At 41.8% G+C, this 72089-nt stretch overlaps 1 protein-coding gene and 1 long non-coding RNA gene across 2 annotated transcripts; one reads left to right on the top strand and one right to left on the bottom strand.

Moving 5' to 3' along the window:
- Positions 1-518: 518 nt before the first annotated feature.
- Positions 519-20858, bottom strand: LRRC52 (leucine rich repeat containing 52). Its single transcript, XM_032291543.1, has 2 exons — positions 19855-20858; positions 519-974 (listed from the first exon to the last, which is right to left on the bottom strand). Exons 1-2 carry the CDS (start codon positions 20474-20476, stop codon positions 655-657), a joined length of 942 nt encoding a protein of 313 aa, XP_032147434.1. The 5' UTR covers positions 20477-20858; the 3' UTR covers positions 519-654.
- Positions 20859-66834: 45976 nt separating this feature from the next.
- Positions 66835-69881, top strand: LOC116560235. The gene is made up of 2 exons (XR_004272867.1): positions 66835-69130; positions 69164-69881. It is a non-coding gene; the product is annotated as an uncharacterized LOC116560235 (long non-coding RNA).
- Positions 69882-72089: the final 2208 nt, after the last annotated feature.

A 72089-nucleotide genomic window follows, 5' to 3' on the forward strand; every position in this document is an offset into this window, starting at 1 on the left:
GATGAACCCTTGGTTGTGCTGCTAAATATTTATATTTCCTGTAAAGGAAAGAACATGGACTTTGGGAGGCTGCACTACTTACCAGTTGGGTGACCTCAGTCAGTTGTTTAACCTGTTCAGGCCTCAAATTTTCGTGGTAAAATAATATCAATATTATAGGATTGCTGTGATAACTATGAGATGGAGTGTGAAGATGGCCCATGGACACATTCCATTAATGTTAGCTCTTATCATTTCCTTATATTTTTCTCCATTTGATTAATATTAATCTTAACTTCCACTTAAATTGTTTGATCATTAAGGAAGATCTTAAATCTTGTATTTCTTGTATCCATCCCTCCAGCACTTAGTTTGGGGACATAATAGGTACTTATTAAACACGAGTTGGCTTACTTTTGGGGCAGGCTTTCTTGGTATTTAGATGCATCCAACAATATTTATAGATTTTGTTCCACCCCATCCTGCTGAGCTCAAGGAGTCATCCTTGGGCTGGTGAAGTGGGAAGGGACCAACCTGTGAACTGGCCACCAGAGATTTTATTCATTTTACTAGTAGGTTTCAATGTCTATGACAGCTCCAAGGTGGTGGGATGGGGAAGGCAAGAGAGAAAGCAGGGAGCCTGGGGGAGGCACATAAGATGGTAGTCTCAGGCAACTAAATAAGCTTAGGGAACTCCTGGGATGAGGTCGTCTGGGTTTGAAAAATCCGCCTGCTGACTTCCATCCTAGTCCCGGCCTCATCCTCGTCCTCTTCGCTAGACTTGCGGCGGGTGTTCTGGCAGAGCACAGCACACACACCTGTGAGCCAGGCGGCCACAGTTCCCGCGGCGAAGATACAGAAGCCGATGAGCAGCAGGAAGATGTAGTCTTTGAGGTCCAGGTGCGTGACGCACATGTACCGGAGTGGGTTCCCCACTCGTGTGATGGGCCACCCTGTCAGCTCTGTGGGCTCCACACATGTGGCATTTAGATCATCTAAGAAGAAAAACACAGCAGGTAGGGTGCTGAAACAGCATGACTCCCAAAGTCCTAAGGCCAAAGGGGATCTGGAGGAGCCATCTGGACCCTCACTGCTCAAAGTGTGGTCGTGGGCCAGCAGCATCGACATCACCTGGACCTTGTTAGAAATGCAGACTCTCAGAACCCACCTGTGACCTTCTGAATCTGAATCTGCATCTCAACAAGACTTTCAGGGTGTCTGTTGCACATTAGAGTTTGAGAAGTACTGGGCCTGGACTGTTCCTTGTGTCCTCAAGCTTTGCTGCATTCAGGCCATGAAAATGCTTCTTAAGAATCCTCAAGGAAGGTGAGGCCACAACAGGGGTGGGGAGGTTGGAAGCTTAGGCAGGATTGCCATAGAGTGTTGACATGCCCCTGTTCTTCACCAGTCACCTTCCTCTCGCTCCTCCCTAGCCTCCATCCCATCTTTCCCTTCACCTTCTCCCTTTTTCTTTAGCAGTAGCTGAGTCCAGCTTGGCACCACTAGCATAACCCAAGAGCCTTGCAAGCCACTCAACTCTAGGGAGAGATAAGATTCCCTTGAAATGTTTACTGTGTGTTTTACCCACTCCCCACTTTCCCCCCATGACAAGTCAGGGGAGCTCAGGGTAAAGAGGTTGCCAATAGGGAAAGCAGTTCCGCTTCTCAGTGGTGATGTCATCCATCACTGGCTGATTATGTCATCGACATGAGTCTTCAGTCATTCTTAGCAGCTGACTCAGCTTCCTGGCTACTTCTCTCAGCACCTGCCCATATCTAGTGCCATGGCTTTCAGTATATAACAGAAAGAAAAGTAGGCTCTGGAGCTAGACAGGCCAGGATTCTAATCCAGCCTCTGTTACTTGCTGATTTTGTAAACTTCAGCGAAATACTGGATTCTCTCTCTGAACTCCATTTCCTCATCTTAGCAGTGCAAAGAATGATACTTCTTCTCAGAGTAGTCGAGAGGACTTATCAACATAGGTAAGAAGGCAGGTGATTGTGCCTCCAGCACAGAATCCTTGGAGCCCTGTCATTGGCCCTGCATTTTTCTAACTCCGTATACTCTGCCATGCTGAGGCTGAGTGCTTGTGGTGAGGCGCTCAGGTGTAGGTATCCGGCACACACTAGATCCTTGAGCTCCAGCTCAGGGCTGAGGCCAGGGCTTGAGACAACCACAGTGAAAATTATAATAGCAGCCAGTATTTGCTAAGCTCTTACTATGCACTAAGTGATTTACAAATATCTCATTTAATTCTAATAATAACCTTGAGGCACATAATATTATTTTCTTACAAATAAGGAAACTGAGACTCAGGAGATCCCATAACTCGAAGGTTCTAGATAACTGCAGGATCTAGATAGGAGAGAGAAGACAGAAGACAGAAAACCAGTGTGAGCTTGTTTTGCATAAGTGGGATTTGCAAACAGGAGCTATTGTGGAGAGGAGTTTCCTCTAAACTTCGGAGCAGGAACTGCCTGACTAGTGAAAACATCACTATCCTTGGTGACCCAGGATGTTAGGAAAATCAGGTTCGGTTACAGAAATCCTAATGGGGGCTGGAAGCAGCATTTAGATTAAAAGTACAGAAGTAAGTTGACTGGGGAAAAGGCACTCGGGCTTATGGGTGGCTGAAAAGAGCTGTCCTCTTCACTTGGACACCATTACCTTCCTCTTGCTTCTGTATCAGTACACCTACAGCAAAGTCATTTTGTTTTGTTCAGGAAGTTGGCCTGAAGTGTGTAATGCTGTTTAGGACTCACTCTCAGAACAAGTTGTAGATGCAAGAGGGGAAGCCAGTGCAGGAACTATGTCATACCCACTGTTTGTAATGATTACAGAGGAAGGGAGAGGAAGCCACCTCTCTCTAGACTGAGTATGGGATAGTGGCCCTCAAGGCAAACCTGCCCCACCAGAGGGCTCTCAGATAGAGGGAGAGGAGTTGAGGGCTGAAGTCACAGGAACACAATTATGCCTCCAGACTTCTTTCCAGTCAGCCTGGTTTGAGGACCTCCGTGGCTTTGCCCAGGAGGCCTGAGCATGGGGCTCCAATGAGCAGGAGAGGCGCCTGGGAGCTCTCCTGGAATTCTATCGAGAGAGAGCTCAGGTCACCTGCCCAAACCATGGGAGACACATAAATCTATAAAGAAAGATGTATTTGAGAAAGGAAAACATGGGATTTGGAGGGTCTGGGATGTGTCTAGGGGGGTTTATCTCATTCTATTTTTAAAAAGATTGGGCTTTCAAATTGCAGCTTGGGCGGCAGAGATGAGACTAAACATCACACACATTTCCCCATTTTGGAGCATTAACTTTGAAAGGAGCAATTAGGCAGTGATTTTAATGCATTGTTAGGCTGCTAAGTGAGGGATGTGGGTGGCTTTGTTGGGAGGGAGGCCTGGGTTTCTCTCCCGCTGAATTCTCTCCCCCCCTTCCCAGTCGCAGTCACTGCCAAGATCTGGGCTCTCCCCTCCCAGGCTCCCTATCTCCATTGTTTCCCTTTCCCAGCCCTGGGCCATTTCACACACTTCTGCCAAATTGCCTTCCCCAAGTACAGCTCTTCCCAGGCACACTCTGGCTCAAAACCCTCCTCTGACCCCCTGTGAACTTCAGAATAGCACCCAGACCATCTGGCCTGGCATTCAGAGCCCCTCAGCATCTACCCCTTTTCTCCTCTTCCCCCCTTACTTCTCAGCACTGCTGGTAACCTTTGCTCCAAACAAATTAACTGCATATTATGCCTTGATTACATCTCACCTTTGTCCACATCTGTAGTTACCTTTGTTACACTGCTCTTTTTGTATCAAACGCCTCATACCCCTGGTTTTGCAGGATCATGTTCTTTCCATCTTTTAAAATCTAGCCTAAATGCATCTATTCCGAGGATACCTTCCTCAACCACCTTGTCCTCAGAGCTCAGAGGATATGTGATTGTTCCCACTCGTGAACTCGTCCCTAGCATTTCCTTGTGTCATTCTTAATGTACCTATCACATTCCATCTTTCATGATGGTTATTTACAACGTGCGTCCTTTCTCCGTTACTAGATGGACTATTAGCTCCTAAAGGCATAAGCCATGTCTGATCATTATTGTTCTTGTCCGTAAGAGCTAGCATTCATTGACCAAATTGGGTAATTCGTAAAAATGGGGGATTTTCTAGTATTTTTTTTTTTTAATTATGAGATTCTAGGTTAATCCTACTGTTCTGGTTTAATTCTATAGAAACACTCTCTGTAATTTTGATCCTTTGAAATTTCTTGATAATTTGCTATATGGCTGAATGTAAGGTAAATTTTAGTACATTTTCCATGTGCTACAAAAAAATTATACAGTAGATCCCCTAATAACGCTGTTTCATTCTATGTCATTTTGTTGCAATGTTAATGAGAAAAAAAAAATATTCCCTGCCAGGGCCACTGTCTGTATGAAGTTTATGCAAGCTCCTTGTGTCTACATGGGTTTTCTCCTGGTGCTCTGGTTTCTTCCCACATCTCAAAGATGTGCATATTAGGTGGATTGGCGTGTATAGATTGTACCAGTCTGAGTAAGTGTAAGTGTGCATGCGTGGCCCCCAATAGAATGGCATCATGGCCAGGACTGCCTCCCACCTTGCACCCTGAGTTCCCAAGATAGGCTCCAGCCACTCACAACCCTGAACTGAAATAATTAGGTAAATATTATCTTACTTGTTTGTATGAATCTTTCTTAAATGTTTGTATGTTTCATATTTCATTGCTAAATATTAAAAGAATTTTTTTGGATCTTTATTTAGAAGTTTGGTGATGTTTCTGTGACTAGAAATAAGCTATAGAAGCTTAAGTCTTCCTTATATCAATCAGCCTATGGTGGAATTCGTTTTGTTATATGTCATTTGCTTAAATTAAAGTGGCAGTTTCCAAGAACCTATTGATATTAAGTGAGGACTTACTGTATTCTTCGTTGAGTACATTGTTCTGTGTATGTCAGTTAGGTTGTGATGGTGTACTAATTTTCTATATCCTTAATGACTTTTTATTTATAAACATCTATTGTTTCTTAGTTATTATTAGACTATTGTCTACTAGTCCCAGTAATTATGTAAATACCAGTTTTTGCTGTGTATTGGTCCACTCCATCTCTACTAAAAATACAAACATTAGCCAGGCTCACTGCAACCTCCACTTCCCAGGTTCAAGTGGTTCTCCTGCCTCAGCTTCCCGAGTAGCTAAGATTACAGGATGCACCCCATGCCTAGCTAATGTTTGTATTTTTAGTAGAGATGGGGTTTCACCATGTTGGCCAGACTGGTCTCGAACTCTTGACCTCACATGATCCACCTGCCTTGGGCTCCCAAAGTTCTGGGATTATAGGCATAAGCCACTGCACCCAACCTTGGCTTTACAGATTTTAAAGCTGTGTTATCAGGTGCATACAAAGTTATAATTTTTATATCTTCCTGGTAGAATTACCTTTATGTCATTGACCAGTATCTTTCATTATCTCTAGTAATGCTTCTTGCCTTGAAGTTTACTTTGTTTAACATTAGTATGGCTGCATTGAATTTCTTTTTGGTTAGTGTTTTTATTGTGTATCTTGTTCTGTCCTTTTACTTTTAATCTTTCTATGTTCCTATATTTAAGGCATACTTTTGTAAGCTGTATGTTTTGTTTTCAAAGCTGGGTTTTGTTTTTCATCCAAGCAAGCAAACTTTGTATTTTAATCAGCTCATTGACATTTAATGTAATTACTGATATATTTGTAATTATATCTAGCATCTATTTTTTTCCACTTGTCCCACTTATTTCATGTCCTTTTTCTAACCCTTCTTGCCTTTTTTTATATACAGAAAAAAGTCATTTCTCTTCCTCTTCTTTAGCTCGTTAACCATACCCTCTTTTCCTGTTCTAGTATACTGTCTTTACAGGTTTTATACCCATCTACTGATCCTGCCTGATATGTGTTATGTACTATATGAGATGCTTTACAAAATTAAGCTCTAAGCTCTACTCTTGATCACCCCATAGGGTGGCTTTAATTATTCCCATGCTGTGGAATGAATAAACTGTACATCAATTCTTCCTTCTCTGGCTTTCTTGGTTTCCTTGCCTCTCACACAGGGGGTTAGCAAGTACTGTTGTATATGCTGTGCACTGCAGAACTCCAGGAGGCTCCATTTATATTATAGACAGGTGACCCAGCTTTATGCCATCCCTTCCCTCAGCCTCACTCCAGTGGCCCACAGCATTAACTCCAGTGGTTATTAATGTTGAACTTCTTATTGCAAATAGTTCCTAAGGAAACATAAACCACCATCTGGTTTATTACTGTACACAGTATTGTTGCTTAAAGGCAGAAAACCTCTTTGTCAGAATCAGATGCATGGAGAAACTATGTGTCTGGGGCCTGGAACCACACCTATTAGTGTAGAAGCCCAGGAGGCCTCCCTTTCAGAAAATAGCCTTGAACCCTCTGGTTATAAGGGGAACTGCTTCTTTCCTTGGTCTGCAGGAGGGACTGCAGTTCTGCCTAGGGTTCTGCTGCAGGTTCCTAGGGGCTTAGTGTCCCCAAAGGAGCTAGGCCATGGGCAGCCTGCGCTGAGCCCCTGTGGCAGCTTGCTCAGGAACCTTCTGGACTGACTGGAGGGGGTGAGCATCTAGGCGGTGGCAATGGAAAGCAAGAGGGTTGAATCTGAAGGTACTGCAATTACCTCTCAGTGAGTAAATATGTTTCTGTCAGCTTAAGCAGTTTGTCAAGCACTTCATCAACTTCTACCCTGGACCTAGAGAAAAGCCTTATTTCCCCATTTTTTCTTATTAGGCCCCAGTCCACCCAAATATCACTAGATGTAAAGTGCTTTGCCTTCTGTTCTTTGCAAGCTAAATTAGATTTTTTTTGTCAAGGAAGTTGATTTGCCACCTATTCATTTGTCTGACTCCACTCATTAGATTACAGATGCTATGAGGATAAGGATTTTTGTCTGTTTTATTCACTGACATCTATCAGGATGCTGGAGTGCAGGGTGTGTTTGTTGAATGAACTGGTTGTTATTTAAACCCTTGGGCTCACTGTCCTTTACATAATGCTTGGCTGGAAGAAAGGGAACCTGGGTGGTAGAAAAACCACAGGTGGGTCAGCTGACCTTGGACTGCCTCAGACACTCTACACTGGGTGAGTAGCAATCCCTATGAGTCTGAGGAGGGTTCAGTGAGCTAAGTGAAGCTCCAAGGAGGCAGGAATGGATGCTCTCTTGGACCAAATGGAAGTATAAACTTTGAACTGGGAAGGGCACTTCCTCTGTCCTCTAAGACTGAAGAGAAGGAAACAAGAGTGTGAGGATAAACTGTTGCAAACATGATATGAAAAGGTAATTAATTATTATTATTTCCAAATTGCTTTTTGACAACTGTTTGAGAGCAGAGATCCTTTTTCTACCCTTGTATCCTTAGTGCCTGGCACATAATAGGTGTTCAATAAATGTATGTTGCATGTCAGGGTGAATTATTGGTCTGATCTCCCATAGCACTTTTAAAATGCTCATGTCTTTGGCCTGTTATTTAGGACAGGTTCCCCAAATGAATTTGAAGGGATCACAATTATATATTCTGTTGTACTGTGGGTGCCCAGAGATGATTCCCTAGAAGGAAACCTAGGTTGGGCAATATGGCTGCTCAAGAACACCAAAGCCAACTGGCCAGCAAGGCCCCCTTCTCAGATCCTCATGCATGAACCTATGAGAATTTCAAGTCCTGGCACTGGCGTCTACCTTTGCCTTTACTCCATTTACTCATTGCCCAGCTGTCATCCAATGATGGCATAAGCCAGTGGTCAGCAAACTACAACCTGTGGGCCAAATCCAGCCTGCTGTTTTGTAAACAAAGTTTTATTGGAACACAGCTTTCCCATTCTTTTATATTCTAATGCTGCCTTCACGCTAATGCCAAAGTTGAGTAGGTGCAATGAAGACCCACAAAGCCTAGAATATTTACTATTGGCCTTTTATGGTAAGCGTATGCTGACTCCTGGTCTAATCCATCCCAGGAACCTTAAAACCTTAAGGATTTGTGTTATTTGGTCTTGTACAAAGTACTATTCTTATCTGATATTCATAATTTCCCCCCTTTGTATGTAGAGTCTATAGATTTTTAAAGGTTAAAAGTGATTCATAGACTCATGGAACATGTAGATGAGACCTTGATGTTCAGCAAGTTCAACCTGATTATTCTTGTGCTTTACAGGTGTTTTAGGTTACAGAACTGGTCTTGTGTGTAACTGGTTGCATATGGTCATGATTCAGAGGCAGAAAGCTTTCTTTTTCTGATAATTCCTTCCCATGTGCTTGTCAGTACCCAGAACTCAGTGGGAGATGAAACCTTTCATTTCACCAATAAAATAACACTCAAAGTGTAAAGTTTTCTGAAAAAGAAGCAAATGACTTAATCTCTACTCAGGGGTGGCCCCCCTGCTACCACCTTTCGGTGGGGTAAGGGGAACAAGCTGTATGACGGGGCTGGGGGCTGGGACCAGGAGCTTCTTAGAAGTTAAAAATTAAATTTGTTTCTAGTTTCTTCTAAGTTTGGCCTAGAGCTGGGCCTGCTTAATAACTACCCAACTGCTCAGAAAAATTCAGAGGGTAGATAGTTGTCCTCATGGAAAACAAACCATTCGTGGAACCCCAGGAGCTGAAGGGCACCACCATTCACCAGTCCACCGGTCCACCAGGAAGAAACTTGGGAGTCCTGTTTGCCTCCTTTTTCACACTCCACGTTCAAATCATAAGCAAACCCTGTTAGTTCTACCTTCAAAATGTGTCCTGATTCTTACCTCTTCTCATTACCTGGATCATTGCCCTGGTCCCTGCCACTGTCCTCTTTTGCCTGAACTGTGTTGGCCTCTGAATGTGTGTCTTTGCTTTTTCCTACAATCTCTATGTGGAGACAGCAGTGGGAGTACTTTGTAATCACAGATCTTGTCACTTTCCTGCTCAAAATCCTTCCATGACTTCCCATCACACTTAGAATAAAATCAAAAGCCTCTCCATTGCTTATCTACCCTATGTGATCTGGCCTCAGTAATTTTCTATCTCATTCCTTTCCTTTCTCCTCTTCCTTCACTCTGCTCCAGCCATACTCACTTTCTAATATGTCAAACTCATTCCAGCCTAGGGCCTTTGTGTTTGTTCTCCCCTTGGTCTAGAAAGACCTTCTTCCTCCCTATATAATATTAACATGGCTTCTCTCTCACTTTATTTCCGTTCTCTGCTCAAAATCACCTCTGTAGCGCCACTGAGCATGGAGTTCCTGCCTTGTTCTCAATCTCAGGCACACTCTTCTCTTCTCCTCTCTTATTTTCCTCCATGACACTTGTCATTACTTAACATTATGTCATGTATCAATTTATTTATTGTCTTCTCCCACTAGAATGTAAATTTCATGAGAGCATGTCTGTTTCTGTTCACAGCAGTATGCCCCGTGCCTGGCCAAGGCGCTGGCATCTGATTGGTACTCAGTAACTGTCAGTGAATGCATGTACTCAGATAAAAGTCTGGGTTCTTTACCCCTTTGTAAATGTCATGTAGGGATAACAATGCCTGTGCCTCACCTCAGCCAAATGCTGTGACCAAAGCATCTTGGCTGTTAGAAGAAAATGCGTTGAAAATTACAAGGGTTTGTCTAACATGACTTTAATTCCAGTCTTAACTACGTTTTCACTGGATGCATCGGATTTTTAGTAATTCTCCTATTTGGGTTGAGGAGAAGGCCAGATTCACGTGTGTGATCAAAAAAGCTATCATTGGCCAGGTGCAGTGGCTTAGGCCTCTCAGCACTTTGGGAGGCCAAGATGAGCGGATCACTTGAGGCCAGGAGTTCCAGACCAGCCTGGACAATATGGCAAAATCCATCTCTACTAAAAATAAAAGTGTTAGCTAAGCATGGTGGCACAAGATTATAGTCCTAGCTCCTTGGGATGCTGAGGATCACCCCAGCCTGGTAAGTCGAGGCTGCAGTGAGCTAGGATTGCACCACTACACTCCAGCCTGGGTGACAGAGCAGTAGGTGTCTGTCTCCAAAAAAAAGAAAAAAAACCCCACAAAAACTGTCACTGCATATGGGCCATGCAGCAGGTTAGGTGTTTTTTGTGTTACCGTCTTGGAAGCTTTAACACCCTGCTGAGGACCTCAAGAGCTCTGGGACCCCCAAGTTGAACTCCTTGCCTCTGCTCACCCTGTTTGTTTCTGCAAACTCGCACTGCTGTATCCCTTCTCTGCATCTCACGTGAGACTCAGAATCACCACCAGGCAAGAGAGTTTGTAACAACAATGACAGCTAGCATTAATTGAACATTTACTATGCACAGTTCTAAAATCTTTATGTGGGTTTTTTTCATTTAATTATCACAACTTGAGGTAATATGCACAATTTTATCTGCATTTTGCAGATGAGAACCTGGCTTGCATGGAGATAGTTGCCCACAGTCAGGTAGTTGGCAAGTGACAGAGGCAGGATGAAAAGCCAGGTGGCCCACATCCAGAGCCCACCTTAGTATTGCCTGCTCAAGCAGGATGTGAGCATCTCAAGGATAATGTATATTTTATAGTCACCTAGTTGATTAGTGTTATGGAAGCATCATAGAAAACATTAAAATGTGTATTTTATAGGTATAAAATCGTTCTTTGTCTTTTACCTCACTGAAAGAGAAATATAGGCACCAGGTGGTCCCCTCATTTGTATTTGTCCCCCATCATCACATTCCCCCATCTTTGCTTACCCTCACCTTCTCTGCAGTCCCAGAGGACAGAGGGGGTACCGTTCCCCTTTCATGGATTACCTCTCCATTTGGTTCTAGAGACCATCCATCAATTTCTGTCCCCTTGGGGATTTCATCCTACCAGTGACTTCCCTTCTTTCCTATATCTTTGTCCTTTTTCTCTGCATCAACTCTTTCCATCAGCAGATAAGCACATAGTTGGATCTCTTTTCTCCTAAAAATCCTCCTTCTTCATTTGTTTTCTCTCCACCTATCACCCTATTCCCTTCAGTCCACAGCCACTCTTTCTAGAAGAGTAGTTAACATGGTTTACTCCTTCTTTGATGTTCAGCCCATAACCGATTATGGATTGATGTTCAATCCTATCATGCCAGCGGAACTGCCCAAGACATCAGGGATCTCTGGTGCTAAATCTGATGGACAGTTTTCAGTCCTTATCTCACCTCTTCCTACTTTTTGGAACCTTTGGCTTCCATGAATTTACTCTGTTCTAATTTCCTTTGTCTGGGGGCTCCTGTTGTCCTACATGGTTTGCTCTTTTTACTTGACCCTTTGGTATATTGTATTCTTTAAAGTTTCTGTACTTGGCCCTTATAATCTTCATTTGAAACTTTTTCCTGATTGATCTCATCTTCTGTTAGGTTTCAATGATCACTAGTGAGTTGATGATCTCCAAATAATATGTATATTTTATGGCCTGTTCTCTATTCTGAATTTCAGGTCAGAACATTCAAATGCCTAGTGATTTACAGGGACCTCCCACTCAATGAGGTCAAGATGGGACTTGGCTTATCTTCTGACTTCCTCACTGCCCTCCTCCAAGTGTGTTTTTGTCAGGAAAGCCCCAATACTGTCCAAGCCAAAGTCTTGGGAGCTACTGCTGATTTCTCCCTTTCCTTTATTTTCTGTATATCATTCATTCACTCAGGAAACACTAGTTGAACAATTTTCTCTGTGTCAGGCCCGTGCTTGTTTCTAAAGATTCAGATTTGTTCTCATAGAGCTTCCAGTCTATCAGAGAAGACAGATGTTAAATAAATACACATTTATTAATTAGAATTGTGCCAGAAGTTACACAGAGAGCACAAGAAACTATGAGAGGAACTAGTTCAGTCCCAAATCCTGTTGTTTCTGCTTTCTAAATGGTTCCTTCTCCAATGTCTACACCTGTCCTCCTCACCATTGCTCTAGGCTGCCATACTATCTGGCTTGAATGCCTACAGAAGCCTCCTTCCTAGCCCTACCTCCAGCTCGCTGGCCTCCCAAGACTTCTTAAGATATATCACGTGTTCCCCAGAAAATCATTCAAGGCCCTTCCTAGCTGGGCCCCATCCTTTTTTCCAGCTGCATCCATCCGTTGTAGGATTACCTCAAGGATGAGGAGCTTTTCACCTTTAAAGATGGGGAAACTGAGGTCGGCTGCTTTGGCCAGACTTGAACTGCTGTTTTCCAGAGTCCTGAGTGAAGCTGGGTGACCTGAAGGGCCAGGTGTAGAGATCTGGCATTTCTGAGCTTAGAGTATCCTTCAATCACCTACCTACTCTCAGGGATCCAAAGTGGCCTGAGTCAGGGAGTGTGTCAGAATCGCTCAGGGGTTTCTAAACATCCCATGCTTGCTGCTCCTATCCCTTCTTAGATTTTCTGGGTGGCTTAGGGATCACTGACTCAGTTGCACTCTTCTCAGCCCCCTCCTTGCCCTTGGAAGGCTGCTTTTCTGGCTTTCAACAGCCTTGGAAGCCTTGAAACTGCTGGTTGCCCAGCCTTTTTTTTTTTTTTTTTTTTTTTTGGCCTTCGGTTTTTAATTTCCCTGATGGAGGACATGGGTAAGCATTGATAGTGGAATAATGTGAGGACCTGAATTCATTCTGGAAATCTAAGTTTGGGCACAGTTGTGGATGACTTTGTACTTGGTAGGTTGAAATGGGGCCATTATCCCAATACAGCAGTCTTGAATACGGGATGATATAGCCTCGTAATGAAACTAAGATGTTCTCTGCTCAAAACGCCCTCAAAATGACTTGGACCTGAAGCAGCACGTGACTCAACCCATCTGCTCCCTGCAGATGGCCCTGAGTGGCTTTGTCCACTGCCTCTGCAGCACCCTTGCTCAAGCTCCTCTGATGTGTGGGCCCTACCATCAGGCTCATTTAGGACTGGGGAAGGCTATAAGAGCTGACACAGAGGGGACTCTCTGTCCTCAAACTGCCCCACTCTTACCCCTGGTAGCCTGTCACTTTCTGAATTCTCACTGTTTCTGGTTGTTCCCTGTCAAATTGCAAATGCTCCCTGAGGGGATATTTCAAAACACTAGTCATTAGCATCTCAGAGCAAATTGATTCATTTGCTAATTGGAACAGCCACTAAAGGTCCAGAACACAGGCCATTGTTCTAGGGTTCCTAAAAAGTGTCCTAAGGACCACCTGCATGAGGAGTTGACTGGATCAGAACCCAAGGGCATGGGACATGGGACCTGGGATTCTTGTGCTCATTTGAGTTTAAGAAGCACTGTTTGAGCAGGTCTGGCCTGGGAGCAATGTCTGGGGCAATGAGTTCCTTGGGGTGGAGGCATTGTTTTAGTGAAGTTGAGGGTGCTTATGTAGGAAGTGGGAGAGTGCAGGAGTTGGAGGCATCTGCTTCTTAATTGAACTTCCTAATTATGTGATGTAGCCCTCATCACTGGGAACACCTCCACCTCAGCACTTGCCACTATGCACTTGCTCACCTGGGACCCTGCCTGCTGAGCGCTGCTCTCCTTTCACCTCCTGTGTGCTGATCTTTCTATTTAGGTCCATAGGCTGCCAGCTAGATGAGGTCTTTGAGGATAGCTAACCCAACCCCTTTATTTTAAGGACAAGAAAAGTGACTCTTGAAGAAGGAAAGTGACTTTCCCTGTATCACACGGTGGCATTTCTGGGATCAGGACAGGGCTTCCTGGCTTTCAATTCTGTCTCTTGTATCCTAGATTATCTTATTCAAGACAAAAATTATGACTTTTTTCTCTGTGCCACCCCAGCATTATAATGCAATGTTGGGCACATAATGAATATACAATAAATGTTTCAGAGTTAAATGGATCATGATGTGCTTGACAGCAAAGAAATATGATAGCATAAAGGAAAAACATTGAACTTAAATATCAGGATATCTGTGCTGGGCTTGTCTCTACAGCCACTTACCTGTGACTCTGGATTCTAAAGTTCCACCTTAAATATCCTATGTTAAAAGTCTACCCTGACTGGTGTGGTAGCTACTAGCCTTACGTGGCTATTTAAATGCACTGAAATAAAACAAAATAAAAAATTTAGTTCATTTGTACTAGCCAAATTTCAAGAGCTCAGTGGACACATGCGGCTAGTGACTACTATATCGGACACCGTACATATAGACCATTTATTTACCCTGTGGCAGAAACTTCTGTGTAACAGCATCAGACCAGACTTTGCGGATGGAGGAGAACGGGATGTATGAGGCCAGGTTTTGTATGTTGTGGAGCTGAGAGTTTGAGTGAGTTTTCGGGAACATCCTGAAAGCCATTCGACCCTGTCCCCTGAGGGAAATCAAATATCCTGGGAAGAACTCAATGACCACTCTCGCCTTTAAATAGCATTAATGACTGGAAAATAACAGTTCTGGCTAGGAATTAGTCCTCCTACTCGCTAACCTGGGCCAAAAAGGAAATGGAATGTGTAGGGCTGTTTTCAGTCTGTATTGATCAGGGCTCAGTAGAGCACCCTGGCCAGAGACACACAACAATACACCTCCATTTCTGTTGTAACTTTTGTGTTTAAAAAGTGACTATGTTGGCTGGGCGCGGTGGCTCATGCCTGTAATCCCAGCATTTTGGGAGGCCGAGGTGGGTGGATCACGAGGTGAAGAGATCAAGACCATCCTGGCCAACATGGTGAAACCCTGTCTCTACTAAAAAAAGAAAAAAAAAATTAGCTGGATGTGGCGGTGTGTGCCCGTAGTCCCAGCTACTTGGGAGGCTGAGGCAGGAGATTGCTTGAACCCGGGAGGTGGAGGTTGCAGTGAGCTGAGCTTGCGCCACTGCATTCCAGCCTGAGCAAGCAAGACTCTGTCTTGGGAAAAAAAAAAAAAAAAAAAAAAGGTGACTATGTTAACTCTTTGAGAACTGAACACTTTTCAGTACATCTGGTGAGTATGCCATTGGAGAGGTTCTTTTGATTCACACCTTTGATAATAGCACCAAATCTCTTGCCAACTTGAGAAAGTTTTGATATTCTTGTTTGGCGTAGCCTTATGATGAAATAAAGTGAATGAAACACTTGGCTTCTTCTCCAACCCCTCTATGGGGGGTGTCCTTAGCTAAAATGTGACACAAGGGAAGCATATGATATTGCCTTCATGTCTTTTCTTTTGAGACCTCTCCATTTCCTTCCTGCACCTCTGTTTCCTTCAAGGTTCTCCACTGCTGCAGGATTAATCTTAGCTAATCAAATTCCCAAGAATTAACTCCTCCTTCTGATATGAGAGCTGATAAAGGCTTAGGGGCACTTGTGTTATTCTTCCCAGGAGTTCATGTATTTCTACAGGGTCTTTTTCAAGATCATGACACATATTTGGGACCCAAAAGGATGAATCTCTAGTGGCTAATTTCAGCTTAGTGGTAGACAGTGGTTAGGGAGACCCTGGGCAAAAGTATTTATTGCTTAGTTATACCATGTCGGTGACGTCTTTCTCCCCAGGCCGGAGAAAGTTGCCTGCACATCCCTAGAATGTTGCCTACACATCCACACCTGCCTCTGGAAGTGTAGCTTGTCTTTAGGTAGAGCTTTGCTTCTAGATTCAGGTGACTCAGGAACAGGCACCCTGCTGCTGCTGGTCCAGCCCCAGGTCTCATGGCCCAGGCTGAGACAAAGCCTTGATCTGAGCTTCTGCTTTTGTTCTTTAGGGTCTGAACCCCCATGTTCTAAACTTATAATACCCAACTTAGCCAAAATGTGCAAAGGTGTGTCCTGTCCCTCCAGGATTCTTCTTACCCCATTTTATTAGGGATTAGAGTCCTAGAGGCAGCTGCCCACCTTCCCACATCCTGTCTATATTCCTACCTGCATCTCTATAGTCCTGTTTCTAGACAGGGTGCATTGTCCTCTAACACCACATATGCCGAGCCTTCCTGAAGTCCACTGCTTATCTGAGGGACTACTTGACTGCTTTCTGCTATTATACTCTCTTAGTATCCTGTATCTTTCCTCATCTACCAATCATTTGTTTTTGATTGCTTATAGTGTGTCAAGCTTAAATGCTAATGGCACTTCATAAATGTCCTCATTTCATTTTATGACAGCCCTAGGAATGTTGGTTCTATTATTATCCTTGTCTTCAAGATGAGGAAATTAAAGTTCAGAGAGGTTAGGTAACTTGTCTTATATCCTACAGATAGCATCAGGGCTTGGATTATAACCTGTTGATTTTATTCTAAAATCTGAGCTCTTAACACTGGGCTCTGCTGCCTGCAGGGTGGCTGTCCTTCATTGCCTAGAGGACAAGTGGCTTTCCTAAGTGCCTGTTACTCCAGTAGGCACATGCTGGCCTCGTTTGTCCTGCCCTGTTTTGTTCTGTTACACCCAACTAAACTATGGCACCGATATATGCAGATGACCCAGAGTTACGTGAATCTCCATATGCAGCCTCAGGTTTCTTGGTTAGTTACCCACGTGAGCACTTGTTTGGCACATAGTAGGTACTCATAATTATTTAAATAGATGAATGGATGAACTCAATCGTAGCATGGAAGTCCTTTACTTCACTGTATTGCTTTTCAAGGAAAATGTGTATATATATATATATATATATATATACATGTGCACTCTCATATTGCCCTTAATATTACACCACAGTGAAAATTTCCCATTGCTAAGGTTCAGTATTTCCTTGGGTCTACAATGAACCTGTTTGTGAACTGGATTCTGTCTTATAAACAACCAGGTTGCTCAGCTTATTTCATAGAAATCTTCCTATTTCCTGAAATGTGCACATATGTAGAGAGATTCCTGGGCTTCATGCTAGAATGTGTCAAAGATCACCATTTTGATGACAGATGTGGTATAAATAGGTGGATTTCAGTTTGAGAGTTCACCAAGAATGTTTGCCAATAATGAAGATATTTCCACCTAGCGGAGATCATAAATCATCATAGGAGAGTCAAATGAACTCAGTATCTTTTTTTTAAATGGAGGTCTGGCTACAGGGCAAGTGAAGCAGCTAATGAATTTTACTGTATGTGTGTTCAACTTTATGGGTATGCACATATCTGTTCATGTGTGTGGGCATGAATCTGTACATTTATGTATGTGTATGTAATATGTGGGTGGGCATGTAAGTAGGTATGTATGTATATATGGTATATACGTGTAGGTATGTAACACATGTATGTATATATGTATATTTGTTTGCATATGTGTGTGTATGTTTGTGTGTTTGTGTGCACATCTGTGATTGTATGTGTGCATGGGAAGGGAGAACCAGACTGATTAGGGCCCAAATGAGAGCAAACGCTAAGGTTAGATTTACCCTTTAGGAGTTGGGGTAGACTGGGGTGAAACCTGGGTTTGCAAGAGAAGTATAGGCATATCAGTGAATTTATGATGGTTAGTGCTTATTATCCAATGAAAATGATCTGGAGTCAGTTCCAGGTGGCAGCCAGATAAAAAAATAAAGCTGAAGTTTAGATGCTGTAGCCATATGTTTGTAATATGACTTATATTTATAACTAAACTCACTTAGAGGATGACAGTTATGTAATTCGAGGATTTATGAGATAGTATAGCCTTGTGGAAAAAGACCTACATTTGAAATCAAGGGGTTCAAAATAACTTTCCTGTCATTTATCAGCTGTGTGATTTTGGGGAGGTCAACCTATTTTCTCATTCAAGGATAGGGTTAGAAATACCAATCGTCGTCTTCTCCACAGGCTGAGGGCACAAATTTCAGTGTTGGTGTGATACTCACACTAAAGAAAATGAGGTACCATTGTGGAAAAATGGAGGGAGGTGAGTAAATTGGCAGTTATGGGTGCATGTGTGGGGTCCCACAGCTAGGGGACGAAAGCTTTGTCTACCTCACAAAACAGACTCTTCATTCATGTTGAGCTTATGAGCTTGACAAGATAGACACTCCTTTCTGATGTCTTGGAAACTATGCAGTGAAAAAGATTTACTTTATAATTCCATTCAACTGTGGATTGAACTGAAGAGTCAAGGAGTCCAAAGTGGTCAGCCTGAAAATTCTGAGAAGATACAACTGTGCAAGCAGAAATTTGACGAAGAGAGATGGACTGGGAGGTGAAATGGTAAGCTTAGGTGCTGGGGTGGAAGCTGAGCTATGTCACTCTTGTCAGCTGGGGTGGGAGGTCCCCCTTGCAACCTGATGGGCTCTATTCAAGGAAAAGTGCATGTGTGGTGGTGAGGGGCAAGAGAAGACAGCACCCTTCCACAGGCGAATTTACAGGAACATGGACAGAGGAGAATCCCCTTTATGGACCATATGTCATGCATGAGGATGATTAATATTGGCCCTCTTTGATAGTGCTTTCTAGAAACTATCACAGCACCAGTTTTGGAGAAAAGTAGAACACATTATCTCTGGCTCCTAGAGATGGTGTTGCAGAGAGGCAGGGCAACCTACCAGAGATAACTGCTTTTGTGTTCTAGTCCTGTTGGAAGGTGGTCTGACAAAGTTAGTTCCCTTTGATTTACTCTAACAACTCAAGTTGAAATATCTGGCAGTAGGGCCAGGTGTCTAAGGCACAACATTTAAGGAGGCACTGACTCACAATGTCTCAATCTCAGTGCACTCGCTCTCAGTGCCTCCTTAAATTTTGCCTCCTAAAAGCCCTGCTTGCCTCAACCCAGTCCAGACTCTGCCTTGAGGACTTTTTGAGACCTGCCCTTTGGGAGGCCAGGAGGGCACGTTTTTCACTTGCTGTCACCACTTGGTTCTCTCTCCCCCAGTTCTTCCTGAAGTCTGTCATTCTGGCCAGGATTATTCCTAGGATATTGCCACCTGGGCAGGGCTTCATGGTGGAAACTTCAGGACTTTTATGAAGCCGGCTCTATGAAAACATCTTCAAAGGCAAACACCCAGGGAAAGGAGAGAAGATACGGTTTTAACAGGGTTTGATTTTCTACCCAGGGTCCAATTTTGCTGGATTACATCAGTGGCTCCAGGCTTTATGTGAGGAGTTATTTCTCGTGTTTCTGAAACTCTGACTTTCCTGAGTAAAGTGCTATTATTGGGGGAAGAAGAATTGGAGGATAAGGATGAGACAGTAAAGTCCCTAAGACAAATAGGGAATGAGGCACAGGGGCCGTGGCAGGTGGGGGAGGACAGTGAGGAGAGTGGCAGCAAGGAGCTTGGAAGTCTCCCAGATAAGAGTTGAGCATCTGTCTGTAAGACTAGAATCTCTCCGCTTGACACCGTGAGCACTGGGAACCCTTTTCCACTGATTCACACCATTCTCTCCTTCTGTAGGGGGCTGGCATCTTCAAAACAAAGCAACTATCAAAAGCCCTTTCTTCCTTCTTACCTCCTCCCTCTCTCACTGTCTGGGTAGCTTACATGCCCTTCCTTCCATCTGCATATTAAACTTTCCCTTCTATATATCATACTCTTATTGAATTCTCTACTGCTTATGAATGACTGAATTTACTTTTTGATCCTGAAAAAATTCAGTTGTTGAATTAAACAGATTAAAACAGTTTACCAACAGAATACAGTGTCCCCGTATTACCTTATCACTTTGCAATTAGAGTACTTTATCATTTCTACACACATCATATATTTGATGCAACTCTGTATGTTAGGCAATATTATTGTCCCCACTTTATGGATTAGAAAACCAAGGCTAGGGAGAAATGGTGACATTTTCAAGGGTAGCCAACTGGTAAGTGCTGAGTTTGGGACCAGAACTCAGCTCTTTGAATTTCTATTTCAGAACTTTTTCTTATTGCTTCTCCAGTCAACCCAAGGGTGGGCCCTGCAGAGTAATAAGAATGCTTTCAATCAGCTTTACCCCCAACTTTCTCTCCCACTCTGACCATCTTTTGACTTCACCTTTTCTGGAGCCACTTCAAACACATCATCTTCCCCACACCCAATCAAGCCCTCACCTGAGGGGTCCATATGGGACACTATTAAGAAGATGGCGAAGTCCAGGAAAGAGCAGTTGCACTTCCAGGGGTTTCCACTCAGAAACAGGGTCTCGAGAACAGGGAGGTGGTGGAAGGCATCACTGTCCAGGGTCTGCAAGCCGGTATTTCTGAGGTCCAGGTACCTCAAAGAGGTGGTGTTGGCAAAGGTGAACTTGTGAAGCGATAACAGGTGAGGGTTGTTGGCAATGTTCAGCTGCACCAGGTTGCTGAGCACCGAGAAAGTGAATGGGGAGATCGAGGTCAGGTTGTTGGAGCTGAGGTCAAGGTAGATGAGTTTGAAGACCCCGATGAAGGTGTAATCCATCACCTCTCGAATCCGGTTGTTCTGACAGTCCAAATAAACAAGGTCACTGAGGAGTCCTAGATGCATTGCTGGCAAACTAGTGATTCTGTTCTCGTTCAGGAACAGCCTCCGGGCGTTCAGGGGTATGTCAAGGGGGTATTCGGTTAACTGTCTCCCTGTGCAGATTACTTCTTGGGCTTGACACAGACAATTATTTGGACACTTTGACCCTGATACCAGCCCCATTCCAAAGGAAAAGAGTAACCACCCGGGGCCAGGGCCTGAAGCAAGGGACATAGTAAGAAGCCACAACCACCCTCCTTCCACCTTCCTGCGGGCTCTGTCCCTCTGATCCGAAGGCTGCCGGTGGGGGTTGCTGCGGGGGAGGGGCGCTGGAAAGAACTGTAACACTTTAGCTTTGTGCAAAGCAATTTTCCATTACAGGAGAACTGAACAGAAATTGAAACGCAAGGCTCACTGCCCTGCCGCCCAGCTTGGTGGCTCTGCCACTCGCTCCCAGACTGCCACTGGAAGCTTGCCCATTTGGCAGCTTTGAAAGGTCTCACCCTTTCCCTGCGTTTGCGAGTGAAGGGGAGCCAGGGGAGAGCCACATGACAATGAGGTGGCCAGTTGACACCTTTGTGATGTCAGCAGCCTCAGGAGACTGTCTGGCTGAGGGAAAGAGATTCCTCTCTCCTTCTGGGTGGTGTGGGGGTGTTTTGTGTATCTTGGTAAGCCAGCTGGAGCTCCCTGGGGAAAGTTGAGGCCTCATGGGTAGGGGCCTGCAGCATGCGCCGGTCGGGGACCAGGCTGGGTTCAGTGTGTGGCTGTATATAGTATCTGTACCCTCTCCCCATGGAGCTGTAGTAGAAGATTAGGTGACACTGGACCCCCTAATCTGCAGACCATAGAGGGAACATGGGACATCTCCAGGCCAACTCCTTTTCTTACTGATGAGCAGAGCTTGAGGTTAGTTCTCAGGGTGGGTCTTTTCTTGGGTATTGATTTGAATGGGTGCCAGTTTTTCAGTGTTGTCAGGAGAAGATGGGAAAGGGGGTGCTTCCTTTGAAATGAGGCAAAGGAAATTCCTCTGATAAAGTGGTACTCTTTTAAGACTTTATTCCTAGGATGTATACATCTCTCTCTGCATTTGGAACATATATATATGTGTATTTTATTAAAAAACTTTTTGAACAAGTATAAGCTACTCCTCCTAACACAAAATCCAAATGTATATTTAAAAAAATCTCAGTGCAACAATAGAACTATTTTTTTTTTTACCACTCGTATTCTCCTAGGACTTTTAAAATAGTGCTTCTCTAGTACTTCTAGTGTGAGTTTATATTCATTAATTACTTGTCAGGTGATGGGAGTCTTTTGGAGGGAGGGATAGAAAACCTAGAAGCTGAAGAGTTGCATCAGGCAGAAATAAAACATCTGAGGAACTGAAATTTTTATTTTTGAGAAAATTGGGTTTCATTTTTTAAAAGCGTTCATATATAACTGACTTGTGAATATTAATAACATATTGAAACCTACCAGTGACTGGCACCTGGTATGTAATACATGTATAGTGAATGAACGATGTGAGAATGTCTCTGGTGGTTTGCTTTCTTCTCTTGCTTCTTTGCCAAGAGATAAATTAATAAAGTCAAATGGATTTGTGGCTGGTTAGCTAATGCTTGATTGTTTACTTACTCAGCATTCCTTGGGTGACTGGCTATGAATTAATATGATGACTTAGGCATGTTTACCAAATTGAAAGTGACCTTCTTTAAGTAGACATTTCAAATACTTGAAGTAATAACCCAAATGATAGCTGTACTAATTGAAGCATGACTTAATTGATAGGGCAGCCACCCTTTCCTCATAATTAAAACAAATTCTATTAAAAAAATAAGTTCCTTGCTAGATCTTACGTGATTGCCGAGGAGAGAAACCTGGCACATAAACTCTATAGAAAAGAATTAATTTCCAGAGTGACTGCTCTGGGAGCTGTGGCGAGGGTGTGTTTTGTGGGTGGAGTGTGGCAGGGATGGTTTGTTTGAAAGGGCTGTGTTTGTTTTCTGCTTCCGTTCGATGAGAGATGATCACTGATTCACCTGCCAAATCACCATGGAATGATTTTGCTGATGTTTCACCTTTTCTTTTGTGCCCCCTCTTTCTGACTTTCCCTCTTTCCTTCAGTGAGCCCCGTCTTCTGGTTGCCCTATTTCATTTCCAGCCTCCTTACCCACACTAGCTTTCTCAGGATTGTAGCCTCAGGATTGGACTTACCTGTTTGGCTGTATGGCTACAAGTGCTCTACTTAGAAAAGCCTTAGGTAAATATATCATGCTAAAGGTTATTCATGGACACTAGTCAGCTGTGCCTGACTCTGGAGTGTTACCATTTTCACAAAGCACTATGAGTGGTTTAACCTCAGGGAATATTCCTTTTGTTTGAGGTAGCTGTATTTTTTTGATCCTGAAGTCTGGACACTCACGGGCTTGTTTCAGCTTTGCCAGGTTAGACCACATCTCTAAAGTGTGTACCTCATCTCTAAAAGTGTTTACCTTTATTGAGTTCAATAAAGAATAAGTAGACCCGACAAAGGAGAAATAGAAAATGTAGCATTGCTTGAATTACCTGATTTCAGAACCTTAAAGAAATTTTTTTTTCGAAGAACAGCTCGTCAAATTATTATTTCAGAAATCCTGCATTGGGAAATCCTAGATAGGCTGTTTGCCCTTGGTTGAAGAGCTTAATTTCTCTGGGCTTTATTTCTGTCATCTCCATATTGAGGTAAATGAAGTAGATAATTTCCAAGTGTCTTTAGGACTTCAAATTCCTTCATAACGGAAAGGTCTCAGGTACCATCCAGCAACCAGTAGAAGTATTTTGGGGCCAAGAGGAGAGCCTTCCTACTCCTTCTAATCACACTATGTAGCCCCACCTATCAGGTGGTTGCAAAAAGGGAATTCTCCCACCTCAGCGAGCGGCTCATGCAACTTCAGCTGCAGCATGGTTGCCCTTAGTGTGTGCAGCTGTTTTATTAGCCTGCCCTTTCCCTTGGGTAGCTGGTGTGCCCATCCTTCCAGGAGGACAGGTGGAGTATCAAGTGAGCAGTCGGAGGGGCCCCTCCTATCTCATACAACCTCGATAGCTGACTCTGCTCTCAGGCAGGCTCCTATTTTTAGCTGTATCTGATGGAGGCACTGTCTTCCCAGCTTAATGATCCCTCTCAGGTGCCATCATGCCTCCAAACAGCTCTCTGGTGATCCAAAGGACAGGTGAGCACAGCCCCTGATATCTTACAAGGAAGAGGCCGGGTGACATAAGGCAAAGTGAACACAATTGAGATACTGAGGCAGTATGACTTCGTGACCTCTAAAGGCCTTGACTTTCTTTCTGTAAAACAAGATAGGACATTCTCCAAAGGATTTCCCAGTTTTAAAAGTCCATCAAGCTTTGGTTGTGAAGGGAGAGAGCAGATGATTGAAGCATCAAAGCCCAAACAATCAAGACAGAGTCAAGCGATTACAAAGCAGACCATGAACGTTAGCTAGTAAATAGTCCACTCAGCTGCCTGGGTACGAGTGCTAAGGGTTATTTAACTTTGGCATGCTTTTTTATTTTCTGAGGAGAAAAACAGCAGAAGGAAATGCACGTGCCATTTTATTCAGTTGAAATTGCCAGCGTGCTCAACTTGGGATTTACATGGGGTTAGCAATGTAGGGGCACACAAGTCAGTACTTTGGTAAACTGCTCCCCAGGCAGGTAATGTTGTGGGTTCAGGTCTAAAGAATGTCACAGTCTCAAGGACTTTGGTGTAGGAGACACTTATGGTATCCAGTTCACTCCAGACTTTCGACACTGCCTGTGCCTTCTTCAGCAAAGTCATCTCTCAGCAGGTGTGGGGCTTCAGGACCATGGTAAGCAGATGAAAATGAACAAGAAGTTCAGCCTGAAAGTAGAAAAGTAGTTCCAAAACATGCCGGAAGGGCTGAGGTGTAAGGGCTAAATATGTATGTATCTGTCTATTCATGAGCCTTGGTTTTGTTTGCAGTGTCAGCTGCTAGAAACTATTTTTGTCTTTTCCCTTCAGGCTGCCTGAGTCTCCACTCAGGAAATCGGACCCTAACAGAGTAAAGGTCAAAAGAAACCACTCCCATTTGTTGCATTCCCCAGGGAGGTCTTTGATTCCCAGGCTTTGTCCGCATTCTACACTTCTGCAGGATTCATGATCTAGAGGAATCCAAAGGGAAACCTGTAAACTGTATACCCTTTTTAGGGGCAGAATTGGATCATGTTTTCAGCTTATAGCAAATCAATGTACTGTTGCCTGTGGCTCGGCTGATGTGTAGCAGTCTTTAGGCCTGAAACTTGATTTGTAACTTTGCCAATAATGGCAGCTGTCTAAGCCCATTGATTTTGGAAGAGAATATGGATGCTTTATAGGTGCCTTGTAGATTTCAGTATGGGTGAGAAAACTGTGGTGTAGTGTGAGCTTTATAGTGAGAAGATTCATCACCATGTGACTTGGGCACACACCTTAGCTTTTATGGGCTTTGATTTTCTCTTTGGTGAAATAGAGATGATGAATATTGCTTTTCCAGTGTTGTTACAGAGATTGCCTGTGATTTAAGGCAACGCGATAACCACCATTTACTACTTACCCTGTGTCAGGAATGTGATCCTCCCAGGGACCCAGTGAGTCATATTGCATGACCCTCATGTTATGAATGAAGAAACAGAAGCTCCAAGAGGTGCCACTCGCCCTTAGGCAGAGAGCTGGGGAGTGACGAAGGCTGTATAGGAACAGGAAGTTTTACTCCTGGGCAGAAGCCCTTAACTACTGAGCCGTACTACAGCATCGTGTGCAGGTGCCTCAGAATGCTCATTATTGTTTTCATCAGCTCTAGGAAATACATAGTCTCTAGCCCTAAATGGTGCCTTGTCTCCAAACCAGCTGAAACTACTGTTTGTAATATGCTTTATTTATGCTTTGGGTTTCCTTGTCTTTCAGAAGGCTTATGACACTTTTCAGGCTTTAAGTTCATATATTAACCTTTGAAATTAAGGTTTATATATATATATACACACATATACATAGATATATATATATATTTTTTCTTTTTGCAGGTAAAGAAACTAAGTGGAAAAACAATTTGCCTAAGCCTACTCAGAAAACGAGTGAATATCGAGGTACTTAGGCTGGTGAGAATGTAGCTAGATAGAACATAGGTTTCCTAATGATTTTGAAAGGCAATTTCTTTTCTGGCTGCGCTGGCTGACAAAGAAACAAATGGAATGATGCGATGAGGGCTATCTCATCACAATATTCCTGAAAGGACAAAAGGACAAATGGAGCAGGAGCAAGGAGATTCATAGAAGAAGGCTTGCTCTCCTGTGGGCCTTGCAGAGCATCGGTACTTCCCACCTAGAGCTCATGAATCCACTTCCACAGATAAGCTCTTCCTAGCACTTTACTTCCTGGACACACTGAAAAAGTTACCTTTAAGACCTGGCCATAGTTCCAATGATGCCAAATAGAAGAAAAGCAGATAGCTGAGTGGTCAGCTTTTGGATCTATGCTTTTGCTTCTGTTGCCAGACATGCTCCCATTTGAACTCTTTTCCACAAGAGCCTCTGTGATGACAGATGTGGCAGAGGCATCCCTTCCCCACCTCTTCCTGGTGTCCTTCATTAGTCTAAATATCAGAGGCAGCTGGGTGTAGTGGCTCATGCCTATAATCCCAGCACTTTGGGAGGCTGAGGTGGATGGATTGCCTGAGCCTGGGAGTTCTAGACAGCCTTGGCAACATGGAAAAACCCTGTCTGTACAAAAAATACAAAATCAGTCAAGTGTGGTGGCACACACCTGTAGTCCCAGCTACCCCAGAGGCTGAGGTGGGAGAATCATCTGAGCTCGGGAAGTTGAGGCTGCAGTGAGCTGTGACTGTGCTACTGCATGCCAGCCTGGGTGATGGAGTGAGGCCCTGGCTCAAACAAAAATAAATAAATAAATAAAAAATAAAAACCAGAGGCATTATTGCTAATCTATCACAGGGCTTCAATAGCTTCAGCTTCCTAGATCTTGCTATCTTCCTTCTTGGAAAGCCTGTTTCAAATGTCTCTACTCCCCAAACTGTAGAAGGCGAAGAGTCTAAAATATGTGAAGTCTTGGTCCGCAGGTCTTGCTGCATCACCTGGCCATTTGCCTTCAACTCTGTTTTCCCAGCTTAGAGCCACCACTCTTCTGTGCAGAAACAGACTATGAGGGGTTCTCTCTGAGTTAGGTTCTTTTTCTGTTGCCCTAGTAACAGAATTATTAAACTTGAGTTCCAGCCTCGAGAGTATTTGTGCCTGGTGAGGTAATGTCTGTCGCATCCAGCCTTTCTTTTTGTTCCCACTCCCACTCCCTTGCTTCAGGCCCTCTGTACCTCACACCTACACTGATGCACTGGTCTCCTCCCTGGCCTCTGTCCCTCCTGTCTGCCCTCGCCAACGAGGCTGTCCCTTGCTCAGCAATACTCTTTTTCTGGTTCAGACACTTCTCCTTGGTCAAATTCCCCATCAGCTTGAAATTCGAAGCTCGATTGTTCCAAAATGCAACGCACTGTACATCTGTGCTTTAGGAGAGCAGGCTGTGGCCCAAGGGTGGTGATGGGATAGAGCCAAGAGGAATTGGAAGGAGGAACCTGTAGGGCTTGGTGAGTGACCTGTTCATTGGGAGGCTATGTAGTGTAGCATTTAAGTGCATGGATTTTGACTCAGACTGTCTATAAAATCTTTCTGCTCTCACTTAACAGCTGTATGACCTTAGGAAAGTTTCATAACCTCTCTAGAAGTTGCACCTTCCCGAAATGCAAAATCGAGATAATGACAGTGTCTTCCTCATAAGGGTTTTCTTCTGCCCAATTAAAGGTCATCTTCTAAAGTACTTGTCTTAGCATCTTCAGACATAGAAAGGCATCAAAAATATTAGGTGTGATGATGATGGTGGTAGAGGAAGGTGGAAGGGTGGTGATTTGAGAAATGGAACTGAGAATGGCTCCTGATTTTGGTGAGTGGGTGGAAATCATGCCAATAGAGAATTCAGGCACAGAATAAACAGGTTTTTGAGAACAGGTAATGATTTCATATCGGGACTTACTGAGTTTGACGCATCACAGCTCACTTTTATTGATTCTCACTGAGTGCCAGGCACTACACTAAAGCATTTTGTGTATGTTGTCTCTTATATAATTCTCACAACAGTTCCTTGTAGAAAAGGTTATCAACCCATGCAAGGTTCAGAAACCAGCCCACAGTTATTAATTTGCCCATAGTTATTAAATAACTTGTCCACAGTTAATAAAGGTGCAGAGCTGGGATTTCAACCCACGACTTTGTGTCTCCAGAGGCGGCACATTTTACCACTATATATACTGTCTCTTGAATATCTTTACTATGGGTATTGAATCAATCTCTTTTTCATGTTTTTAGTGCTAAGATGGTCTTGGGGGAGCATGATGGTCCACATTGCTTCTTATCTAGGTTGTGTTTTGCCCCCTCATTTGCAATCCCCTGTGTAAATTTGGCCCCCAGACTCCAGGATTTCTTTTATGACATGGGCCTTCCTGTGTTTGTGCTTGGAGTCAGAGGCTAAGTCCTCACCTAATTCTCACTATGGTCCTTTTGTCTCACTCCAAATTCCCCCTGGATGGGATCTTTGATCTTGAAGTGAATTAGTGTCTCTAAGCATCAGTTTCCTCCTCTGAACAATGCAGTTACAGAATTGTAGTAAATGTCAAGAGATAGATGGAGTTCATCGACAAGAAGGGCTGTTTCTGATTTCTCTTAGCATTCACAATACCTGGGCCAGTGCGGGGCATATATTAGGTGCTCTCTGTTCACTCAGTGAATAGATGACAAACTGAATACATATGCTGGTGTATTTCATGAGAATTTACTCCTTTTGTTTGACTAGCAGCATTGCTTCCTTTTTCAACTGCCCTGCTGTCCCAGGTAATTGTCCAAATTTAATGTATTTTTTTGGGTTGATTTCTAAAGAATGTTTGGAGTCACATACACCACAATGGTAGAAGTGGGTTATGATGTTAGTGTTGGGTGGTAGGCACTGCCTACATATGTGGTGGGGAATGAGGAGGAAAGGAGGTTCATGGGGTGGACTGGATCATATTTCCTTCCTTGACTTTCTTTGTATTGGAGAAAGATGCTCTAAGAACCCAAGGGACATGGATTTAGCTGCAGTTGACAGAACCCAGCGCATAATAAATTGTTTTTTCAATAGGAGTTTTCTGTTCTTTTAATAACAATACTTTAACATGGCAACTTTCTAAGTATTTTTCCTCCTATTGTTTCAGGTACTTATGCTTTCAATAACGTGCATATGGATTTCAACGCTATTTAATTAAGCTGTAAACCTATAAAAATGCACATTTAATATTCGGAGTAAACCCTTGCCTTGTTCTTTCTGAAGGTAAACAGAGGAAATATCTTCTTGAGCTCAGAGTTCTGAGATAATGACGATTAGTTGCCATAGAGAGAAAGAGAGAGAGAGAGAGAAACACATTAAAATGTATCATACTTTCTCTATTTAGGAAATTCATTTAATGAAATATTCAGAGCCACCAAATCTACCCAGACCCAGATACCTATTAATCTGTTAGCCACTTGAGCTCCAGAGGGATCTTTCTTTGCCAGGAAAGCTTTTCGGTTGCTCTACCCCTGTGTTCAGAAACTTTTGATGGCTCACTGTTTTCCTGTGTACAGATAGTGTTCAATCTTCTTCTTCTTTTTTTTTTTTTTGAGATGGAGTCTGGCTCTGTCACCCAGGCTGGAATGCGGTGGTACGATCTCAGCTCACTGCAACCACCACCTCCCAGGTTGAAGCAATTCTCCTGCCTCAACCTCCTGAGTAGCAGGGACTACAGGTGCACACCACCATGCCCAGCTAAATCTTGTATTTTTAGTAGAGACAAGGTTTCACCATGTTGGCCACGATGGTCTCAATCTCTTGCCCTCATGATTTGCCCACCTTAACCTCGCAAAGTGCTTGGATTACAGGTGTGAACCACTGCACCTGGCCTCAGTCTTCTTAACATGTGAGATTCTAGGCCTGTTAGGATCTGGACCTAGCCATCCTTCTCAATCTCATTTGTTACCACCTAGCCACATTGGTGCTTGTTGGCTCTGCCGGCACTAATGGTGGCATCCCAAGCCTCTCTTGTGGTATTTTCTCTTTGAAGTTCTCTTTCATGTACTCTGTTGGCCTTTAAGTTCCTGCTCACCCTTCAAGACCCAGTTTAAATTCCATACCTAGTTCAAATGCCAAGCCCCTTTGGATTCCTCTAGATAGAATGACTCTAAGCTTTCTTGGACTTTGTACTTTCAGGGCAATTCTAATCACAAATAGAAATTTCTGCCACTAGACTGTGAGTTCCTTGGGGCCTGGGGACCTCGTCTTTTAAAAAAATTATTTATTTGTATTTTTATTTAATGCCTAGCTCATAGTAGGTCCTAATTCACTCTTACTGAAAGAAATTAGGTTAATGACATATTGCCAGTTAAAAGTATGCAATATGATATCATAAAGATTTTTTAGGGGAATGAATTACCTAACCCAGATCTCAACTGTAGCTGTAAATATAAAAGTTCCACAGTTTCCTCTTGATGGAGTATTTTCTTCACCTATATGGCAGCAGTAGTATGAAGATAAATCTAATGTTTATTGTTGCCCCTTTGGTTAACTAGCAGAAAGCTCCAAGTTAGAGGTCTATAACAGAATCACTTTCTTCATGTTGCCTGTAGCATACTATAAATGCTCTAAATACGCAGGAATGGGAGACCATGTAACTTGGTGGTTAAAACATGAATGTTAGAGTTAGGTGGACCTGACTTATCAGCTGTACATGGCAACTTATCAAACATATTTTCAGTTTTGTTACCTGGGGATTATCATAATTTATTACCAAGATTGCTTTGAACATTACATGAGATATTCAGGCCACTTGATTAAAAGGGCATCTGGCATACAGAAAGTGTTCAGTAAAAGGTAGTAGCTGTAATTTTCATTTTATTTTATGGTTATGAATTATTAATAAAATAGCAATCCAAAATAATATAATAATACACATTCCCCCAAAGAAATAGCAATTGTAGTAAGAATGGCTAATTTGCTGGCAAGTTAGAATATGGTTTGTTATTTGTAACTGAGTACTGTCAGAGGTTAGAGTCAGTCTCAGAATTCCAAAGGAGATGCTTGTCTAAAGTCATCCTCAGAAACTGTTCAGATACCCATGGTTCTAGGCACAGCAATATCAACTGGTGAGGTTTCTGTACAAAGCAGTCAAAGTCTTTGTATGTTCAGGACCCTCCATGTGAATGAGGCTGGGACACAGCTGTGTGCATACAGACTTGCAGCATTGCCACACAAAGCATACGTGATGCAGGTAATCTCTCTGCACACAACGCTGGATTGCATGACACTGTCTTTCCCTGCTCTGGATAAAAACTCTTGGCAATGAATTTTTGTGGGAGCGTAACAGGAGGGCTACTCCTAAAGTTTTCTCTTGATTCTTTCCTATCAGACCTGTCATTCCCAAATCTTGTTGTGCATTCTGACTAGGACAGGTGAGTCTGTGTGAGTATGTAACCTTTGATAAATAAATTCATTAAAAATAGGCCTCATTTCCTTGGGGTCTTTTTAAACATTCCTCTTTATGATCATACATTACCAAAGAGAAGTGTTGCTTTATTTGATCATTTGATCTTTGCTTTTACAATTACCAACGCCGGCCTGGTGTGGTGGTCTATAATCCCGGCACTTTGGGAGGCTGAGATGGGTGGAACTCTTGAGTTCAGGAGTTCAAGACCAGCCAGGGCAACATAGAGAGACCCCATCTCAATACAAAAAAAAAAAAAAAAAAAAAAGAAATTACCAACCCCTATTCTTTTTCATTTTTTGGTATGAGTATGAGGTTTCTGCAGGCAGCTTAAATAAACCTGATTCTGATTCTTTTTTTGGATCACGAGAAGGAAATCATGTGTGTATAGAGGTCTGCAAAGGAGGTTCGAGGAGATTACTAAGGTGTCCCTAAAAGACCCAGGAGCATTTATGAACTGGCCCCAAGCACTTGCCAAATCCATGAGAGACTAGTGCTCCTTTGGAGGCTCTGGAAGGTGCCTTGGCTGGGAACTCATTCTCCTTCTCCCTCTTCTTGCTTCAGCTCCTGCTGAAAGTCAAGCATGCAGCTTCGGGAAAGGCTAATTGAGTTGGACTTAAGATTGGGGTGGGAGATCTAGCTGGAAAGAGCCTGGAACTGGAAATCTGGGGAACTTAATTTTAGTCCTGATTCTTTCATAAACTCACTGTGTAACTCTGGACAAGTATTGCACTCTGTAAGCTTGTTTCCTCATCTGTGAATCAAGGCAGCTATGGCTTTGGGTCTCAAGTTCTTGGGGCCAAGCCAGGGACTAACAGTGGCATGGAAAACAGCTCCTTCACCTCCTGCATGTTCTGGTTGTCCTTTAAAAATAGTATTGTTGACCGGGCACAGTGGTTCATGCCTGTAATCCTAGGACTTTGGGAGGCTGAGGCGGGCGGATCACGAGGTCAGGAGATTAAGACCATTTTGGTCAACATGGTGAAACCCTGTCTCTACTAAAATACACACACACACACACACACACACACACACACACACACACACACACACTAGCCTGGCATGGTGGTGCGCGCCTATAGTCCCTGCTACTCTGGGGGCAGGGGAATCTCTTGAACCCGAGCAGTGGAGGTTGCAATGAGCCAAGATTGCGCCACTGCACTCCAGCTTGGCAACAGAGCAAGACTTCATCTCTGAATATATAAATAAATACATAAAATAAAATAAAAATAGTATTGTCCAAACTAATGTGATGGGTGCACCCTGGAATTGGCTAGCTGAGGTCTGGAGCAGCCAGGAGCCACTGGAAGAGTAGGGGGCACTGTAACACGGGAACAGGAAAGCTCTCAGCTCCCCTGGGAGGAGAGTGGAGAAGTATCCTTCCACAGAAGAGCCGCCGAGACCTCAGTCTTTGGTCTTTGGTCTTAGTGGTGAGGAACCTCCCTCCTGCAAAACAAATTGAAACAAAAATGAACCTATAGGATGTGGTGACCTCCCTTCAGAAAACAAAATGAACTGGAAAAGCTTAAGGACCCTGGGAGGCAACAGATGAGGCTGAGGAGTTCTGTTCATGAGGCAAATGTGGCTTAGTCCACTGGGCCAGTTAGAACACCACAAGTGACCAGACAGAAGGAGATTTTTATAAATTGAAAAAATAATTCATGTCCCTGGAGATAATTGAAACAGTACAAAAAAATTATCACTGAAAAATAGGTTTCTCTGTTACTGGCCCCCTACTTGTGTATCCGTTTCCAGAGGTAACCACCATTTAAAATTTCTTGTGTGTCCTTCTGGAAGGAGTCTAGGCAGCAGCTGCACTTCACTTTTTCATGGAACAATACATTTTAGAGATTGTTCTGTATCAGCACACATATTCATTAATTAAATTCCTCACCATGGTCACAGGGCCTCATGGGCTCATCACCTGTCCACTGCAGTGATGTCCTCTCCCCTGACTCCTGCATCTTACTCTGCTTAGTCACACTGGCCTCCTTCCTTTTCTCTAATATGCCAGCACATCCCCATCCTGGGACCTTGTCCTTGTTGTTCTCTTCACCTGGAAGGCTTGTCCACCCTGTCCTTGGCATGCGTCACTCCTATATGTCACCTCCCCAGGTTGGCCCTCCCTGGTCATCCCATCTCAAAGAGTTCCCATGACTTCTGCCCTCTTACTGTTTTTATTTTCCCGCATAGCTCTTAACCACTACCTGGCATTACAGAACATAATTCCCATTTCCTTGTTTGTTTTCTGGTATAGCTGCTAGAATGTTAAGGAGGGCTGAGATTTTGTCTTGTTTTTCCACTGCTGTATTTTCAGTGCCTAGAACAGTCAGTGCCTGGCCCTTAATAGGCACTCAAATATTAATGAATACAATATTCAGAAAGCAATAAGTTGTTTACTTCAGAGGGCATGGCTTAGGCTAGAGTTGGAGATAGAAGTTTGGGTATCATCAGACGCTATTTTAAACTTTGGGATTGAATGTAGAGAGAGAGCATAGACAGAAGGCCAGGGACTGATTCCTGGGTCCTTTTCACATTTAGATGTTGGGAAGAGGAAGAAGGTCCAACACAGGTGGCTGGGACAAGACAGCCAATCAAAGAGGAGGGAAATATGAGAATGTGGTGTCCAAGAAGCCCAGCCTAGATAGTATTGGCTAAGTTCCTTAAATCTTTCATATGTCTGCATTGTATTCCATTGCAACGCCGTGCCATAGCTTATTGAATTAGTCCTCTATCCACTGGTGTTTGAATTGTTGCCAGTCTTTGTCTGGTAAATAATGCTGCGGTGAATGCAGTTGTCTTTATCAATAGTTCTGGGTGAGGCAATAGCAGGGAACAGTTTAAAGATCTCAGTTTTCTATAGAAGCAGAATGAGTTCATGATTTATTTAGGTGTGGCATGGTAATAGCACTGGCTTCCTGAGAGCATTATATGCATACATAAATGAATGTATTAATTGCATGTATAATGCACAGATAAATGAATATTGAGAGAGTCAGAGGTTAAGGGCAGGAAAGCCCTTTTGAAATTGCTAGTCCCAGCCACTGCTTCCACGGGCAAGAAAACAAATTGTCCAAGGTCATCTGACACCTTGAACACAGCCAGAGTTAGAACACAAGTCTCTTGACTTTCTGCCCACTCTTGGCAGAACTCCACATTGCATGCAACGGTGTTTCTGAAGATCAGCTTTGCCAAATTTGCTGAGCTGCAGGATATGAATATTTCTTGATTGAAGGCGCTAGGGGTAGATGAATGAGCAAAGATTTGAGACCAAACTGACTGGAGTGAATCCTGTCTCCAGCTTTTACTAGATGCATGGCTACATACTTGACTCTGGTCCTTGTTTTTGTAAAGCTCCCACTCTCGCTCTGCATGTAGCAGGCAGTAAGTGCAAACTCCCACCTTTGCCCGCCCAGACTCCTCTTCCAATGCAGTCTGACAATGAGAGAGAAACTGGAAACTTGCTTGTAAAACTTGAAGAAAAACAAGATTGCAGAAAGTGAACCAAAAGCAGTACTCTGTGTGTGTATGTGTGTGTAATTTAAGGCTTTGTCTTGTTCTGGAAATAACGTCCTAACACAAATGTCTCTAAGCAAACTATTAAAATGAATACATTAGGACTACCACTCTCAAAGGATGTGTGAAGATGGAAGTAAGAGAGACTAAGGAACACAGAAATCCCTAGATAGGCCTCATTTTAAAATTAAAAAATCCTATTTTTCTGAGTATAATACTTTTTTCTGGTTATTATGCTTTCTGCAAAAACATGAAAAATATAGAAAAGTATAAAGAGGAAATTAAAGATAATGCATAATTCCATTATCACCACTCACATTTTGGTGCATTCCCAGCCTTTATTCTTTGTATAGTTGTGGGCCACTCAGATTCCCCTTCCAGGGATACCTTGACTCCAGCTGTTAGCAACTTCGAGACTGGCCTCAGCATTTGAGCCATGGTCCCACTATTTTAGTGGTGGTCCCAGCAGGTGACTGGCAAGCTTGTGCCACAAAGCCTGGCTACTTCTCTCAGTATAGGTCTTTTCTAAAGGGTGATCTTTGCTTTGTTGCTACTTATTGGGGTGGCACAGATTTTCCACATCTGCACTACGGTTTGAGGGTCCTTCCACGCAATCCTGCTGTTCCTCTTTGCCTTGTACAGGTGTTACTCCCTCATAAAATATTTTGCTTTCCTAACTCCTTATTGCCTACATCCTGGACAACCCACCTGTTCATATATATAGTTATATAATCAAGATCATATTATTAAATACAATGTATATGTGTGTGTATTTATGTGTGTGTATATGTCATACAGTAAATGATATAATATTTATCATATTAAATACAATGTATATATAATTATTAAATATCATATATATTATATATATGGAGGCTGGGTGCAATGTCTCACACTGGTAATCTCAGCACTACCATAGGAGGCCAAGGCAGGAGGATCATATATGTGTGTGTGTACATATATATGTATATAAATGATATATTATTATATATATGTGTATACATACATATAAATTATATATAATGTATGTATATATATTTATATATATAAATATACATAAATATAGGTACAGATATATACACACAAATATATATACATACACACACATTGTATTTAATAATTATATGTACATACATTGTATTTAATATGATAAATGTTATTTAATATATGTTATATGTATATGTATCATATAATAGATTATATATTATATATTTTGTATATGATAAATATATTTGCTCTTTCATTATAATTTTTTATATACATTTTTTACTAATATTGCTTGGTATTTTTCTTATTTACATATAGTAGAATGTTGATTTGTATGAATTAATTATGAGTTAAATATTACTGATGAATAGTAACATACATAAACTTTCTAGAGTATTCCTGATTGTTTCCACGAAATAGGTTCCCAGAGTGGAATTACTAGATCAACATGTCTGAATATTTTTCAGGTCTTGGTAGGTAGTTATTAATTGCTCTAGGAGGATTACATCAGTTTATACTTTCATCAGTGTAATGGTCATGTACACTTCACTGCACCATTACCTGCATTGTGTATTGCCATTACAATTACATTGTCAGGCAAAAACAGTGTTTTATTGTATTATTTTGTACATCTTTGATTCTTACTAAAATTGAACCTTAAAAATAAGTTTATTAGCTAATTATGTTTACTTTTCTACCAGTTGTCTGCTCAATTTTTAGTATCTGTTAATTTAGAGGGATTTAAAAATATAGTTGCCTGAAATCTATAGTTGAGAAGGCACTCCTTTCTCAGGCAGTTCTCCCTCAGACTGTTTTGGCTTTCTATTTGGTTTTGTGACACATAAGTGTCTTATATTTTTATGTAGTCTGGGCTTTTCTTTTTCTTTTTTTTTTTAATTTATAAAGGAAAGAGGTTTAATTGACTCACAGTTCCACATGGCTGGGGAGGCCTCAAAATCATGCAGATGGTGAATGCGGAGCAAAAACATATCTTACATGGTGGCAAGCAAGAGCAGAATGCTTTTCTTTTGGGATTTTTTTCCATTGCTTTTTTGGGGGGCAGGGGACAGGGTCTAGCTGTCACTCGGGCTGGAGTGCAGTGATGTGATTATGGCTCACTTCAGCCTCAATCTCCTGGGCTCAAGAGATCCTCCTGACTCAGCCTCAAGTAGCTGGACTACAGGCATGTGCCACCACATCCGGCTAATTTTTTTTTCTTGTAGAGACAGGGTCTTGCTATGTTGTCCAGGCTGGTCTCAAACTCCTAGACTTAAGTGATGCTTCTGCCTTTGCCGCCCATAGTAGTGCGGGGATTACTAGTGTGAGACATTGCACCTGGCCTCTATTGCTTTCATGTGTAAAATACCTTTCTTCATCTAGTGATCAGGCAAATTGTTAGCTATGTTTCTTCTTAATAGTTGTATGTTTTATGTTTAACCATTTAATCCATCCAAGATTTATTTTGTTTTGTGATGTCAGGTGCAGGATCTACATGGAGCTATTCCCAAATAATTTTCCTGGCCCCATTTATTGCTTGACCAAAGGCAAGTTTTTTAACCTGCTTTAGCTTCCATTTCCTTATTAAGAGAGGATTATGCAAATGGTACTTCACAGGGTTATGTTGAAGAAAAATAAAAGTAAAGTTGGGGATCTGAAAGCATTTTGTAAATGCTATGGAAATATTGGTTTTACAGTTGCAATCATTCACATGGCCTAAGAGAGAAAATGCTGTGTGAACAAATGCTTGTTTGATGTAGTCCTGTCTCAGTTCATTGATGACAACAACCCCAAACAAGGCTAGTTCCCTAGATCCTAACGAGCTCAAGACTTCTTGGACTGCCAGAAAGGGTTTACAGTATCCCAGATGAGTTAAAATGTAGGCTATTTATAATGAGTACACTTCAAGGGCACATATATTTAGGAGTGTGGAGCAAAGAAGAATGCAAAGCCTGATTGAGGTTGGGGGTGTGATCAGGGAAAGTGGCCAAAAGCTTTTCGTGGGGAGACAGGATCTGAGGAAGGGAAGGACTTCATTACTCTTCTCCAAAGTCATAAGGGAGCAGAGAGGGTGGGATTTCAGGAAGTATTTAAATGAAAGGAGACACATGGCTTGGCACAGTGAGAGGGAGGATTTTCCAGGCATCCTGTGCTGTCTTAGGGACCTGCTCAGAGGCTGGACCAAGTCATGCTTAGAAGGGTAAGTTGGACTGTACTCTCTTGGCATGGCCATGACTTCAATTCTTCATTTAGACAAGAAGAGAGACGTCTTGTTTCTCATCAGAAGGAGATGCAAAAGATGTTTTCTGGCAGTTAGAGCCAACTCTTAACCACTGAGGAGAGAATGGTGGAAGATTGAACATTATAAAGAAGGCACTGAGAATTTAACCACTTCCCTGTTGAAGCCAAATTATTTACGAACTTGACTTTCTTCTCTTTTTAAATCTGACCGCATGATTAAGATGCGTTTAGCAAGGAAGGGCTACAGAAGGTTCGATGGAATTCCTCAATAAATACTGCCTCTAAGAAATAGTGGAAGAGCAGGGAACTGTGACAGAAGAAAAATAAGAGGAAAATACAAGAAGAAAAAAAACAAGAGGAATTCTTTGAGGTTAAGAATTCAATTCTATCTTCTTCATTTTTGAGTAATTTAGGGGGTTTAGTAAGTGGATTAGCACGTAGTGGGTGTACACTTTAAACTGGTTGGTGGAAATAGATGAAGCACGAACTAGAGAAACTGCCTTTGGCTAGAGAGGAGTTAACATGGTGCTCTTGAGGCGTAATTGGTGGTGGCTGAGTTGTGGTAATACTGCACATTCCCTTCTTAACTGCATATTTCCTGTTCAGGACAAGGATACAATGGGGCCTCTTGGAAGTAGATGACTTGGGCAGTTCTTTTTATTGGGGGAAAAAAATGAAGATAATTTGGCCTGGCTTTGGAACCTAATTTCCCATTATTTTCATCACAGGGCCTTCATCCTAGCCGGGGGAGTCTACTCATTATTCTTTAAATCTAAACAGACTCTGCAGATCCTGCTCTGTGCCTTTGTTTATGCCGTTCCTGGCTTCTCTCCCCTCTGCTGGGATCTTACCCTCCTTCAAGACCCAACACTTTCTGCTTTTGCAAAGCTGCCTTGAAAAACTCTTCTTCCTTTTCCAGTAATTTCTCCCTCTCTGAATTCTTTAGCTATTGTTGTCTATGTGACTTAAATGACACTTATATGCTGTGATGTAAAGTTAGTGTTTTATATACATATGTTTAAATCTCTAACAAGATAACATATGTCAAATGATCTGAAACCTAGTTTTATATTTCCTTATTACTACTCCCTTCCCACTGTGGTGCTTAGTACAAATCTGGTCTCGTATCAGGTACTCAAAGATGACTTGATAGGTTATTTGACAATTTCAGAAGATTCCATGAAACTCATCACCAGGTAAATCATGACATCTTATTCTCTTTGTGAAGCTAACAAGGTGGGAACAAAGGCTATGTCCTAATTAAGCTCAGCACATTGACAGCACTCTCGAAGGAAACAAAATAGTTGCTGTGAGAGTGGATGAGCACCTGGTCAGTGTTTCTCCCCTCGTATTCAACTAGCAAAACTGGCTCCATGGATACAAAGTCCACTGAGGCCTGGCCTATCCTCTTCGCACAAGCTAAGTGTGGGAGACAATAGGACACTGATGATTACAAGACAGTGTGGTAAATATTATAATAGACGTGCGTATAAGAAGCTATGCGAGTCCAGAGAAAGAGCCTGGAAATAAGGCTGAGTTAGGTTGTTAGGGAAGGCTTCCTGGAAGAGGTAGTGCTTTTGAATTTAGATCTAGAAGAAAGGAAGAGAAAGATTTTTCCATCACCGCCTTAGGAAAGCGTGTTTGGGAAAACTTAGATGGGAAACTTTTCTAAGATAAAGTTATTTTACAAAGAAGCAGCATTGGGAAATCAAGGAGATTTAATTACAACTGCCTCACGAGCAGGATTTGAAAAGGAGTGGGAGGCTCATGGAAACCTTAATTGCCGAGAAAAGTTAAGAGGAGAAATATGACAGAAGTAATGGGTCTATATGTATGTCATGTCTGATTTGTCAGTTTTCTAGACAGGCACTCTGCCTCCTGCCTTCTAGGTTAGAGAAAAAAGGATCCTTCAGCAGCTAAAGTGAAGATACCATGCAGGATGCAGAAATGGGACCTGAAAAGACTCCTTATTCCTTTTAAGGAAGAAAAGGTCCATGTCAGATTACTTCATTGTTCAGAAGAATAAGAAGTATTTGTTCAGCAATAACAATGTGTGAGATGCCTGAAGAGCCCTGAATCAGGCTAAATAATTTCTTTCTTCCTTTAGAAAATACAAAACAGCTTGCCTCGTTTCTCTTCCAATTTATTCTTGTGGCTTTTTATTCCTTTGGAGATCTGGAAGGATGCTGATTTTATGAAACTTGTAGACTAGCCCTTCTGTATTTAGGGAGGATGTCCTTGTGTACATTAAGCTGGGTCTTTAAGATTAATGTAATATGCAGGAAAATATGATAAATGATGCAGCATTAGCAGCTTTTAGCTTGTCCAAGTGGCCGCATGTTGAAAGCATCTGGAAAAATTGCAAATTGCAGCATGATCAGAGCATAATTGACAGATGTCAACACAGAGAAGTGGCCAATTGAGAGGGATGAAACCAGACCCAGCCTCCTGGGTTGTGTGCATAGGAATTGCTAGAGAGACAGCAGAATTTAAAGATGATGTCTTTTATAACTACTAGAGGAACAAGTCTGTTGGTACAGACGAAAGAGAATCTACGTTACTGAGAAGAGAAAAGTTTTCATACACAAGTAGAATAAGACTGAACCTTCTCTAATGTCCTGTCCAACTCAAAGTGGGATCCCAGGACTCTCTGAAACAGGATTTAATGAGATTTTTAATAGGCTGTAATATTCATAAAGCAAGGGAGCCCTTGGATACATATGCATTTTTCTACCATCCCTAAGCTTTAATAATTTACATTTGTGTAGTACTTTACAGTTTGTAGGAGCCTAATCTCCCAGACTATTGGTTATCTGTTGTCAAAATAATGCGGTGTAACAAACAACTATGAAATCTCAGGGGCCTACAACAATATGTTTATATATACATAATAAACACATACAACAATGTGTTTATTGCTCATAAGTCTAGAAGTTTGTGACTCTGCTGATTTTGGCTAGGCTTATTCACATATTTGGGGGTTAGGGGCTATCAGTTGATTTGAGCTGTCAGATGACCTGGGGGACTCAGCTCTGATCCATGTGTCTTTTATCTTTCACAAAGCTAACCTAAGCATGTTCTTATGGTAATGAGAGAAAAGATAGAAGAGGCACAAGACAGCAAGCAAAACATGCAAGGTCTCATATAATGGCCAAAGCAAGTCACATGAATTCAGTGTCAAGGTGTGGGAAAATGTACACCATTCCTTTTGATAGAGAAATTTCACCTGGCAAAGGGTATAGATTCAGGGAAGAGAAAATTATTAGTACAATTACAGGAATTTACCATACAGATATTGCCTCATTTAATCCTCATGGTATAATCCTTTACTCTTGAAAATTGGTATTATTATTCCCTCTTTCATAGATTTTTTTTTTTAAAAAAAGGTTTTCTTAACCTATTTATAAAAAAATGAAAAGGACACCAAAGTAGTAAGAAATTGCCAAGTGTGGTGGCTTGCGCCTGTAATCCCAACTACTTGGGAGGCTGAGGTGGGAGGACCACCTGAGCCTAGAACAACATAGTGAGACCCCATCTCTAAAAACATAAAAACGAATTAGCTGGGTATGGTGATGTATGCCTATAGTCTCAGCTATTTGGAAGGCTGAGGTGGGAGTATAACTTGAGCACAGGAGTTTAAGGCTGCAGTGAGCTGTGATCAGACCACTGTGCTCCAGCCTGAGTGACAGAGTGAGACTTCATGTCTAAAAAAATGAAAAGATTTTTTTCTAAGGCCAAATGGCTGGTCAGTAATATTTCAGAAAGAATAATACTAGTTTCCCTATTACAAATGTAAGGAACTTTCCATTGTACCATACCATGCTTAATTAAGAGGATAAAACCCAAAGGATTTTGTCAGAAACTTCCTAAAGGTAGACTGGTAAAATAAAGTGTGTGGCCCTTGATGTTGTGTGAGTTGGAGAATACACAAACTTTTACTTAGGTTTTCTTAACCTGTTTATGAAATTTCTAGTACTCTGATAAGATATAACATTTTCACATAATAATATATTAATTCAAGGAATTCACTAGTCATGTGAAATTTAGTTTACTTGTTAATTAGGTAGTTACTCAGTGTATTTGTAAGAGTAGGTAAGCTGCTATAACTATGTACTCCTAAAGCTTATTGATACAGAATAATAAATGTTTATTTCTTATTCACATTGGCCAGAACTCAGGCATGTGGCCACATGTAACAGCAAGGGAGTCTGGAAAATAGTTCAGGTGTGTGAAGGATATTTATAAACATTTAGCAAGATCTAAAGGAATGGATCATAGCACAGGTAAGTTTTCCAGGAAGACTAGGAGGTATACATTAGGTGATGGAAGGCTTAGGGTAAAGGAATATGGAAGAGAAGCATCTATAGCTTAAAGACTCTATCCAAAAACCTGTCTTGGCTTCTAATACATTGCTTACAATCTACTCCTTACTTAGCATGCAGAGTGATCATTATGAATTAGGATTTAAGAATTTGAATCTGATTATGTCACTCTACTGCTTAAAAACCTTCACTGTTTACCTAGTAACAAATGCTTAGTGTGGTTACACATTCTTCCAAAATGTGTCCTCTGTCTGTCAACTTCATATATTGCACCTTTGCATTCACTCTTTTCACTTAACTATAAAAATCTTTTTAATTTGCTTAAAATGTAGGATCTCTTCTTACCTGTAGGCTACTAATCATGCCATTTCTTTTGTCTCCTGGACCCTCTTCTCTGAAACATAGCTTACCCTTTATTTTTCTGATGAAGACCTCACTCTTTAGCTCTCAGCTAAATAATTACATCCTAATGTTAGCCAAAGTTAGGCCCAAAATTAAGACACCAAATTACAGATTCAGAAAACTCAGAGATCATCAAACATGATAAATACCAAAATACACACATCTGCATATGTAATCCAAATCACTGAAAATGAAAGACAAGGGATATTCTGAAAGGTAGCTAGAGGAAAAAGACACATTATATTTAGATGAACAAAGACAACGGTTACAGCAGACTTCTTACTAGAAACTGTGCAAGCCAGAAGACAGTGGAGTGTTGAAAGAAAAAAAATTGTCAACCCAGAATTCCATACCAAGCAAAACCATTTTTCAAAAATTAGGAAGAAATACAGATCTTAGACAAACAAAAACTGAAAGAATTTATTTCCAGCAGACTTGCACTACAAGAATTGTTAAAGGAAGTTCTTTGGGCAGACAAACATGATACGAGACAGAATCTTGAATCTACACAAAGAAACGGATAGCACTGAAAATGAAATAAATGAAGACAAATTTAAATACATCATCCAAACTTTTGCTTTGTTTTCTTTTCTTCTGTGATTTCAATTACATGCATATTAGACTTATATTGTCACACAACTCTTGGGTGCTCTGTTCTGGTTTTTTTGTCATTGTTGTTGTTTTGCCTACCCTTTTGTCCTTTGGGTTTCAATTTGGGTAATTTCTTGTTGTTGTTGTTGCTAGACAGAGTCTTGCTCTGTACCCAGGCTGGAGTGCAGTGGCATGATCAGGACTCACCACAGCCTCTACATCCTGGGCTTAAGGAATCCTCCGACCTCAGCCTCCCTAGTAGCTGAGACTACAGGCACACACCACTACCATGGTAACGTTTATTTATTTATTTTTTTGTAGAGATGGGGTCTCACTATGTTGCTCAGTTTGGTCTCAATTCCTGTGCTCAAAAAATCCTCCTGCTTCAGCCTCCCATAGCATTGCAATTACAGGCATTAGCCACTGCACATGGTAAATCTGGGTAATTTCTACTGGCTTATTTGGGTTTCACTTACTCTTTCCTTGGGTGTTTCAAGTCTTCTGATGAGGCCACTGAATCATTCTTCATAGCTGTTCTTGTATTTTTTATTTCTATCATTTCCATTAGATTCTTTCTATAGTTTTCATGTCTTTGCAGAAATTACCCATTTCATCATGCCTGTTGTCACTTTTTCATCTGGAGTATTTTAACATAATAATCATAGTTATGTTAAATTCCCCTTTAGATAGTTCTGCCATGTGTAACATCTGAGTCTGGTTCTGTTGATTGCTCTTCCTCTGGATGTGTTTTTGTTTTTCTTGTTTCTTTGTATACATTTTAATTTTGTGATGAATGCCAGGTATCTTGTATAGTTCAGTAGAGACTGCGCTAAATAGAGTCATGTGACACATACAATGTTTTGGTCAATGGCAAACCACATATACAACAATGGTTCCATTAATTTATAATATTGTATTTTTACTGTGCTTTGTGCTTATATATGTTTAGATACAAAACTACTTACCTTTGTATTACAAACACCTACAGTCTTCAGTACAGTAACACACTGTACAGATTTGTAGCCCAGGAGCCACAGGATATACCATATGGTATAGCTTAGGTATGTAGTAGGCTACATCCATGTTTCTGTAAGTACACTCTGTGATGTTTGCACAACAATGGAATTGCCTAAGAGCACACTTTGCAGAATGTATCCCCACTGTTAAGTGATATATGACTGTAGTTGTTAGACCTGGAACTGGGCTCGCTTTTCCTTATCTTGGCACTTAAGGTAAGAGATGAGTCAATCCTCTTAAGAGTTGAACGGGTTTAGAATTTTTTTTGTTGATATGGTTACCCTTGGTATAACACAGTTTTCATATTCCTCCATATCTTGTGTTTAGGGTGGGGGCTGGTTTGCCAGAAGGTTTTTTTTCCAATGCCTGCTTTATACTCAGCTTTAGATTTTCTCTTTGAATTGTGCCCATGGGGGTCTCTCTCCCTGCTTTTGCATCTCTCTCAGTAGTAGACTTCTATTGTTTGTTACTAGATTCTTGTTAGCCTGGTCATAGGGTATGAGGGAAGCATTCTCTGTTGTTCTAAATAAGCCTCAGTTGTAGGAAGTCCTAACCAGAGCAATCAGTCAAGAGAAAGAAATAAAAGGGTTCCAAACAGGAAAATAAGTCAAATTACCTCTGTTTGTGACAACATGATTCTATACCTAGAAAACTTCAAGACTCCACTAAGAGGCCCCTAGACTTTATAAACAACTTCAGTAATGTTTTAGGATACAAAATCAATGTACAAAAATCAGTAGCAGTTTTATACACCAATAACGTTCAAACTCAGAGCCAAATCAAGAATGTAATCCCATTTACAATAGACACACACACACACACACACCCACACACACACACATGCACACACACACACTAAAACACTGCTGAAAAAAATCAGAGATGATACAAACAAATGGAAAAACATTTCATGTTCATGGATTGGAAGAATTAATATTGTTAAAATGGACATACTGCCCAAAGCAGTCTATATTCAGTGCTATTATTATCAAACTATTTAATTATCGTTTTTCACAGAATTAGAAAAAACTATTTTGAAATTCATATGGAGTCACAAAAGAGCCTGAATAGCCAAAGTAATTCAAATCAAAAAGAACAAGGCTCGAGACATCACATTACCTGACTTCAAGCTGTATTATCAGGCTACAGTAGCCAAAACAACATAGCACTGGTTAAAAACAGGCACATAGACCAATGGGATAGAATAGAGAACACAGAAACAAAGCCACACACTTACAGCCATCTGATCTTTGACAAGGTTAGCAAAAATAACCAATGGGGAAAGGACTCCCTATTCAATAAATGGTACTGGTATAACCAGCTAGCCATATGTAGAAGGATAAAATTGGACCTCTACCTTTCATCACATACAAAAATTAAATTATAGTTTAAATCTAAGACTTTAAACTATAAAAATCCTAAAGAAAGCCTAGGAAATAACCTTCTGGACATTAGCCTTGACAAGGAATTTATGAGTAACTCCCCAAAAGCAATTGCAAACAAACAAACAAAAAACAAATGGGACATAATTAAATGAAACAGCTTTTGCATAGCAAAAGAAACTATGAAGAGGGTAAACAGATAACCCACATAATGGGAGAAAATATTTGCAACTATGTATCCGACAAGGGCCTAATATCCGCAATCTACAAGAAACTTAAACGATTCAACAATCAAAAAACACATAACCCCATTAAAAAGTAGGCAAAGGACATGAACACGCTTCTCAGAAGACATACAAGCAGCCGACAAACGTGAAAAATGCTTCACATCACCAAGCATCAGAGAAATGAAAATCAAAACCAAAATGCAATACCATCTCACATCAGTTAAAATAGTGATCATTAAAAAGTAAAAAAATACAGATGCTGGCAAGGCCGTGGAGAAAAGGGAAAGCTTATATACTGTTAGTGAGGATGTAAATTAGTTCAGCCACTGTGGAAAGCAGTTTGAAGATTTTTCAAAGAACTTAAAACAGAACTACCATTTGACCCACCAATCCCATGAGTGGGTATAAACCTAAAGGAAAATAAATCATTTTACAAAAAAGACACATACACTTGTGTATTTAGTGCAGTGCTATTCACAATAGCAAAAACATGGAAACAACCTAGGTGTCCATCACCGGTGGATTGAATAAAGAAAACGTGGTACATATAGACAATGGAATACTATGCAACCATAAAAAAGAATTAACAAGACCAGAAAACCAAATACTGCATGTTCTCACTTATAAGTAGGAGCTTTACATTCAATGCCCATGCACATAAAGATGGCAACAATGCCAGGCATGGTGGCTCACACCTGTAATCTCAGCACTTGGGGAGGCTGAGGCAGGTGGATCATGAGGTCAGGAATTCAAGACCAGCCTGGCCAATATGGTGAAAGCCAGTCTCTACTAAAAATACAAAAATTAGCTAGGTGTGGTGGCAAGCACCTGAAGTGCCAGCTACTCAGGAGGCTAAGGCAGGAGAATCACTTGAACCCAGGAGGCAAAGGTTGTAGTGAGCCAAGATTGCACCACTGCAATCCAGCCTGGGCACCAGAACGAGATTCCATCTCAAAACAGCAACAACAAAAAAGATGGCAAGATGGCAACAATAGACAATGGGGACTACTAAAAGGGGAGAAGAGGAGGGGAACAGGTCTTAAAAACTACCTATTGGGTGCTGTGCTTACTTCCTGGGTGACAGGAGTATTCAAACACCAAACCTCAGCATCACGCAATATGCTTATGTATAACAAACCTACACGTGTACCCCCTGTATCTAAAATCAAATTTGAAATTATTTTAAAAAGAAGTCTCAGGTATAGGCAGGCATTGTGTCTCTGAGTCTTAGGGATGGGGCTTTCTCAGTGATCCTCTTTTACCGTTAGCTGTAGGTCTGGGCCCAAAACATATACTTGCTTTTTCCTGTAGCTGGAGAGTTTGTCTCCCACCTTTTTCCTTCTCTCAGGTGCAATGGCTTCTTTACTAGTGCCCTGAGAGTGACAGGGATTTTTGCTTTCCACCAACAGTTTAAGGCTTTTCTTCTGTTGGGGAGATATCAGGGACAAGGATCAAGGTGGGGCTTTATGCGTTTCACATGGAGGCAGCTGTTACTTTCTCCCAGGCTTGCAGCACATGGGATGCTATCTGAAGTCTCTTGTCCTGCTCCCAACCTTTTTTTGTGTGTACTCAGTAAAGTCTGTGGGAAAAAGCCTGCAAGAAGGGGAAAATTCTCCTTTGTCTGGGTCTCCAGGGGTTTAATAGTCTCTTGCTAGCCTAAACTCAGCCCTTAGCAATTTGCTAAAAAATTTCACTGAATTATTCTTATCTGGGACCAGCGGCCTGGTAATTAAGTTCTGTGTTTGTCTCTCTTTGGAGATGTACACGTTTCCTCAGGTTTTGGGTTTGCTGGTTTCCCTTTCAACCTCAGCTCTCTGATAAATTCCATAAAAGTAAATTTGTAGATTGTCCAAAATGTTGGGAGGTGTAAGGGTAGAAGCAATGTTCTTTCCAGTTTATATATTCTAAGTGGGAAACAAATGAATAATTTAAAAAACATTGTTTATTTTTTCAGTTGACAAGAGTTTAGAATACTACATTTTTTTTTGAGACAAGAGTTTCGCTCTTGTTGCCCAGGCTGGAGTGCAGTGGCGCGATCTCGGCTGACTGCAACCCCTGCCTCCTGGGTTCAAGCAAGTCTCCTGCCTCAGCCTCCTGAGTAGCTGGGATTATAGGCATGTGCCACCACACCCAGCTAATTTTGTATTTTTTTTAGTAGAGATGGTGCTTCTCCATGCTGGTCAGGCTGGTCTCAAATTCCTGACCTCAAGTGATCCGCCCACCTAGTCCTTCCTAAGTGCTGGGATCACAGGCATGAGCCACTGCGCCCAGCCTAGAATACTATTTCATATGGTGTCATCTCCAGATCATCTGTATTCAGAATGGTGAGTATATTAAAAATGTTGATTCTCAGGCCACTCTCTAGACGTATAAATCTGAAAATCCAAGGGCATTCATATTATGAAGCTCACCAGGTGATTCTTATACATTTTAAAGTTTAAGAATTGTTGGGTTCAAAATTAGCGGTTTGAAGCTCAGAACGCGATATTCTAAAATATGATGTTTTGGTGTGCTAAATACTTAGAACTGAAAAAGATTGGCAAGGTCTCAGAAGCAAGGTCTTTCTGACCTGTCTCCCACCTGTCTATCTTTCTGGAAGTGAGTCATAGAATTCCTCTCCCCCAAAGCGGGTCACAGAAACTAAAACTTCTCTCCCTAAAGCAAGCCACAAAACCTAAAAAGTTCACTTTCTGATCTCCTTCCTTATGTGACAGATGTTCTGTCCTATGCACGGAGGAAAGAGTGTCACATAGAGAGGCCAAGAAGAATCTGGACAGGGCTTGCTGCTCCCTCTTCCAACACCCTGTGTCTACTACTATTAGTTCGTACCATTTTCTCCAATCACATTTTTACATGCTATCCATTTTTCATTTAAATCAAGCATAAAAATTAATCTTTTCCCCTGGGTTGTGTGTTCTTCATTTCTTTCTTTTTTCTTTTAAGAGACAGGTCTTTCCATGTTGCCCAGGCTGGACTCAAACTCCTGGGCTCAAGCCATCCTCCCACCTCAGCCTCCTGAGTAGTTGGGACTGCAGGCAGACTGCTAGACCATGCCTAGCTCTTAGGTCTTCGTTTCTGAAGTCTCCTGTGTTGCATAACATTTTGGTTTTAAATAAATTTGAAATGCTTGCATCTTATTAATTTTTATTTTGTATATAGGAGTGTTGGTTTTAATCCTTGTGATGGGTGATGAAAAAGCCATCACATGTTTTTTCACCCCTACAGCAGGAAAAATGTATCAGCACTTATGATGTACCAGTGTAGGAAGAGAATTGCTTTCCTCTACTCTTCTAGGTTCTTTGCTGGCCTACAAACTAAATTGACGTAAAACAGATTAAAAGGAGAAAAGCCGTTTAAATAATGTATGCAGGGGAGTCCCACAAAAATGTGACTTAAAGAAATGGTCAGATGATTGAGGCCTATAACAAACAGTATGCTGTAAATGTGTAAAAATCCTTACACAAAAAATAAGGATTTGGGGCTTCTGTGGGTGTACAACCAAGTTACAAAAGAATGAGGGGAGTTAATGCATGGTGAACAGATTGTCTTTTTATGAAGATAAAAGTTTCTCAGGTGATAAAAGTTATCTTGGGGTAGCTCTCTGCCTGGTACACACATCTTTACTAATAAAAATTTCCTTTATGAATGTACATTTCCTTTACAAAAGGGCAACTTTTCAGAGCTACCCTTGTGTCTGCAATTTCTCAAAATAACCTGCTCAAAATGATATGCCAAAAAGGTCTATTTTGAGGTGGTGTATTTTGGTCTCCTGCAGTCATATTTTGGGGTGGTGTGTCTTGAGCTCCAACACCTGTCACTTTTTTTTTTTTTTTTTGAGACTGAGTTTTGCTCTTGTTGCCCAGGCTGGAGTGCAATGGCACAGTCTTGACTCACTGAAACCTCCGCATCCCAGGTTGAAGTGATTCTCTGCCTCAGCCTCCTGAGTAGCTGGAATTACAGGCACTCACCACCACGCCTGGCTAATTTTTTGTGTTTTTAGTAGAGACAGGGTTTCACCGTGTTGGCCAGGCTAGTCTTGAACTCCTGACCTCAGATGATCTGCCTGCCTCAGTCTCCCAAAGTGCTGGGATTACAGGTGCGAGGTGCCGTGCTTGGCCAACATCTGTCACTTTTTACAAAGATTATCTTATTTAAATCTCATAACAAACCTCTGGCATAGGCACATTGTTATTCTCTTTACAGACAATGTAACTGGGTCTCAAAGACATTAATTAACATGTCCAAGATTACACAGCCTCTATGTGGCAAGACCAGGATTTGAACTTAGGTGTCCTAATTCTAAAACCTGAGGCCTTTTCAAAATTGAGATATAATTCACATAACTTTATCTTTTTAAGGGTACATTCAGTGATTTTTAGTATATTCACAAGGTTGTGTACCCATCACCACCATCTAATTTCACATTTCATTTTCATCACCCCAAAAAGAAAACCCCATACCCACTAGCAAGCAGTCACTCCCCTGTTCCTCCCTCTCTCCAGTCTCTGGCAACCACTAATTTACTTTATGTCTCTTTGGATTTGTCTATTCAGGATATTTCATGTAAATACAATCATAAAATATCTACATGTTGTATTTGGCCTCTTTCACTAGTGAAGCTAGAGATCTAAATCACTGTGCTAGAAAATCAGAAATGGGAATTTTATCTGCATAGACCAAAGGATGAACGCCTTTCACCTTGCTTATGCAGGAGTCAGGATAACCGTGAAAAGCAGATGTAAGAATTCCATTCAATTTAATAAAGACTTATTGAGTACCTCCCCGAGCAAGGCCTAGGGCTGGATACTCTATCAGAATTACCTGTAGAGTTTGACAAAAATAGATTTCTGAGTTTCACTACTCAGAGATTCTGATTCCATACTGGGCCCCAAGTTCTGTGTCTAACAAGAAACTTCAGGTGATGCCAATATAACTGGTAATGGACAAGCTGGCATGCACAGCTGGAGGGTAATGTTTCCCAACTTTCAGTGTGCATATGAATCACCAGAGGATCTTGTTAAAATTCAGAATCGAATTCATTAAGTAGGTCTGGGATAGAGCCAGAAAGTCTGCTTTTCTAGTAAGCTTCTAGATGGTGCTGCTTTGCTATTCCAAGGGCCACCTTTTGAGTGGCAAGGCTGTAGGGGATGAAGGTGAAGGATAGGGAAGCCCTGGTTCTTTCTTAAGGAACTTACTGTCAAGTGCAGAAAGACCCGAATACAGCTGACTAGGTCAATGCAAAGTGGGCTAACTGTCCCAATCAAGACCCAAAGATGGTATAGATAGAGACCTCTCCCCAGCCCTGTGCTTCATTCCATTTATGGAGAGATCCAGGAAAAATGGTGTATGTAGCATTTGTTATACTGTTTAGCAAGATGGGAGAATGTATTACATATTTGACAAAATTGGTTACATATTTCCATCCCAATTAATATCTTCAGAAAAAAAAGCAGAGCTAAAAAGTTACGCCCTGGAAATGCAAACATCATATTTGCTTACTCATATGTGGGAAATAAGCTATGGGGACACAAAGGCATAAGCGGGATACATTGGACTTTGGGGACTCGGGAGAAATGGTGGTCAGTGGTGAGAGATGAGACTACAGTTTGGGGACAGGGTATACACTGCTTGGATGATGGTGCACCAGAATCTTAGAAATCACCACTAAAGAATTGATTCATGTAGCCAAATACCACCTGTTCCAAAAAAACTGAAGATTTTAAAAAAGAGGTAAGTTCTAATTTTCCAGAAAACTCACTGATGTGGAAAACTTCATTTCCTGATAATGCTGGGTAAATCTGCGTTTTGTAGGAAGTTCCATATGTTGTCGGTGCTCATGAATTGTTTAGTTTTATTATCCTCATTAACAGGGATAATAGTTGCTTTTTAACAATCACGATCACCATCTGGAGCCTGGAAAACCACAGTTTGAGGCTCAGGTAGAAAGATGAGACTGTCCTGACTGGGTCTTAGCTCATTTCTCCACTGCCAAGTCCTGTGTGCGCCCATGTGCTTGGCTGCCAGGCACGACAAAAACCACACTGACAGATGTGATGTTAGTTTAAGCAAAACAGAACAAAACTCAAAAGAGCGCAGGCACAGTGAGTTGGCTGTTTAATCTCATTCTGATTTTAAATATCCACAAAGTAGCTTTCCATGTGTGTTCCCGTCACAGCCCCAGTGACCCCTAACTTTGCTGTTGGCATTGTGACAAGCAGACGATGTGGCTAAGTCACTGCTCCCCTAGCTCTTGGGGTGAATTGGGTTTAAGCATCTTCTCTTTGTGCTTCACAGAGAAGTGTTACCTTGTTGGGAAAAGGTGGCTAGACAATCAAGCTGCCAGGTAACCATAGCAACCATGCATACCTGCCCCTGTGAGTTCTTTAGGACTCCTCTCCGACCTTTCCCAGACCTGTATTTTCAAGCTCTCCCTGCCTGCAAGAAGGCAGCATCTGAGATCAACTCAGCCCTAACATGCAGGGACAGTTAGGTAGTGCAAATCGGCAGCCTTTTCCTGGTACCTAAACAGTTAGCACTCCATGGGCTAAGGGGAGGAGATGGAAGAACAGGGAGAGTGATGAGGAAAAGCCCATAAGGGAAATAAAAGAACAGCTTTTGATAGACTCACAGCAGGGGAGGGTAAGATGCTTACAATCAAGAATGCACTGGACCTATTCTAAGGAAATGTATCTAGAAGTTTGCTGGAGATACAGCCAGTAGGTAGATTGATCAGGATGATTTTCTAGAGGAGAGTTTTTAGCAGGATTCTCGGGGCCAAAAAGAGGGCTTCAGGGACAGGGATGGCAGGGAAGAACACCCCGAGGCAGAACAAGTGGAACAGGGTGTTGGGGGCCTATGGCTGGGTTTGCAGACCAAATCCACCATCGGAAATACAGCCAATGCCAGGTAGTAAGACAGAGAAATCAGGCTTCCCGAGGTTCTGCTTTCCTCGAACCTCCAGTCTTTCTGTTTGCCACTCTCCAACTCACCCTTCACAGCAGCCTCTTCCTTGCATGTAGCTTCCAAAATGTCAGTGCCATTCCATCAATTGGTATCAATTTGAAAGAAACTGAGACAAATGTTGACTGCACTGATGCTTAAGATACTGTTAGGTGTCAGCCAAATCAACTCCTATGGTTTCTCAACAATTTCTCTGATCCCATGTAAATATTGTGAATGTTTACATGAAAGAATGTCTGAGGAAGTACGTTCTAGCTGCCCCTCACTTCACCTCCCCATCATCTCCTACAAACAGGTGAATCACTGGAGATGGTGAGGACTACTAAATCTTAACTATTAGGGATGTTTCCCCATAGAGGGATGAATAGTGGTGTTACTTACTCCACCCCACTTTTTTGCAACAAGGTGGGGGTAATGTTTTACATTAAAAAAATAAAAATATTCTACTTGAGCACTTTCAGAAGCTTTTTAGCCATTACTCTGTATTTCTTACATCTATCTTTGAACAGGTCCAGGTTAAGAGTTAGATTTTCTATGGTGTCTAAAAAGAGTGAGAAATAATGACTTACGCTCCATAGCATTCTAAGACTAGTTATTTTCTCTTTTTGACTTTTTTTTTTATTGCATTTTAGGTTTTGGAGTACATGTGAAGAACATGCAAGATTGTTGCATAGGTACACACGTGGTAGTGTGATTTGCTGCCTTCCTCCCCCTCACCTATATCTGGCATTTCTCCCCATGCGACCCCCCGCTGTCCCTCCCCTATTTCCCTCCAACAGACCCCAGTGTATAGTGCTCCCCTCCCTGTGTCCATGTGTTCTCGTTGTTCAACACCCACCTATGAGTGAGAACATGCGGTGTTTGATTTTCTGCTCCTGTGTCAGTTTGCTGAGAATGATGGCTTCCAGGTTCATCCATGTCCCTATTGACTTTTTAATAATGCTATTTTAAGTAGCTCACCTACTGTGTTATTCAATTAGTGCCTCTATGACAACGTATCTGAGACTTAGGTAATTTATAAAGAACAGAAATGCTCAGTGTCTGTTGAGGGCCTGGTCTCGGCTTCCAAGATGGTGCCTTATTTGCTGTGTCCTCTGGAAGGCTGTTTTCTAGCATTGGAAAGGTGGAAGGGCCAAGAGGGCCTAGCTAGTTCCTTGCAGCCCTTTTATTTTTATTTTTTTGTTATAGTTTAAGTTCTGGGATACATGTGCAGATTGTGCAGGTTTGTTACAGAGGTATACACGTGCCATGGTGGTTTGCTGCATCCATCCCCCCGTCATCTACATTAGGTATTTCTCCTAATGTTATCCCTCCCCAATCCACCCACACCCTGCTATCCCTTCCCTAATCCCCCTCCCCCGACAGGCCCCGATATGTGATGTTTCCCTCCCTGTGTCCATCTCTTCTCATTGTTCAACATCCACTTATGAGTGAAAATATGCAGTGTTTGGTTTTCTGTTCTTGTGTCAGTTTGCTGAGAATGATGGTTTCCAGCTTCATCCATGTCCCTGCAAAGGACATGAACTCATCATTTTTTATGGCTACATAGTATTCCATGGTATATATGTGCCACAGTTCCTTTATCCAGTCTATTTTTGATGGGCATTTGGGTTGGTTCCAAGTCTTTGCTATTGTAAACAGTGCTGCAATAAACGTATGTGTGCATGTGTCTTTATAATGGAATGCTTTATAATCCTTTGGGTATATATCCAGTAATGGGATTGCTGAGTCAAATGGTATTTCTATTTCTAGATAAGGAATTGCCACACTGTCTTCCACAATGGTTGAGCTAATTTACACTCCCACCAACAGTGTAAAAGTGTTCCTGTTTCTCCACATCCTCTGCAGCATCTGTTGTTTCCTGATTTTTTAATGATCACCATTCTAACTGGCATGAGATGGTATCTCAATGTGGTTTTGATTTGCATTTCTCTAATGATCCGTCATGATGAGCTTTTTTTCATATGTTTGTTGGCCCTTGCAGCCCTTTTATAACATCACTAATCCCACTCATGAGAGCTTTAATCATCTCCTAAAGGCCCCACCTCTTAATACTATCACATTGGAATTTAAGTTACAGCATACGAACTTTGGAGAGAGACATAACATTCAAACCACGGCACCTACCTAGCATATTTCATAGTGCTCTGTAGCGAAGCTTAAATGATTAGCTGATTGCTGCCAATCTACTACTCTAAGAGATTGGTGTCATTTTAAGTTTTAACTTTTCTTAAGGCTAGGTTTTCTCAGTGCCACTTCAAATGAGATTGGCCACATCTATGGTTCATAGGTAAGCCACATCTAGGCTGTGAGACTGAGGCATATTGACTAGTTGTGTGGTTTATTTTAGTGTCAAAACCATGTATACACCCCCATTTCTCTTCAGAATTGGTATAGTTGTCTTCCACACTTAGGAGATGGCGCTTTGATTACATACTAACAGAGTCAACTGAATTTAGGTCTCCGACTCTGGCACACTCTGAGACTGCATGCATCAAAGAGTATTTGGTTACATATGTCTTAACAACATGGTTTTACGACAGGGGTGAAACCCACATTAATAAATTACTATACTTTTTTTTAATGGACCCCAAACTGCTGGACTGTTTAGGGTAGAAACATGGAGTCGGATTTGTACTATTTGTTATTTAGAGGATACACACATCATATTAGACCTACCTCATGTTGCATTTGGTTCTGATTGGGTGAGATCACGACCCTGTCCTCTGAAGCTGGGAGGTGACTGTGATACTTTCTCATGGACTCTACATAGTAACTCTTCATTATTTACTGGGTGATATTGGACACCGAATTTAGCATCTCTGGGCCCTGGTTTCCTCAGCTCTTAAATAGGGGGAGAGGAGGTAGAGGGAATTCAACTAGATGATAATGAATATGACTTCCAGCTTTAACTTCCGTAACATTCCTGAGCACTGGGCAAGACTCATGTTTTAATTACAGAAATGCCCATGAGCGCTTTCAGTCATAAGCTTTAGTTCCATCCTCTGTGGCTGTGGATAAAAGTGATCCCTTCCGTGGTAGGCTCTGTGGGTACACGTCCAGTTGCCTACTTGGAATGTGCAAGGCCACGAAGTACCCAGGACACATAAGAGGTAGAAAGCATAAGAGGTAGAAAGGAAGCTCCCTGAAAGCAGGGGTAATCTGTATGTGATAAGGTTAAGTGTAGCTATACATAAGGAAAAACCTAAAATAACTGTCTTAAAGCTGTGATTCTTGAAGTATGATTCCCTACCCAGTGGCATTAGCCTGACTTGGGAGCTCATTTGAGATGTGAAATTCCAGGCCTCATAAGAATGATATAATGGACTTTGGAGACTTGAGGAGAAGGGTTGGAGGGGAATGAGGGATAAAAACCACACATTGGGTACAGTGTGCACTGCTCAGTTGATGGGTGCACCAAAATCTCATAAATCACCACTAAACAACTTATCCGTGTAACCAAAATCACTTGTTCCCCCAAAAACTATTTAAATGAAATAAAATTAAATTGAAAAAGTAAAATATCAGGCCTCCCCATCATACCTGATGAATCAGAAATTGGAGCCCAGCAATCTATGTTTTAAAAAGTCTTCCCAGTGATTCTGATGCACACTCAAGTTTGAGAACCACTGTCCTAAACACACAAAGATTATTCTGTCGTGGAAAAAGAGGCCTGGAATAAAGCAATCTTGGGTTGACTGAATGTCACCAGGAAACCAAACCACCCAAATCTGCTTTATCAGACTCAGGTCTGAATGACTGTGACTTTCTCCCTCAAATAAAATCTACTCTCAAAGCAAGACACTGAATAGCTGTTGAGGACATTTAAGATAATTTGGTTCGCCTATTTAAAATAATTCTCAAAGATGAATTCTAAAAATATTTTGAGCAACAAAACCATCATTGGGCTAAATGCTTCCTAAGAGGATGTACCACTCACATAGATAGACTGTCGTTGGTATATTTCTTTGAAAATTAACCTCATTAATTCATGGTTATATATCTTAACAATGCAATGGGATTATAAGGCCATATCTTATGATCCTTTTGTATCTCCCTCGTAACATGTTACTGATCACTGAGTAAGCTTTCAATAAATATTGAATTAAACTGATGACTATTATAGAGACCTAGGCAAGACACAGATTGGGCAAGATAAAATCAAGAATCAAACTCTTTTCTGGATAACCAAATCAGTGCAGACAGCAACTAAAAATGCTTCATACTTTTAAACATTTGGTTCTCAATAAGAGATATATATTTTTCAATATAGTTTGGGCTGTATTGATTTGAACAGTGGACTGGGAGCTGAGAACCAAATCTTACCCTATCACTGCCTCTAAAATTAGGCAAGTTACATAATTCACTTTGAATTTCATTTTCCTTTTCTTATGGACAAGGAACTCTTACAAATACAGGGACAGGATAAGAAGAACTAGTTCATGAATGTTTTCTTCTCCTGAGGGGATATGTATATGGAGCCTGGCCGTAGGAGAGGATGGGTCAGTAGCACAGTTAAGGCACACCAGGTGCTCACCCCTGATTCTACACTCCTTCAGATGAAGTCAGTTTCTATCAGGTCAGGCATAGTAGTGGACACTTGTAATCTCAGCACTTTGGGAGGCTGAGGTGGGAGAGTCATTTGAAGCCAGGAATTCAAGACCAGCATGGGTAGCATAGCAAGACTTCATCTCTACAAAATAATAATAATAAGTAAAAAAGAAGAAAAGAAATTACTTTCCATTGGTCTATATAAATCTGTAGGGGGGATAATCATTGGGTAAGTCTGAGGACAGAGAATGACACAGTGAGTTTTCATCTCTAATTTAATAAGAAGTCTTAGTAGTTTGAACATTGAAGTAACTTCTTTTAATTTCCACACATAGCTCTGATTTCCAAGAGACAATATCAATGTTTTTGACCAATTCATAATTTCAAGAGACTGGAAAAACCGTGCTTATATGCACAGCCCCCGTTCTGAGGACCAGACTAAAGGATGCTTCTTTATACCAGGAGAAAGCAAAGCCACATCTAGATCAGATCACCTGCTGCTGGCAGTCAGATAGAATCAACAGCATTGAATGAGTTCCTCCCAGGGACAGTGCAGGTCCTCCAGAAGACATGAAGGTGGTGTGGCTGATACTGCAGGTTTTCTACTCAGCATTCATTCTCTCTTATTCGCAATCAGCAGAGCTCCTATATCACTGAGGGCAGCAATGTGCCCACTTAAAAACTACATTTCCTAGATTCCCTTGCACCTGTATGTAGCCTTGTGACTACATTTTGGTCATTGAAATCCACGTGCAAACTTTATATGGATCTCCAGGAAGGCTCTTTAAAGGGAGCTGACTCAGCTGAAAGTGTGCCTATTTAGCCCTTCTTCTGTTTATTTTTCCAGCTGCCTGGAATTTGAATGTGGTGTCTGGAGCTTCAATACTCATCCAGTACTGTAAGTGTGAAAGCCATATGCTGAGGGTGGTGGAGTAGAAAGAAGGAATCTTAGTCTCTGTTAATTTTATATCAATCATACATTGCCTTCCCATAGGCCTCTTTTATTTTTGGAGAATAACTTTTCTTGGGTTTAAGCCTCAGTTATTTTGGGCATTCCATTATATGCTGCTATACCTAATCCCAGTTAATACAGGCGGTCCTTGTTCTTAGGAACCTTTGTGCCTCCGGATACCGGTACATTCCGGGGACATGAGTCCCTACCACAGAGTTTATCATTTTTCAATCAGAGCAATGGAAGATGAAGCTAAAGCCTGAGACAGAATGACTCAGCAGATATTAGGACTTGAGGCTTCCCTGTCACCAGTGAAAGGGCCACAGAATGTTAGGACTGGAAGGGATGTTAATGATGACCTGGTTTATTTCCTCCCACCCTACCTGCCCCTCTACCTTTCAGATATGAGGAGACTGAAGCCCAGAGATGCTAAATGAAGTGTCCAAGATCACCTAATACGTTGTAGGAGAGTCCTGACGTAGAAACCACGGGAAGGTATTCTTCCCATCAGCAGAGGACTCTTTGCATCAGTAGAGGAGAGTAGCATGGCCTCACCCAGTAAGGACCAAACACTAACACGAGGGCTAGCGTGTTATAGAAGGTCTGTGTATCAGGCCTGGTTTCCTGGTGTGGTTTTAAACCAACTTTCAAAGTTATTTCAGATGAAAGCTCTCAAAATGTTTTAGCAATGATTTGTTCATGTATCTTTTATCCTTATTCTTTCCTCATTGTTGAGAGGTTATTGCAGTGAGAGCTAAAAAATTTTGACTGACACACAGAAAGTCATGTAAAAGTTTTATAGGATTCATATTAAAACAGATTTCTGGGAATCAGATCTTTCAAATTAGTCTCCAAGTGAATGAGTATGTGGGGCAGGTTCAGATATATGCATTACCCATGGGAAAAAGGGTGGCTACAAAACAAGGGTATTTTGCAGCAAATATATCAATGAGCCCATCCTCAGAGGACAGATTAGTGGAGTATTAGGAGCTTTAGGGATAGAAGTGGTGGTAGATAAAAGATTATAAGGTAGGCAGAACCAAGAAAATAGAAGAGTATAGGTGGCAGGTGTGGCTGTTGCACAAGTTTCCTATAACTCAAGAGTAAGCATTGATCTTAGCATGGAGGGTCTAAATTTTATTACTATGTGGGTAATGTCTTTTTACCTAATATTAAATCCTATTCAGCTGCTGGTAAAATACAACCTGCTAAATAGGGAGCCCACCCAACTTGCACCTATGATTGCACTCTGAACACCATGTTGTAGAAGGACCTTAATTATAGAGAACATCTACAAATATCACTTTGTTTACATATGGTTAGTGATGGCCTTAAGATACTCTGGGCTCTTGAGTGTCTTCTCGACCACCCACAGCCCAGGACCTGCTGAACCCAAGAGGTTTCTTGCTTTTGCTTCTGTTCCAGGACTTTTTTCAGTTTGGAGAGGTCTCTTCTCACTCTGACCAAAAGCCAGAATGGAGAGCTCCTGATGGTAAATATGCAGTATCCCACAGAATTTCACATTTGCAAGTCTTGGAGAATCTTTTGAAGGCTTGGAGTTGGAGGATTGTATAAACTTTTTTTTTTTTTTTGCAAACTTGCTGATTTATTCTGCAGAGACAGATCAAGTTCAATATCTAGTACATGTACCATGGAGAATTCAGAAAAATCACCAGGGGTTACTGGGACTGGGAATGAAACCTTGGACCACTGAATCAACAATTCTGTCTGCTTTAAGCATGAAGTGGAGACAAGATTACATGGGTGATAACCTCCCCATATTTATCTGGATTTCAGCTGCAGAATGCAGCTAAGGAAATGGGTTTAAGCTTGTTTTTTTGGGTTTAAATTTGTAATTAGCTATCCCAGTCTCAATTTAAGTTGACCATAATTCCAACTAAAGTGGCACTTTTTGGGAGTGTAAAGTTCTATGGATTTTAACACATGCATAGTCTTGTAACTACTACCAAAAACAGGATACAGAACAATTCCAACACCACAATTCCCTCAAACTACATGGTAGTTTTTTTTTTTTTCCCCCAAAGATGGGGTTTCATCATGATGGCCAGGCTGGTCTTGAACTCCTGACTTCAGGTGATCCACCCACATCGGCCTCCCAAAGTGCTAAGATTACAGGCGTGAGCCACCACACCCAGCTTTTTTTTTTTCTCTTTAAACAGTCTCACTCTGTTGCCCAGGCTTGAGTGCAGTGGTGTAATCTTGACTCACTGCAACTTCCACCTCCAAGGTTCAAGTTCTTCTCCTGCTTCAGCCTCCCAAGTAGCTGGGATTACAGGTGTGGACCACCATGCCCAGCTAATTTTTTTGTATTTTTAGTAGAGATGGGGTTTTGCCATGTTGCCCAGGCTGGTCTCAAATACCTGACTTCAAGTGATTAGCCCACCTTGGCCTCCCACAGTTCTGGGATTACAGGCATGAGCCACCACATTCAGCCCATGGTAGTGTCTTTTAAAAACAGCTTTATTTGAGATATAATTCATATACTAAGGCCAGGCACAGTGACTCATGCCTGTAATCCCAGCACTTTGGGAGGCCGAGGCAGGCAGATTGCTTGAGCTCAGGAGTTTGAGACCAGCCTGGGCAACATGGTGAAACGCCTTCTCTACAAAAAACCCTACAAAAATTAGCCAGATGTAATGGCACACGCCTGTGGTCCCAGCTACTCAGGAGGCTAAGGTGGAAGGATTGCTTGAGCTCAGGAGGCTGAAGCTGCAGTGAGCAGAGATGGGGACACTGCACTCTAGCCTGGGAGACAGAACAAGACCTTGTCTCAAAATACTGCTAATAATAATTCACATATCATATAATTCACCCATTTAGAATGTGCAATTCAATAGTTTTTAGTACATTCACAGATATGTGCAACCATTGTCATAGTCAATTTTAGAACATTTTCGTCATCACAAAGAGAAACTATTTATTCTTTAGTTACTAATTACCAATTTTTTTCACCGTCCCCTAGGACCTAATAAACTAGTAATCTATTTTCTGTCCCTATAGATTTGCTTATTCTGGACACATCATATAAATGATATTTTATAACATATCTTTTAGTCTTTTGTAACTGGCTTCCTTCACTTAACATACTGTTCTTAAGCTTCATTTGTGCTATAGTATATATCACAACTGCATTCCTTTTATGACCAAGCAATACTCCATTATGAGGAGATTATTATTCATTCATGAGTTAATGGACATTTGAATTGTTTCCACCTTTGGCTATAGTGAATAGTACTACTTTGGACACTTGTATACAACTTTTTGTTTGAGGACTAGTTTTTGATTCTCTTGGGTATATATCTAGGAGTGGAATTGTTGGGTCATTTTGTACTTTTATGATTAAATTTGTGAGAAACTGCCAAACTGTTTTCCACAGTGGCTGCACCATTTTACATTCCCACCAGCAATGTATGAGGGCTCTAGTTTCTCCACATCCTCACCAACACTTGTTATTATTTGTTTTTGTTTTTGTTTTGTTTTTCTGCTTATAGCCATCCTACTGAGTGTAAAGTTACAATGGTAGTGTTTTAGGTTGTAAGATTCTCGCAGACTGGGCAAAAATGTGGAGATTTTTTTTTTTTTTTTTTTTTTTTGTCAGCTGCTGATCCAAACAGTAAAACACAAACCTTCAGAATGAGAGCTGTAAAAGGGAATGGGCAGAGAAATTACATCAAAGCAAATTGTCAAATAAGCACCGCCGGAGAAAAAGCAGAATGTTGTGATAGGAAAATAATGAGTTCAATGTACTTTAGGACAACACATATAATTTGTTCCTATGTGCCAGGCTCTGTACTAGGCGCTGAGGCCCTAAAATGAGTTAAACAAAATCAAGCCTTCAAAATTCTTATTACATGGAGGGAGAGCAGAGAGGCGAGTTCTTCATACAGTCTAGGTATCAGAAGGGGCTTCCTGGGGGTAGAGGGATAAAAAACAAATTCTCATCAGATAATAAGGGGCTGTAGCAGTATATGGGAAAACACTATGCTGAAATATTTGGGAAGTATGTTCTGGATGGCCTACTTTTCTTTGGTCTTTAGGCAACAATCTTGATTAAAGTTTGGTTTCTTTCATTTCCCAGTCAGTAATTGGTGGGTACAATTCTTTCTAAAGGAAAATAAGTCATAACTAAGACCTTTGCAAATATTGCTAGCTTTTGCTTATTTGCACTGATTAAAGGGCAACATATAATTAAGGATGGGACCAATCTAAACAGAGTTGATATTTTGCTGTAGAATATGTTTCTTCTCTTGTCTCCCAGATGTTGCTATGTCAGATGTTCTCAGAACTCAGGGATCCAACTAAGTCATGAAGCCATAGGAAACAGGGAGTGTTATTTCTCGGGATGATGTACTGGCCTGAGCAGAACAAGTTTCTTTTGACACTGCTTCTTGTTCACACCTTTCCTGTGGTGAGAAATAATAATTTGGGTTTTATATTTTCTAACTTCTGCTAGACAGGAAGAATCATCCTGAAATTTTTTGATCTATTTTAGAGGTGGTAAAAATACCCAGAGATTACCTTTGCTGCTCATTCCTTCCTGGTACCATAAAAACTTTTTGCCAAATTCATGAGAGGAAAATAAATTCCTTTGATGAGACTGTGGCTTTTTAAATAATCACAAACAACTTGTTAATTCATGTCTCAAATAACAGCCTAGATATCATCATAAAATATATCCAAACATACAGTAGATTAGCTTCCCAATGACCTGTCTCTGGAAGGCCACCATAGAGAACAGACTCTAATCCCAAATAAATAATATACCAAAGTCAGAAGCTGATTCACATAAATACGACAAAACCTGAAATTTATTTGGGCTATTTCTGGGGAATTAGTAACAAATTTTTATTAAATATTTCTTAAGTTGTAGAAAATCAGTGTCCTTGGGTTTCTGGTTTGAATGAGTGATAATAGTAATTTGTAATTAGCACATGAGTTATATATTCATTTTCTATTGGGATAACAAATTATCCCAAATTAAATGATCAAAAACAACAACAAACATGTATGATCATACATGGTTTCTAGAAGTGGGTTAGCTGAGAGGTTCTAGCTCGGGCACTCTTATGAGGCTGCAGTCATTTGCAAGCTTGACTGGCACTGGAAGATCTCTTCCAAGATAGTGCACTTACTTGCAAGGCTGGAAAATGGGTGCCTCAATTCTTCTTCAAGTGGAACTCTCTGTAGGACTGCTTGGGTGTTCTCACAGCGTGGCAGCTATCTTCTCTAAGAGAAAGTGGCCCAAGAGGTCAAGGTGAAAGCAGCAGTATCTTTTATGACCTAGTGCAGGAAGGCAAACGTCATCGCTTATGTCTTCTTTTTTTTGAGACGGAGTCTCACTCTGTCACCAGTCTGGAGTGCAGTGGCATGATCTCGGCTCACTGCAACCTCTGCTTCCCAAGTTCAAGCCATTCTCCTGCTGCAGACTCCCAAGTATCTGGGACTACAGGCACGCGCTACCACACCCAGCTAAGTTTTATGTTTTTAGTAGAGATGGGGTTTCACCATGTTGGCCAGGATGGTCTTGATTTCTTGACCTCATGATCTGTCCACCTCAGCCTCCCAAAGTGCTGGGATTACAGGCACGAGCCACAGCTCCTGGCCACTCATGCCATCTTTTATTTGTCACACAGACCAACCCTGGTATGATGTAGCATAGGACTACTCTAGGGCATGAATATATCCAGGAAAGGGGGATTACTGGGAGGCACATTGGAGGCTGGCTACCACAAGTTGTTAATACATACATTGTAAATGAATCACTTAAAAAAAAAAGAATGGGTTTAAGTACCTTTCTGTTCCTGCAATTAGTATCTGAATATTACTGTTAAAAAATTGCAAATGAGTGAAGCAAGGTTATAAAATCACTGGAGCTCTTTTAGGGAGAAAAAGATTTATGATGAGCATCAGGTGGATCATTAGTCCAGGGCTATGTAGGACCATCTGCAATTAGCTTGGTGCCTCCATCTTTTGCCATTGTGAGCATAGAGCACTAGGGTCTTTGTACCTCCCAGATTCTCTGAAATACATAACAGGCCTTCAGTAGCTGTTCCATGTCTTCTCTCATGTTATTTCCTTGAGGCTCCTCAGGCTTCTCAGCCCCAGCACTGGTTTCTCACCATTTCCTTCTATAACTGGTTAAGTTCCCTAATGTCATGCCACACCCCATGGGTAATCCTCAGATTATGTGCAATTCCCATACTTCTGGCTGTTTTCCCATTCTTTCAATTAAAAAAAAAAAAACCACTGGAATACTAGTAAGAGAGGAGTTATCACTCAGACAAAGTCAACTCAGTTCTAAGTTATATAAGTAAAGCATGTATATAAATAAGACATTTACAAACTTTCACACATTAATCACTGCTAGTAACAAATTTCTGGCCGAGTGTGGTGGCTCACGCCTGTAATCCCAGCACTTTGGGAGGCTGAGATGAGCGGATCACCTTGGGTCAGGAGATCGAGACCAGCCTGGCCAACATGGTAAAACCCCATCTCTACTAAAAGTAAAAAAAATAAAATTAGCCGGGTGTGGTGGCATATGCCTGTAGTCCCAGCTCCTAGGGAAGCTGAGGCAGGAGAATCACTTGAACCCAGGAGGTGGAGGTTGCAGTAAGCCGAGATTGTGCACTGCACTCCAGCCCGGGTGACAGAGTGAGACTCTGTCTCAAACAAACAAACAAATTCCTTAACTCTGAGGTTCAGAGCCTCAGTAAGGACACAAGTTTTACGAGTCTGAGTTTGAAAACTGGGCTGGCCTCCCAGTTCTTCCAGTTTCATGGCAGGCTTGCAAGCACATACCACAACTGATAAGGTGAGCTGGGTGAGAGAGTATCTGTGTGATCCCTTCCTGTGCATCTAAACAGGTCCAGCTGTGGATATTGGCTTGCCACTCCAGAAGTTTCCTCAGCCTATCCCCCGTTATCCTGTTTCAACTCATGCTTTGGTTCTTATATCCTTTTATTCCCCAGCCCTGTATTCTTTAGACACTGGCTTCTGCTGTCCACCAGATCCTCATGGTGCAATGACTGGTGTAGACGGGCTTGTTGAATTCACTCTCTGGATCTGAGCAACGTTGGTTGAGCTGTGATGAAGTGCTCCTATCCATCCAGTATGCTTCATGGTGGGAATCTCACCCTGTTCATCACCACTGCCCTAGTAGCTTCAGGTGAAGGATCATACACACTGATGATTGCCTCACTACTTTTAGGGGGAATAGCAGTAGTAGTTTTCTGCTAGAAGTAGAAATGCATCAGTACTTCTAGGGGAAAACAAGTCGATGGCCATTAGTTAAGGTCATTCTTGTAACTTTCATTCATAACTATAAGAGTCAACATTTGTTCATTCTGGTCTTTTATTTGTTTCTTAAATGAGAGTTTTTAGGTGGTGAGTTTTCATCTCTCTCATTTTAAAAATGAGAAAAACAAGGCTAAGAGAAGTTAAGCCACATAGCCACCAAGTTATGGGGACAGGATTAGAATCTCAGCCTCTGATACTTGGTTTAAGTTGTTTTCATTATGCTATGAATGACACAGAAAAATGTCAGAGTAGAGGATGTCACAGATCAAAACTAATTAATGAGCGATTTGCTGAGAATGCTTAATGATACACCTTTAAGAATCACCTTTTGAGAAAAACTGGACTCTTAAAAAAAGAGACCATATGATGGCTTTCACTCTGAGGATATTCTAATAGTCTTCAAGCATTAGGAAATGAAGTTTCAGTTAGAAAGGCAAGTTGGGTGGAAGGTTGGTGGCAAAAGTATCAGAATTACAGGGCATCTGGACAGAAGGGCAGTTGTAGTGCTTCATCCATATACTTTGAAGTATGAATAGTGAAGAGTCAAACTGCTGGAAGCGTTTTTACTTCTCAAATATTTATTGCAACCTACTGTAGGTAAGGCATTTGCCTTGACATGTAGGTCCCTGAAGGGTCTATATTTTGCAGAATATTATAGCCTAGAGTGTGCTTTGAGGGCCACTCTAATAAATGTAGTGTGAAGCATTTTTGTGTTTAACTTGGGGATGCTGTGGAGAACATTGCTGACCACATCATGTAGTGTGCCTTTTAATGATAGAAATATTTTTTAGATCTCAGTGTGTCAAAGAGCTTCTGAGAAACTGTAAATCTTAGCACCTGTTGTGTTTCCTTATTTGAGTTTCACGTATGGTTTGCATCTTTGTGTAATAACCTTATCCTGGCTTTATGTTACAGAATTGCTCAGTTTGTATTTTATCTGTACTATGATTTCCCCACCCACATGTGTGTATTTTGTTGTTCTACATATTTCTGAAGTGACTCTGTAGTGAATGAATAAATGAACGAGCTTATAAAGTAATCTGGGGAGGCCAGGCATAGTGGCTCATACCTGTAATCCCAGCACTTTGGGAGGCTGAGGCAGGTGGATCACCTGAGGTCAGGAATTCAATACCAGCCTGGTCAACATGGTGAAACCTCATCTCTACTAAAAATACGAAAATTAGCCAGGCGTGGTGGCGGGCACCTGTAATTCCCGCTACTCGGGAGGCTAAGACAGGAGAATTGCTTGAACCCGGGAGGCACAGGTTGCAGTGAGCCGAGATCTTGCCTGGGCCACAAGAGTGAAACTCCATCTCAAAAAATTAATTAATTAAACTGGGGAAATATAATAACTTTAAAAACATCTATAAAGAAAGTTTTAGCAAACGAGATTTACTCTTGCATCTTCTTGGTTTTTTTTAGAGACAGAGTCTCCCTCTCTTGCCTGGATTGGAGTGCAGTGGCTGGTGTTGGCTCACTGCAGCCTTGATCTCCTGGGCTCAAGTGTTCCTCCCGCCTCAGGCTCCTGAGTAGTTGGGACCACAGGTGTGTGCCATCACACTTGGCTAATGTTTTGATTTTTTTTGTAGAGTTGGGAATTTGTTGCCAGGTTGCCCATGCTGCTCTTGAAATCCTGGCCTCTAGCAATCCTCCTACCTTGGTCTTGCTGTTGCTTAATAACCCTTATTTGCTTAGAAACAATGTGCTATCAGCAAAGGAGTGAATCTAGATAGAAAAATGAAGAGGTACCCGGCCTGGACCCTAATTTCCCACAGACTATATTTCCAGAGAATGGCCCAGAGAGGCTCCACCCAGAAGGCTGGGATTCTGTTCACGGAAGCCCTGTGGGTCTTGGCACAGTGATGCCTGAGAAATAGTTGAGGCCTCCTGAAAGACTGGCTAGTTGATTGATCTTGTGAGATTACTCAGTATAACTCCTCTTTTATTGAGCTTTGTATCTGCAGTGGAGAAGTGTGTGGGGAAGAAAGGGTTCTATCGAGAATTTTCTCCAGAGGCAGAATAGCACAGACAGTGATTCTCAAATGTGTAGTCCAGTATCATCAGCATCACCCTGGAAAATGCTAGAAAAGTAAATCCTCAGGACCCATCCAGGACTACTGAATCAGAAACTCTGGGAGCAAGGCCCAGCAATCTGTGTTTTACCAAGCCTTCCAGATGCTTCTTCATACTCAGGTTCAAGTGCTGCTGGGATATAGCAGTTAAGAGATGAACCCTGTAGCCAGACTTCCCTTGCTAGAATCCTGGCACTGTTACTTATTCCTTGTATGACTCTAGGTGAGTTGCTTGATCTCTCTGTGTCTCAGTTTCTCCAACTGTCAAGTGGAGATAATGATAGTACCACCTTCAGAAAGTTGTTATAAGTATTAGATTTGGGAGTACACGTAGAATAGTGCTTAGGACATAGTAAAAACTCAATAAATATTAGCCATTATTATTGGAAGACATGGTGTCATGGAAGAATGGGGGGAATATCTTTTCCTAGCTGCCCTCTTTTCATGAGAACCCAATGAACCTTTCTAGTGTAGCCTTCTCTGAGGAGCAGCTACAGGCTGGAGTTGCTGGGATAGGGTCAAAACTGAGGCTATGCTCAAAGCCTTACCTGTTGCTTCAAGGGAGCAACAGATATGTTGCCCTAGAAGGAGCTCTAAATTTTAAAGAACTTTGCTCTCCTTAGCATTGGTAAGACCATTTCCTGACCTAAGGGGCAGAAGGTTGATTCCTTGCCGGATTTTTCTGGGAGAAACCGTAAGTGTCTAAGAGAATGCAGGTTATAAGGAAATTCACACAGACATCTCAAAATAAAATTCATTTACAATTAACTTTAAATATTTTAAAATTTTTTTATTTAAAAAATTAAAAGGGGGGCTGGAAGTTGATTTTGAATAATAACTATACAAAGAGGAGAGGGCAGAGGAAGTTGAGCTGAGCTGTCTGGGGTGCTGTGGCGTGGTGGGCTAGCTACACTAACTGTGGCTGCCGTTTGGGTGCTGCCTGGCTGGCTGGGTCCTTGGCCTTCTCTGTAGCGTCCAGTGCTGTCTCCTTTGCCTTCTCCTTGGCTCCCTTAGCTGTCTTGACAAGTGTTTTGGAAGGGGCCACACTGTGCAGCTTGGCCAAGATATAAACCCTTTATCGTCTTGATCACATTGGTTTTGAATTGGGCGAGACCAAATTCCTGGACAGCTCTGGAGATGCTTAAATAAGCTATAGGTTACCCAGGCTTTCCAGTGGATTGGCGTCCAGGTGCTGCTGCCAGAGTTCCCAGAGTAAGCACGTGGTTCCTCCACTACCACAGCCAGATGTGGTTGATGTTCCAAGTGAAGTGGTCATGTCTGATTCGGTGGCTTCACAGTAGAGTGTTTCAGGATGGACACTGAGCGAGTGGCACTGGGGAAACAGTGGCTCAGCCCAGCGGGGCGTCTGCTGGTCTTGGTCAGGCCGCCAGGACTGGAGCTCAGGGGTCTCCGCCCCGTGTAATATGTTTGCTGTAGGGATTTGGGTACCGCTGTCATTAGGCAGCAAACACTTGGTCCCAGGACCTCCGGAGCACGCTCCAGCCCAGGAAGTACTTCACCATCATCCTGGCTGGGATGGGCTTGGCACACAGGCAGCATCAGAGTGCAGAGGGTGGGGAGTATGTGGGGTCAGGCCAGGTTGGGCACCCACCCCCGACCAGACCCCACAGCATGCCCAAGCACCCATACAGTCAACTTTAAATTGCATGTTTGGGGAAAGAGTCCATACAGAACCAAATGGCTATGTGATGTTATAACCTCTCCCATAGTGTGGAGGTCACTGTTGCAACTTTTAAATGGAAAAGTTTAAAAGTTTTCCATTTAAAATGGAAAATAGTTTTTCCCAGAGTTGCTACAGACACATGCATCAGCACAGCCTCAGAACCCACTTTCCAGTCGAGATAGGTGACATGGTGATTCCTCTTCTTCCAAGGTTTGAAACTGTCCCAGGAAGAAATACAGCTTGACTGAATTAAATTGTTTTCAATAAGATTTTTAAGAAACCCACCAAATCAATTGGGGTTTTACTTTTGGCAGCCCCAGCAGCCAAACTGACTCATCCTTATGGCTGATCCATTAAGTAATGCACAAGTAGTTGATGAGATGACCAGAAAAAGTGATTTCGCTAGGGAAAAATGTTTGGAATTGAAAGCGGCTGGGATTTAAGCTCAGGAGCTCACAGGTTCCACCCTAGGACTTAGCAGCCTCAGGGTTCAGGCAGCCACTTACCCTGCTTTTAGCAGGGTCATTGCCTAGAAGGATAGGCTAGAACTAGAGCAGGCTGGGTCAGGGTCTTTCTAGCCAATGTGTATCTTTGAACCTGTGCAGGCCTCTAGGCTACAGTGTGCAAACTGGTGTCCTGAAGACCAACCCAAGAGCCTTGCATCTCTCTCTCTTTATCCTGTTGCAGGTCTGAGAATCTTTTGAGGCCAAAGAAAATGAATTCTAAAGCTCAGGCTTAGATCCAGCAGCCAGTATGAAAGCATGTGCCGTGGAGATGCAGCGCAGCATTCCAGGAATGTGTTCTCTGAGGACCAAGTGCTTTTCTTATCTCAGTATGTTTTCCTCCTATCCCACCCCTCCCACCTGACCATCTCTCCTCATTGAATCTCCCAGTGAATTTGTCTGTTGCTTTGACAACAGCTGGAAAGAGGATGTGGGGGATGGTGAAGTGGAAGACTGGAAATACCACATCACCCTGTGGTAGAATTGCTGCTGAGATCCAGAAGGGAGCGCAGCCAGAATGAGATGTTAGCTTGAGGCTTGGAAACAGCAGCATGGGATGATCTGCCCTGGGAGGGAGGGGCTTCTCTTGCTCCTTTTCCTGCTCCTTGGAATCCTCTAGGACTCTGAAAATAAAGGATTTATTTCAGGGGACAGAGCTGGTATCTTTCCAAGAGAAAGGCAAGTTGATGGCAAGAGACAAGCTCCAGTTGTGGTGTAATTTATGATGGGGGCTTATCAGCCTGAAGGAAGCAGTTTGGAAACAGCCTGGGTAGATCTCTCCCCACAGAAATGCTCTGCTCAGTCCTCCTGCTTCTTAAAAAATGAAGTGTGGTGGACTAGAATGGAGACCTCGTAATGCCTGGATGATCACACAGACTTGGATAGGGAGCTTGGTTTCAGAGCATAAGAATGGACCCAGGCAATACCACTTAAGTGAAGATAAATAATGGGCAACTCACACAAGCAGGTCAAACATCTGACTTCAAATAACATGTTTTTTTCTCAAGCTGAATTGCCTAGAGTTGAATGAAGTCAGATTTGCATTCACTATCTTTCCTTAGCTCAGCTCCTAACTTTCTATGTCTTCTCCCGAGGGGGAATAAAAACAGAGCTGCTTCACATGAATGTGATGGTTACCATTCAGAACCCTGTCACAACTTTGTCTTTTCTCTATCATCTTGAAGGAAAAATTATGTTCCATAGCTTCAAGGTCAACTGTGAGCTATTTGGGCGTGGAAATGAAATGAGACCCTTGGAAAGCTTGTCCCTCTCTTCATTCATATTTTGCTGATGTTTAATAAAACTCAGTTATTCTCCAGCCTGGGGTTGGAGGCCAGGCAGCCATAAACCTGTCCGGAAAATTTCATTAGGTAGAATTAGTTTTTCTTTTTTTCTTTTCTGCCATAAAAGGGAGTATATGCGTGTGGTTTTATTTTTATTTTTGTTTTCGTTGTTTTGTTTATAAATTGTTTGCTTTTGCTTTGTGTTTTGTTTCTGTGGCTTTTTAGAGCTGGTCTTATAGCCTGAAGGAGTGTCTGGAAATGAATGTGTAAATAGTAGTGGCCTCTCTGCCTGGTCCCCCACCCTGTTCCTTTAACTTTCAGACTCAGAAGCTAGAGTCCCCAACTCCCCAGGGGGCACACTTAGCCTTGCCCTCAGCACTGGGGTTGATTTTATTCCTGGCTGAGGGAATGTCAGGGGACTAAGGTCAGAAGTGGGATGACTTGCTGCTGTCTGGTCATGTTCGGATCTGGTGTCCTCCATCCTAAATCAGACCCTGGTCCTAGTGCTCTGTTTTCAGCCCTCTTCCTGTTTATCCTCTCTACAGCACTGGCCCTGCTGACCATTACCTGCTCCTCCATTGGTTTCTGGGCAACCACTTGTTTTCTGATTCTCTTCCCTCTTCTTCTCAGGTCTTTCCAGGCTCCTTGGCAAACTCTCCTCTGCCCTCCCTAAAATGTTGACATTCTGTAGGGCTCTATCATTTGTCATCTTCTCTGGATAATCTTCCTTACACCTGTGACCCTAATCACCAAGTCTAGGATACTGACTTCCAACCATTGCTACTGAACTCCAGACATAAGTTTCTAGGCTTTGTGGTCATTTCGACTAGTACGCTCTTTAGTAGCTGAAACTTAATATATTTCAATAGGAACTCGTTATCTTCTCTCTTGTCTTAGTCCCTTTGAGCATCTATGACAAATTATCATAGACTGGGTAGCTTATAAGCAATAAAAATTTATTTCTCACATTTCTGGAGGCTGGAAAGTCTTAGATCAAAGTGCTGGAAAATTTGGTATATTGTGAGACTTGCTTCCTGGTTTATAAATGAGTGTCTTCTCTCTGTGTCCTCACATGGCAGAATAGGCAAAGATGCTTTCCCAGGTGTGTGTGTGTGTGTGTGTGTGTGTTTTAAATAAGGGCACTAATTCCATTCATGAAAGCTCTGCCCCATGACCTAATTACCTTTCAATGGCCCCACCTCCTAATACCATCACATTGGGGATTAGGATTTCATCATATGAGTTTTAGTGGGA

The sequence above is a fragment of the Sapajus apella genome, unplaced genomic scaffold (assembly GCF_009761245.1).
Source record: "Sapajus apella isolate SASKATOON/1434 unplaced genomic scaffold, GSC_monkey_1.0 scaffold25, whole genome shotgun sequence".
NCBI lineage: Eukaryota > Metazoa > Chordata > Mammalia > Primates > Cebidae > Sapajus > Sapajus apella.

Excerpts from the sequence above, each read along its gene's own strand:
- LRRC52 (XM_032291543.1), bottom strand. The coding sequence starts at position 20,476 with ATGTCCCTTGCTTCAGGCCCTGGCCCCGGGTGGTTACTCTTTTCCTTT. Across the intron at positions 975-19,854 it reads GTCCCATATGGACCCCTCAG|ATGATCTAAATGCCACATGT; the intron begins GTGAGGGCTTGA and ends TTTTCTTCTTAG.